Below are 71,694 nucleotides of genomic sequence, written 5' to 3' on the forward strand. Positions count from 1 at the left end.
CTGTCTCTATTCTATTTTTTCTTTTGCTGCACCAAAAGGTATAAATACCTTCATCTACATTGTGGTGCTTTAATGCTACTAAGAGTTTAGCTCAAGAAATGACATCGACACAGAGATTGCCAGAGCATGGATGGGCATTTCTGCATCTGTTGTTGGTGGCATCTCTCTCTCATGCTGAGGAGCCAGTGTGCAGGCAGCGAGGAGATCCTGAGAACCCACTGCTGTCTAAGAATGGGGATATTATATTGGGTGCTATCTTTTCTTTTCACACAAGCTGGAAAGACAGAAGAGATTCCTACATGAACCAACCTCTGCCACTACAATGTATCAGGTAAATGACACAATACAAATCAATTTACATTTAAGGAATCTGTTGGCTATCAAAAGAGGAGTAAAATGTATTTTGATTTTCTCAGTTATTTCATTTCCTTCCATTGAATGCTTTAATTTGAAATGCTTTTTTTTATATTTTGAGATTTATCCAGATTATTTATGTCTGCTTTAAGAAACACAATGCAATGCAAATTAATCATAATTGTCTCAATTAAGTTTAAATTTCAGAGATTTGCAGTTTGCCCAGGCTATGCTTTTTGCCATTGAGGAGATTAATAACAGTACAGACCTACTGTCAGGACTCTCTGTGGGTTATAAAATCTATGATAATTGTGGATCTGTTGCCAGAAGTGTAGGAGTTACATTAGCTTTGGCTAATGGTAATGAAAATGTGTCTGTACCATCCAAGACATCATGTACCAGACCTGCACATGTGCAGGCCATTATAGGAACAACATCTTCTTCTACAACCGTAGCAGTAGCTACTGTCAAGGGCCTTTTTTTATTCCAGTGGTGGGTATTATATATATTTGCCTGGTGCATCTTATGTACAAGTACCGAGTAGAATTGTTCTTTTTGTAATTTTGCATTATATTTGAACGTTTTATTTTTAACAGTTTCATCTTTTTTCATTCTGTGTCTTTTTCATTTATATTTTTTTATTTTTAATTCTAGATTAGTCACTTTGCCACATGTGCTTGTCTCAGTGACAAAACCAAGTACCCATCCTTCCTCAGAACAATACCCAGTGACTACTACCAGAGCAGAGCCCTGGCCCATTTGGTCAAGTATTTTGGATGGACTTGGGTTGGAGCTATCAGATCCAATAATGATTATGGAAATAATGGCATGGCCACATTCACAGAAACTGCACAGCAGCTGGGCATCTGTCTGGAGTATTCTGTATCTTTTTTTAGGACAGATCCATATGTGAAAATACAAAAGATAATTGAAATTATAAAGGCTTCAACCTCCAAGGTGATTGTTGCATTCCTTGCCCGCGCAGATTTTAATGTGCTTCTACATGAGTTTTCATACCATAACTTATCTGGGTACCAGTGGGTAGGCAGTGAGTCTTGGATATTTGATTCACAAACAGCAGAAATGGATATGCATCACATACTGGATGGTGCCATTGGTGTTTCCATTCCCAAAGCACATGTCACTGGCCTGAGAGAGTTCATACTGAATAAGAAGCCAATTAATCCATCTAATAATGAATTGTTTACTGAGTTCTGGGAGACAACATTTAGTTGTAAATTCAAGGAGTTGAAGTCATCAGCAGACATTCAGAGAGAGTGTACTGGACATGAAGATATGACTGGAGTTCAAAATAACTTCATTGACATGTCTCTCATGCCTATCTTTAACAATGTCTACAAAGGAGTGTATGCAGTGGCCCATGCACTTCACAATATCCTCAGCTGTAATAAAACATGTAACAAAAATGTGCAGCTAGATCCATTTATGGTGAGTTTTTTTGCTAATTTACATGACAGTGTTCACATTAAGATTTTTAATTAAAAATTGATTCTTGCATATTTTTCAGTCAGTAGGTGTGTAATATCTTTGTCATGCTATGAATTGAATTATGACATACTTCTTAGGTTCTGCAACACATACGAAAGATCCATTTCACAACTAAGGAAGGAGATGAAGTTTACTTTAATGAGAATGGAGATCCAGCAGCAAAGTATGACATTATAAACTGGCAGCCAAGAGAAAACGGCGTTGTGGAGTTTGTCATAGTTGGTCTTTATGATATATCATTAACTACAGAGAAACAGCTAAAACTGCAAAACAAGTCTTTAATTTGGGCAAGAAACTCAAAGCAGGTAAGCTATCATACAATTCCTTTTTTATTGTATGTATATGTACTTAAATTGTTTATTTTGGTTTTAATGCTTCAAAATTAAGAAATCGTTTGACATAGAACACCATAGACACAATTTTTTCTCAGTGTCTATACACGGTTAAATGTTCTTGATCATTCAGGTGCCTGTGTCAGTTTGCAATGAGAAATGTCCCCCAGGAACACACAAGGTACTCCAGAAAGGAAGGCCTGTTTGCTGCTATGACTGTATAAGATGTGCAGAGGGAGAAATCAGCAACGTTACAGGTGCGGTGATATTTCATTCTAACTTTGGTGCATTACAAAGCAAAGTTATGTATGTAGGAACGCCATACGAGAACTATTTAAGCATTTTGATGAATGTTTTTATGCAGAGATAATCTCCATCTAGATTGCCTGATTGAAATATTTAAAAATATTTAACACATTGCCACAGAATAGTATATATGTTTGCATTTGTTATTACAGCTCACTTATAAAGTGATAACCACTTAATATCGAAGTAATATCATGGTAGCATAATATAATAATAAAATGCTGACATTTATGTAAATGGATAGTAAGTCCCAAAATCTAGGGGTAATAATGTGGAACTACAGCTTGGTAAAAAAGTGGAAATAGTAGGGTAACAAGGCAGAAACAAGAATGTAATAATATGGTACTTTCTAATTTATTAGCACTCAATTACTGTTTGAGTGTTTGTGTAATAATCAGGAAACAGAGCTGCAAAATGCAAAACTGCCTGTTTCTATCTAATAACATATTAATAATCACACTTAAAGAATAGTAATGACTACCAGGAAACACCTTTTGCGTTTTTCAATTCAATTCAATGCCAAATCAAAACAATAGTAATCTCAAGCCACTTTACATTATAAGGTAGGCCCTAGAACAATGCATACAGAGAAAAACCCCAACAATCACATGGCCCCCTATGAACAAGCACTTTGGTGACAGTGGGAAGGAAAACCACCTTTTTAACAGGAAGAAACCTCTGGAAGAACCAGGCTCAGGGAGGGGCGGTTGGGGTGAGAGAAGGAAGACAGGATAAAAGATAAGCTGTGGAGAAGAGCCTGAGATTAATAACAAGTATGATTCAATGTAGAGAGGTCTATTAACACATAGGGAGTGAGAAAGGTAACTGAAGAAGAACTACTCAATGCATCATTGGAATCCCCAAGCAGCCTACACCTATTTCAGCATAGGTAAGGGAGGACTCAAGGTCACGAGATGCAGCCCTAACTATATGCAAAAAGGAAAGTTTTAAGCCTAATCTTAAGAGTAGAGATAGTGTCTGTCTCCTGAATCCAAACTGGAAGCTGGTTCTATAGAAGGTGGTTTCAGGGGCCTGAAAACTGAATACTCTCCCTCCCATTCTATTTTTAATTATCCATCCATCCATCTTCATCCGCTTTATCCGAGGCCGGGTCGCGGGGGCAGCAGCCTAAGCAGAGAGGCCCAGACCTCCCTCTCCCCAGCCACCTCCTCCAGCTTATCCGGGGGAACACCAAGGCGTTCCCAGGCCAGCCAAGAGATATAATCTCTCCAGCGTGTCCTGGGTCTGTCCTGGGGCCTCCTCCCGGTGGGACATGCCCGGAACACCTCACCTAGGAGGCGCCCATGAGGCATCCTTGTCAGATGCCCGAACCACCTCAGCTGGCTCCTTTCGATGTTGAGCAGCAGCGGCTCTACTCTGAGCCCCTCCCGGATGGCCGAACTTCTCACCCTATCTCTAAGGGAGAGGCCAGCCACCCTTCGGAGGAAGCTCATTTCTGCCACTTATATCCGCGATCTTGTTCTTTCGGTCACTACCCACAGCTCGATAGGTGAGGGTAGGGACGTAGATCGACCGGTAAATTGAGAGCTTCGCTTTTATACTCAGCTCCCTCTTCACCACGACGGACCGGTGCAGCGTCCGCATTACTGCAGCTGCAGCCCCAATCCGTCTGTCGATCTCCGGCTCCCTTCTCCCATCACTCGCGAACAAGACCCCGAGATACTTGAACTCCTCCACTTGGGGCAGGAACTCATCCCCGATCCTTTTCCGGCTGAGAACCATGGCCTCAGATTTGGACGTGCTGATCCTCATTATTGCTGCTTCACACTCGGCTGCGAACCGTTCCAGTGCGAGCTGGAGGCCCCCACCCAATGAAGCCAACAGAACCACATCATCCGCAAAAAGCAGAGATGAGATTCTGAGGCCACCAAAGTGAAAGCCCTCCGCCACTTGGCTGCGCCTAGAAATCCCGTCCATAAAAATTATGAACAGAACCGGTGACAAAGGGCAGCCCTGGCGGAGCCCATCACCCACCGGGAACGAGTCCGACTTATTGCCGGCAATGCGATCCAAGCTCTTGCAACGGTTGTATATGGATCGAATGGCCCGTAGCAATGGGCCAGACACCCCATACTCCCGCAACACCTTCCACAGGACACCCCAAGGGACACAGTCGAATGCCTTCTCCAAGTCCACAAAACACATGTAGACTGGTTGGGCAAACTCCCATGCACCCTCAAGTATCCTTGAGAGGATAAAGAGCTGGTCCAGTGTTCCGCGACCAGGACGAAAACCGCATTGTTCCTCCTGTATCTGAGGTTCGACTAGCGGACGAACTCTCCTTTCCAGCACCCTGGCATAGACTTTCCCAGGGAGGCTGAGGAGTGTGATCCCCCTGTAGTTGGAACACACCCTCCGGTCTCCCTTCTTAAAGATGTGGACCACCACCCCGGTCTGCCAGTCCAGGGGTACTGCCCCTGATCTCCACGCAACATTGTAGAGGCATGTCAACCGGGACAGCCCTACAACGTCCAGAGCCTTCAGGAACTCGGGGCGGACCTCATCAACACCAGGGGCTCTGCCACCAAGGAGTTGTTTAACTGCCTCAGTGACCTCGCCCCCGGAAATTGGCGAGTCATTCCCCTCATCCCCAGACTCTGCTTCCTCCTCAGAAGACATGTCAGTGGGATTAAGGAGGTCCTCAAAGTATTCCTTCCACCGCCTAACAATTTTCTCAGTCGACGTCAGCAGCACTCCGCCAGCACTATACACAGTGTAGGTAGAGCACCACTTTCCCCTCCCGAGACGCCTGACGGTTTGCCAGAATCTCTTCGAGGCAGTCCGAAAGTCTTTTTCCATGGCCTCTCCGAACTCCCCCCACACCCGAGTTTTTGCTTCAGCCACTGCCCAAGCCACATTCCGCTTGGCCTGTCGATACCTGTCAGCTGCCTCCGGAGTCCCACAGGCCAACCAAGCCCGATAGGACTCCTTCTTCAGCCTGGTGGCTCCCTTCACCTCTGGTGTCCACCATTTGGTTTGTGGATTACACCACGGTAGGCACTAACCACCTTGCGGCCGCAGCTCAATGCAGCAGCTTCGGCAATGGGGACGCTGAACATGGTCCATTTGGACTCAATGTCCCCAGTCTCCCTCGGAATGCTGTTGAAGCTCTGCCGGAGATCTCGCAGACTGGGGCCTCTGCTAGACGTTCCCAGCACACCCTCACTACGCGTTTAGGTGTCCAGCGTCCTCCCCCGCCACCTGATCCAACTCACCACCAGGTGGTGATCAGTTGACAGCTCAGCCCCTCTCTTTACCCAAGTGTCCAGAACATATGGTCACAGGTGTGGTGATACGATTACAAAATCGATCATCAACCTACGGCCTAGAGCGTCCTGGTGCCACGTGCACTTATGGACACTCTTATGTTCGAACCAGGTGTTCGTTATGGCCAAACTGTGATTTGCACAGAAATCCAATAACAAAACATCGCTCGGGTTCAGATCAGGGAGGCCGTTCCTCCCAATCACACCCCTCCAGGTCTCGCTGTCGTTACTCACATGAGCATTGAAGTCTCCCAGCAGGACAACAGCACTCCCCCCCCCCCCCCAGGGACTCTAAGAATGCTGGGTACTCTGAACTGCCACTCGGCGCATAAGCGGTCAGGACCCGTTCCCCGACACAGGGGAACGGGTTACAGGCGCAGGGAACAAACCCTCTCATCCACCGGGAAAAACCCCAACATACCGGCAGCAAGCCAAGGGGATATTAAATTGGAATTAATTAATTAAATAAAGATATGACACATGTAATTAATTAATTATTGACACATTTAATTAATTATTTATGTATTTCACATTTTAATTAATTATTGAAACATGTAATTAATTAATTATTGACACATTTAATTAATTATTTATGTATTTCACATTTTAATTAATTATTGACACATTTAATTAATTATTGACACATTTAATTAATTATTTAATGATATATTTATTTATTTCATTTTGGCAGTCCTGGCGCCTGGCTCTCATCATGAAAAAATTTTATCTGTCAGCCTCACCCATCAAACTCAGGGGGCGGGGTTAACGCTGATCGAGTCAAAACCATTGCTTTGGCCTGGTGGCCATTGTTTCTAGCACACAACAACCGGCACGTGGAAGCTAACAGAACTGAACTTTGAAAAACCCCGTTTGTGTGTCACCAAATACCGTTTTAATATTTTTTTAGCCGAGAATGTAGTGGTTTAATCTTCATGTGTTTGGTCGGTTTGTCAAGATACAGCCTCTTTGCAAAAGTGCTTCGATGATGTCGGAGATGTCTGCCCAGTCTCACGGCAAAGCGTGGGATAGACCCGCTCGCCTCGCAAGCAATCCCACTGACAAAGCGCAGGCCCCGGTACACAGCTGTAGTAACCCCCGCTGACTTCTTTTACTGAGGTTATATTTATCGGTGTTTTATTTCCTGAAGTTCTTATGTGTCCTACGTGTTTCAGTCGCCAATTCTGAATTATAACTAACATTAAAAAAATGTTTAAGGAGGAGAGAGAGCAAATAAATCTGTTTAACATCTGATCTTTGGGTTTTTGTTCAGTAATCAGCGTGACCTGTGTATAAACGCATAAAAGAGATAACGTTGGTGTTTCTGTCATGTAGTAACTGCTGGCTTTAACTGTACAAAGGTTGTTCGACGCTATGAAACACATACAGACTTCATGATGTTCGGCTAATATTTTTATTGTGAATATTAATCATGAGGGTAAACGGCCCTGTACACCACGGAGCGAGGTCAGCATATCCACGATATCCTCAGCTCCATGAGTTAACACAAAGTTTCCCAGCTGACTATCTAACTGCCAACTATTCCAGAGACGTGAAAATATACAGCATAAAGAAAAGTGCAAGAGACTCAGCAGCAGATTAGAATAACAGTTATAGATTTAATAAATCACCAAATGAATCCAAGAAACGAGCAAACCTGTTCCGACAATTTGAGTTTGTATTCCCTCAGCTGCAGACTCGCTGCTGTTTAAATGTTTGAAAAGGAAGATTAGATATAAACAAATGTGAGGCAAGCACGTATAGTGGCTGTGTCCTGTTTTAAGATCATACATGTAAAATTGTTGTCTGACCTCCGTCGATCCAGCCGCTCAGAGTCCGTGGTTACCATGGTTACTGCATAAGCAGCTATAATGTTAACAGCTGGCACTGAGAAAACCTACCGGCAGCATGGGTGTTTATGTTTTTCATTGCAAAAGAACTGTCTGAATGGTTAACTGAAGTTAACTTGGATAAATTATAGTTAAGGAGTATCACAGATAACGCCTACGTCAGCTGTGTGACTGTTCACCACTACACTGAAATCAGCAGGCTATTACTGAAATACACGTGCTATATCATAAACTATGATATAAATAGGGAGGTCCTATTAACATGTTTAGTTTTAAAGGACACCTTCCTGCCTTTAGTCTCCTTCATGAGCAGTATTAGTTTTCTTCTAACATCCAGAAGTCTGCACGATGTGTTTCATAGTTTGTAACAAGCCTTTGACAGGTAAACATAACATGACCGAAAAAGCCAAAAAAAAAAAAAAAGAGAGAGAGAGTGTTGACATAAGAAGAGAAAATGCTCTCAATAATGGGGACAGGCAAATGGTTTATTTATGTTTGATGTGTTTTTATTACTCCCTAAATATCGTCGGTGAAGTTCGCCATGCATGTCAGATTTTCCTGCGCATTTTTATATCTCTGCCAACAGAGAGAGAAAAAAAATCACATTCTAACAGACAGCTGGTGCTTAGAATACAGTTGAATAACTATTAAAAATCAGATGATATTTAGATGATAGTTCAGTCTAACACATGTGCCAGTGAACCATTAAACGTCTGTGAAACTATGCAGTTATGAAACATAACTCTAACCCCAGCCAAACCGATTTGCTCAGTTGTAAATAAAACAGCGAAGTAAACGTGACCCGACAGACAGAACCTGAGTGAATGAAGTCCAGCGTTTAACCACTGAGAGCTAAAACTCAGCTGAGGTTTCAAAGCTGTGTGATTGGACATCAGCCGCTGATAAAGCTGGCTCGCCTATAAAGTGCTCTATAAGGAAAAATGTCTGTGAAGGTTCTCAGTCATCCAGGTCATCGTAGTCAAAGGAGCTTGCAAAGAAAAGCGTCTGGACTTCTTTAAGTTGCTTGAAGACGTTTCACCTCTCATCCGAGAAGCTTCTTCAGTTCTAAGGGTCAAATGGTGGAAAGTCCCAGATATAAACCTAGTGGGAGAAACCCCCCACAGAGGGACAAAAGGACCCCCTGATGATCCTCTAATCGCCTGAGCCAAGGTGTGTAACTGGGTGTGGGTCCCAATCAGCCAGAGTTTCGGGTGTGTTCATTGTGAAACCTGGCCCCACCTTATCATGCGAATTCCTGAGGGCAGATGGCCCAGGATGTGAGTGGGCGTTAAGGCGTCTGGGAAGGGATCTCAAAACTGGATTATAGATGGCAGAGAGTTGGTGTCGTAAACCCCCGCCTCTGTTCAAAGATGGTCGCTCACAGTGGACATAGATGGCTTCTTTCACTCCTCTTTCAAACCATCTGTCCTCCCTGTCCAAAATGTGAACATTGGCATCCTCGAAAGAGTGTCCTTTATCCTTAAGATGCAGATGGACTGCTGAGTCTTGTCCTGTGGAGGTGGCTCTTCTGTGTTGTGCCATGCGCTTGTGAAGTGGCTGTTTGGTCTCTCCAATGTAGAGGTCTGAGCATTCCTCGCTGCACTGTACAGCATACACCACATTGTTAAGTTTGTGTTTTGGCGTTTTGTCTTTCGGGTGAACCAGTTTTTGTCTGAGCGTGTTGCTGGGTCTGAAATATACTGGGATGTCATGCTTGGAGAAAACTCTCCTGAGTTTCTCTGATACACCGGCTACATAGGGGATGACAATGTTGTTGCGTCTGTCCTTCTTATCCTCCCTCGCTGGTGTCTGGTCTTCTTTTCTGTGCCTCTTTGCTGACTTTAAGAACGCCCATTTAGGATAGCCGCACGTTTGGAGTGCTTCCTTTACATGTGTGTGTTCCTTCTTTTTTCCTTCAGGCTTAGAGGGAACATGTTCTGCCCGGTGGTGTAGGGTCCTAATTACTCCAAGTTTGTGTTCCAAAGGGTGATGGGAGTCAAAGAGGAGGTACTGGTCCGTGTGTGTGGGCTTCCGGTAAACTTCGATGTTGAGTTTGCGGTTCTCTTCAATGTGCACAGCACAGTCCAGGAAAGGCAAACAATTGCCCTTTGTGTCTTCCCTGGTGAACTTGATGTTTTTATCCACAACGTTAATGTGCGCAGTGAAGGATTCCACTTCTTGTGTCTTGATTTTGACCCAGGTGTCGTCCACGTATCTGTACCAGTGGCTGGGTACTCTTCCTTAGCAGCAGGTGTTAAACAGCTGACAGGTGAGGAGGGGGATGCATGCAGGTAAACTGAGGGTCTGTTGAGCTGATCGCTGGTTTCGTGAGAAAAATGTCAGCTCGTTCTTTATGTTACAGAAGCACAGAGACACAAGACCAGGCGGAAAGAGACAATCGTTCGGTGAAAATGAGAATCTGCGAATGCAACATGTGGAACACGGAGAGTGGAATATGTAAACAAACCGGTTAACGTAACCCCCTGGGTGCACTCTGCATGCTAATTGTTAGCAGAGCTAGTAAAATCTCTGAAAACATCTGAGCACTTTTGCAAACATGTTCTATGTTGACAACCTGACCAGACGTATGGCGCGACATTCGCGGCTAAAACACTGTTAAAAGTGTAGCTGGTGACAGAAAAACGGGGTATTTTAAAACTACTCCACCACCATTGCTGCCTGTGATTTGATCTGCATTCTGGGATACCTGGCTGCCCCAAGTCTACACAAGCAATCGATTATCTAGGATCGACCTGTTTTGACTTACTTTGCACGGCAACCAATCAAATGTTAGAGAAGCTGCATGGGCAGCGTTAACCCCACCCCCTGAGTTTGATGGGTGAGGCTGACAGATAAAATTATTTCATGATGAGAGCCAGGCACCAGGACTGCCAAAATGAAATAAATAAATATATCATTAAATAATTAATTAAATGTGTCAATAATTAATTAAAATGCGAAATACATAAATAATTAATTAAATGTGTCAATAATTAATTAATTAAATGTGTCAATAATTAATTAAAATGTGAAATACATAAATAATTAATTAAATGTGTCAATAATTAATTAATTACATGTGTCATAACTATTTATTTAATTAATTAATTCCAATTTTAATTAATTATTGACACATTTAATTAATTATTTAATGGTGTATTTAATTAATTCATTATGGCAGTCCTGGCGTTCCATAAGCTTGAAGGCCTACATAGCAAATTATTAGAGATAGGTTGATCATATTTAAGATTGACACATTAATTAATAGCAGGACTTCTTTGTGCAGTCTTGTATGAATGCAGTCAGGAAGACATGTTGATGGTTTGGAGGAATTAATTACTGAAGTTAACTAAGAAAGATCAATTGAAGAAAAAGATTCTAAAGACTTTCTAATATGTTATTAAACAGAAAGGCAGTTTTGCATTTTGTATTTCTGTTTCTGCTTATTACACAGAAACTACCACCAGTAATTGAGTGGTATTACTTACAAATGCCGAGCTGTAATAAAAAGTGCTGCCATAGAAAACTATGTATTATTAGAAAGAGAGATACATGTTTGATCTTGTAACACAGAGGTTCCCAAAGTGGGGGACATGCCTAAGAAATACCGCAGTGTCATTGCGGTATGAATTTTTAAAAAAAAGAATTTTCTTGTAAAACAAAGGGGGGTGCCTAGCAAAAAAAACTTTGGGAACCACTGTTGTAACAGGATGTATTATGTAAAATTGTGTATCTTTCTGCCTTTGTGCTTGCTACTAAATATTTAGAATTATTTGCACATTGCTTCTAAAATGCAAAGGACAAGTATACCACATTCATAAACTCTGATGAATGCTCTAGAAGTTATATCTTTAAATCGTCATTTGATCACAAAACAGTGTGGCAGCCATTCAATAATAATGTTGTTTATGCACTTCTAATTCAACACCAGTAGAATATATCATAGCAGAGGCATAAAAAATTGTATTCATTAAGTGTAACATCTGCTTCAATATTAATTTCCAGATTCTATCACCTGTGTGAGATGTCTACCTGAGTTTTGGTCAAATGAAAGAAGAGATGCCTGTATAAAGAAGGAAGCAGTGTTTCTGTCATATGAAGAAATTATGGGAGCACTGCTCACTGCAGCATCTTTATTTGGGGCATGCATGACAATTATTGTGATACTCATTTTCTTCAAGTATAGGAAAACTCCTATTGTCAGGGCAAACAACTCTGAACTGAGCTTCCTGCTGCTCTTCTCCTTAATTCTGTGCTTCCTGTGTTCTCTGACCTTCATTGGTCAGCCCTCTGATTGGTCCTGTATGCTCCGACATGTAGCATTTGGCATCACCTTTGTCCTCTGTATCTCTTGTCTTCTGGGAAAAACAATAGTTGTTTTAATGGCCTTCAGAGCTACACGTCCAGGTAGTAATGTTAAAAAATGGTTTGGGCAGACACAGCAGAGACTCTGTGTTACAGCATTCACTCTTATACAAGTTAATATTTGTATCATCTGGTTAACAACTTCTCCTCCTTTTCCGTTTAAGAATTTTAAGGAAATCAAAGATAAAATCACTTTAGAGTGTGCCCTCGGCTCAGCTGTAGGCTTTTGGGCTGTTCTTGGTTATATAGGACTTCTGGCTATTTTATGTTTTATTTTTGCATTTTTAGCTCGAAAACTACCCGATAATTTCAATGAGGCCAAGTTTATCACTTTCAGCATGCTGATATTCTGTGCAGTGTGGATTACATTTATCCCAGCATATGTTTGTCACGGCTCAACGGCACGAGGGAACAGGGATGGACACAGGCGCAGAAACCAACCCGGAAGCGAGGTGACAGAAAACAAATGATTTATTTCCGCCCACAGGGAAAACAAAGGTGAAACACAAGGCGACGCCACCACACTAGTGGCACGTAGGATTCGTCTGAGAAAATGAGGGCGACCTAGACACCTCTAGGAGACGGCTGAACAGCGGGGACAGCGGGGAGGTAGAAACAGGACTAGGTAGGGGCCGGGGCATTGGTTTCAGATGGAGGGGACAGGTGGAGCGGAAAACCCGGAAGCGGTCGAGGCGTGGGGAGGCAGGCAGGTAGGTGAGCAGTGGGTCGGCAGGCCACGTTGTGTGAGCAGCTGGCGGCCCAGGTCCAGGAGGACGGGAGCGAGGGGAACAAGATCTCCACTCCGGGTGCTATCGCTGAGGACAAGAAAAGACAGGTCAGTCATCACACGGCGTTAAGACAAGGTTTGAGGATGCTCCACTGAACTAACATGGGAATAGCAGATACTCAGGCGATGAGTGGTTGAGAGCGCAGGTCTGATATACCGCTGGCACGATTGCTCACAGGTGGTCAGCCAGGGAGGGGCAACCTGACTCCGCCTAAAGGAGGAGGAGCCACTGTCTGAGACCTGCAGGTGCCCAACCAGACCATGACACCACCCCCCCCTCAAGGGTCGCCTCTCGGCGACCGGCCTCTGTAGAATGCCGAAAGCAAGGCGGGGTCGAGAATCCGGGACCGGGGAACCCAGGACCTCTCCTCTGGCCCGTACCCCTCCCAGTCGACCAGGAACTGCCTGCCCCTTCCCCGGCGGCGTACATCCAGGATGCGGCGGACCGTGAAGGCAGGATGCCCACCGATGAGCCGGGCGGGCGGCGGGGCAGCAGGAGGCGGGCACAACGGACTCACAACAACCGGCTTGACTTGGGAGACGTGGAAGGTCGGGTGGACCCGTAACGAGGAGGGCAACTTCAGCCTGACCGCGGAGCGGCCAACCACCCGCTCCACCTCAAAAGGACCGATGAAGCGTGGGGCCAACTTGCGGGAGTCCGTCCTGAGGGGAATGTCTCTGGCGGAAAGCCACACCTTCTGTCCCCGGGCGTAGGCAGGTGCTGCCTTGCGGCGGCGATCCGCGTAGCGGCGCTGGCGGGCGACGGACAGGCCCAAGGCCCGGCGGGTGCGCGACCACACCCGTCGGCAGCGTTGCAGATGGTGCTGGACGGAGGGGACCTCAAGGTCGGTCTCGCGCTCCGGAAAAAGGGGTGGCTGGTAGCCGAGAGAGGCCTCAAAAGGCGAGAGACCCGTCGCTGACGAGGTGAGGGAGTTGTGTGCGTACTCCGCCCACGGCAATAACGATGACCAGGAAGCCGGGTTGGAGGCAGCGACGCAGCGGAGAGTGGCCTCCAATTCCTGGTTGAGGCGTTCGGTCTGACCATTAGTCTGAGGGTGGTGTCCAGAGCTCAAACATGGCTTCGCTCCCAGGGATGTACAGAACGCCCTCCAGACCTGCGATGTAAATTGCGGTCCCCTGTCTGAGACGACCTCCGAGGGTATCCCGTGCAGCCTAAACACATGGTCGACTAGCAGATTAGCGGTTTCAGTGGATGTGGGGAGTCTCTCGAGGGCGACAAAGTGAGCTGCTTTGGAAAACCTGTCGACCACAGTGAGGATCGCGGTCTTGCCAGAAGAAACAGGTAGACCAGTAACGAAATCCAAAGAAATATGCGACCAGGGGCGCCATGGGATAGAGAGAGGCTGCAGCAACCCAGCCGGGCGTTGCGTGTTAGATTTGCCCCTAGCACAAACACAGCAGGCGGCCACATACTCCTTGACATCTTTATCAATAGACCCCCACCAGAAATACCTTTTAATAAGGGCACTCGTCCGCGCGCCTCCTGGATGGCAGGAGAATCTCCCCTTGTGGACCCAGTCGATCACTTTGGAGCGGGCCGCCTTAGGGACAAAGCGGCGGTCAGGGGGCCCTGTGCCGGGGTCCGGCTCGGTCTCCGGTGCCCGACGGATGTCCTCCTCCACCTCCCACGTGAGGGAACCAACCTTGACGCTCGCAGGGAGGATGGTGGGCACGGCGGACGACTCCCCCGCGGCGTCAAACTGCCGGGAAAGGGCATCCGGTTTCACGTTGCGGGACCCTGGGCGGTAAGAGATTGAAAAGTTAAAGCGACTGAAAAACATGGACCAGCGTGCCTGACGTGAGTTCAGTCTCTTGGCTGCACGAATGTACGTCAAGTTCTTGTGATCTGTCCACACTATGAATGGGTGCTCCGCCCCCTCGAGATAGTGCCGCCACTCCTCCAAGGCCAGCTTCACAGCCAACAGTTCCCTATCCCCCACGTCGTAATTCCGCTCAGCAGGTGATAAACGACGGGAGAAAAAGGCGCACGGATGGAGCTTGGACGCCGTGCCGGAGCGCTGGGATAACACCGCCCCCACCCCGATGTCAGATGCATCCACCTCGAGAATAAACTGTCTCCCGGGGTCGGGGTGAACCAAAACCGGCGCCGAGGTAAACAGTGCCTTTAACTTGGTAAACGCTGCTCCGGCCTCCTGGCTCCAAATAAAAGGGAGCTTCGGTGACGTCAGCCGGGTCAGCGGCGCTGCTACCTGGCTGTAGTTCCTGACGAAGCGCCGGTAGAAGTTTGCGAAGCCCAAGAAGCGCTGCAGATGCCGCCGGGACGCAGGTACGGGCCACTGCACGACTGCCGTAACCTTAGCCGGGTCAGTCTTCACCTGCCCCCCCGCGAGGACGTAGCCCAGGAAGGAGACGGAAGGTGAGTGGAACACGCATTTCTCCGCCTTTACGTACAATTTGTTTTCCAGCAACCGCTGCAGCACGGCTCTGACGTGCGCCCGATGTTCCACCACGTCTTTGGAAAAAATCAGAATATCGTCGAGATAAACGAAGACGAAGCGGTCCAGGAAATCTCGCAGGACGTCGTTCACCAGGTTTTGAAAGACCGCCGGGGCGTTTGTGAGACCGAAGGGCATCACTAAATATTCGAAGTGCCCCAAGTGAGTGTTAAAAGCGGTTTTCCACTCGTCGCCCTCCCTGATTCTGACGAGGTGATATGCATTCCTGAGGTCTAACTTGGTAAAAATGGTGGCACCGTGAAGCGGCTCAAAGGCGGAACTGATCAGCGGCAATGGGTATTTGTTTTTACTGTTATGTCATTAAGCCTCCTGTAATCAATACAGGGACGGAGCGAGCCGTCCTTCTTACCGACAAAGAAGAATCCGGCCCCGACAGGCGAAGAGGAGGGTCTGATGATGCCGGCCGCCAGGGAGTCCTTTATGTACTTTTCCATGGCTGCCTTCTCAGGATGAGACAGATTGTAAAGGCGGCTCGTGGGTAGGGGGGAGCCCGGTAACAACGTAATGGAACAGTCATATGGCCTGTGCGGGGGCAGTGCTTGGGCTTTGTCCTTGTTAAACACCTCCCTCAAATCGTGGTACACTGACGGTACGACAGAAAGGTCCACGGCAGCACTCGCGTCACGTGCGGGCTCGGCAACGGCTGACGGCGGGGCTGAGACGAGACAATTGGCATGGCAAAACGGGCTCCAACTTATTACATTTTGCCCAGCCCAATCCAGATGTGGGTTATGTAGCTTTAGCCAGGTGAAACCAAGGACGATGGGGATGCTGGAGGAATGGAACGTCAGGAAGGGGAGCCTTTCCCTATGGTTGCCTGAGGCGACTACAGTAACAGGGGCGGTACGGTGAGTGATGTGGGAGAAAACTTGGTTATCCAGTGCTTTAACTGGGAGGCTAGACTCCAACTCGAACAGGGGAATATTCAGTTGCTTGGCTAGTTTCATATCAATGAGACTCTGCTCAGCGCCCGAATCGATTAACGCCCGGGACGTGTGGGTTGCGGAGCCGAGCAAGAGCGTAACCGGCAACAGGAAGCGGGGCTTAGAATCACTATAGGTACCGCCCACCCGTATCCCCGGACTTACCGGCGGGCGTCCCCTTTTCCCTTCTCCGGACAGGCGGCAATGAAATGCTCCGCGGAACCGCAGTAAAAACACGAACGAGCGCGGCGACGTCTCTCTCTCTCTTGCGGAGACAACCGGGATCGCCCGAGCTGCATGGGTTCCGGTTCCGGGTCAGCCCTCTCCCCAGCGACTGGGGCTGATGGCTGAACCGGAAGTGGCGACGGGGGAATGTAAACAGGTGACGCACGCCGCACTGGCCGACGGGTGCTGGAGTTCCTCTCCCGCTCTCGCTCCCGCAGTCTGTTGTCAATGCGAAGCGAGAGCGTGGCTAACTCCTCGAAGGTAACCGGTTCGTCACGGGACGCTAGCTGATCCTTCATGTCCTCGTTAAGCGACTGCGAGTAGACTCCCTGAAGGGCTTTATCGGGCCAGCCGACTGCCGCTGCGGCGGTGCGGAAGTCGATCAAGTAGTCCGCGATGCTACGGCGGCCCTGGCGGAGATTTAACAGCCGGCGAACCGCACTGCCCACCGAGACGGGGTGGGCAAAAGTCCTTTTGAATTCGCCGAGAAAAGCATCGTAGCTACAGGACGGCAACGGGTGTGTGCTCAGGTAAGCCTCGGCCCAATTCAGGGCTCGGTCGCGCAGTTTCCCGATTATATAAGAAACTCGAACCGTGTCCGAAACGAAAGAGCGGGGCGAACGTCCGAACGCCAGCTCGCACTGTAACAGAAAACCGCTACAGGCCCCTGGGTCACCCGCATACGGCTCCGGCTCCGGGGAGGCCGCGTCGCGAAACAGGTGACCCCGCTGGGGCTCGGGATCCGCCGCGGGCTGAGGCAACGGCGCGGTCGGGGCGGGCAGCGCTGAGCTACCGGCGGCGGGTTCCGACTCCGCCGAGGGTTGAAGGGACTGAATGTCGGATTGCATTTTAGCCTGCTCGTCTGTGAGTGTGTGCACTTGAGCCAGTAGGTACTGCAGCGTCTGTTCGTGGCTACCGATAATAGCCCCCTGTTTACTGATCGCTACGCGGGCTGGGTCCGCTGTGTCCATATAACTGGCCTGAGTATACTGTCACGGCTCAACGGCACGAGGGAACAGGGATGGACACAGGCGCAGAAACCAACCCGGAAGCGAGGTGACAGAAAACAAATGATTTATTTCCGCCCACAGGGAAAACAAAGGTGAAACACAAGGCGACGCCACCACACTAGTGGCGCGTAGGATTCGTCTGAGAAAATGAGGGCGACCTAGACACCTCTAGGAGACGGCTGAACAGCGGGGACAGCGGGGAGGTAGAAACAGGACTAGGTAGGGGCCGGGGCATTGGTTTCAGATGGAGGGGACAGGTGGAGCGGAAAACCCGGAAGCGGTCGAGGCGTGGGGAGGCAGGCAGGTAGGTGAGCAGTGGGTCGGCAGGCCACGTTGTGTGAGCAGCTGGCGGCCCAGGTCCAGGAGGACGGGAGCGAGGGGAACAAGATCTCCACTCCGGGTGCTATCGCTGAGGACAAGAAAAGACAGGTCAGTCATCACACGGCGTTAAGACAAGGTTTGAGGATGCTCCACTGAACTAACATGGGAATAGCAGATACTCAGGCGATGAGTGGTTGAGAGCGCAGGTCTGATATACCGCTGGCACGATTGCTCACAGGTGGTCAGCCAGGGAGGGGCAACCTGACTCCGCCTAAAGGAGGAGGAGCCACTGTCTGAGACCTGCAGGTGCCCAACCAGACCATGACAATGTTAGCTCTCCTGGGAAGTTCAGTGTTGCTGTAGAAATATTTGCTATACTTGCTTCCAGTTTTGGATTGCTAATTTGCATCTTCATACCCAAATGTTATATCATCTTACTGAAACCAGAAAATAATACAAAAAAACATATTATGGGGAAGAAGGCACCATAGTCACTTTCAAAACTGAATGCAGTAAAATGGAATTTTAATGTTATTATTATTTTTACATAATTGGGTCATCATCCTTTCAGAATATAAATAAGCTGCCAGCAGGATATAGTCCATTGATACTGGCTTTGTAGAAACTGCTTCTTCTTTCTGATGCATTTTCATTACTTACTTTGTAATTTACTCAAACAAAAAAAAAAACATACCAAGTGACTGATAGCTAAAGGTTATTGAGTCATTCACACATTCATCATGACGTGCTTTTATTTTGTTCTGTCAAACTCTGGAAATTTGTTATTTGAATGACATGCCACTGCAGATAAAATTAGTAAGAGTATGTATTATTCTGTAACCTGTTCATTCTCCATATCAAGAGGCCTCCAACCACTGTTGAATTTTAGTGTGCAGCACAGTCTTGATTACAGTAGTTGCTTTGCTTTGTCCATGTATGCGTTTTATGCATGATTCTCAAAGAGCAGCTACACATAGATACATGGCTAATGAAATCAGAAAAGTTTAACTTTTTTCTCTTAATTTAATGATAATAGCAATAACAGTTAAGCTCTTCCTTGATATAAGATCAGAACAAAATACAGTCCCAAACGCATAGAAATAGCTGCGTTTTCAAAAATACCCATGTAGGTGTGGACACAGCGTAAAAGAGTTAGTAGTTTATTTTATTACTGTAATTTATTGCAGATTACTTGTACAGTGGAACCCCAACTTACGAATACCCCATTTAGCGAAAAATTCAAGTTACGAAGGCACTTAACGGCAATATTTCTGCCCGTGTTATGGCAAAATGCCCGCGTAACGAAATCCGCTGGCTCTGATTGGCTGAGCCCAGAATGCCTGCAGTTAGCAATTAGCCTATAGCCTATCGTTCACTCAAAAGGCGCAATGGGTGCTTCGACTTATGAAAATTTTCGACTTACGAAAGACCCTCAGGAACGAATTAATTTCGTAAGTCAGGGTTCCACTGTATAATATATGGTACTCTATACGATGAGATATTAGAGTAAATACAAAAACAGTAAATATACAAAAAAATTCTGCTGGTGTAAAATGTCTAAAAAACCTCTAAACTGCTAATCATTTACTGTTGCCTTTCTGCTGGCAACAGAATCAGTCTCCCAAGTAGATTGGGAGACAGATTCTAGCTAATTAAGGTGGACATTAAACTCTAAAAAGCTGTCATACTGCCCCTAGTAGCAGCAATAGATTTAATTTTAAGAACAAAAACACGAGGATATGCAGTTCATTTTCAACTTCTGTCTAATAAGCAACGAGTGATTTTAATTATTTATTTATTGTTGGCTAACTGAACTGAACTGAAATCCACTTGTTAGCCATAATGCATAGTTTTGAAGAGTCAATTATAAATGAAGACTTTGTGGAGGAGAGCCTGTTTGCGTGGGTGCACCAGTGGTTCACCGGACCAACAGGCTAAAGTCAGATTAGATTTTTCCTCACTAGATCAGTATACAGACCAAGCTGGCAGAGCAGATGTCTGTAAGATGCGACCAACAATATTTTATGCGAATAAAATGCTGCTCATCAAAAAACATGATAACTGGTCAGTTTACAGAGTAAGCAGAAAGTATCAAGTAGTGTAACAAATGGCTTTATCATAGGAGTAAGTAACATACTGTGCTACTCAAAAGTAACACGTAATGTATAATACATTACTGTTTTTGAGTAATGACCGCAGCACTGATTGCAAACTGGTTGTAAATTGATTTGATGTGCTTGGGTACTCATCGCACATCTGCACTGCCAGCTGATTGTGCTGCTTGGCCTTTCCACGCGGCCTGACGAGGAAAAGTCAAACACAGAGGGGACAGTGTCAACTTCAGCTTGTGGGTCTGGTGAACCACCGATGCAACTGACTTAAACACACACTTATCCACCTAACTGTCATTTGCAAAGTGATCTACAATCCCAAGCATTATGGCCCACAGGTGGATTACCTTATTTCAGTGGGAATCAATTTAACAATTAAAAAACAACCAACCTAGTGACATCAGGTTCTGTACGGGCACAAGATGGCGCTACACCTGTTGTAAAAACTTAAAACACTTATTTCCTAAACTACACTTCAAATGTCAAATCCTCCCTGCTGTAAATTTCCCTTAGCATTTCATGTCATCTTTAATTTAGTATCAGACTGTTGACAGATCTTAATATCACATCTATGCATCACAGATGTGAAAGTGGAAGTTAATGGATTACTGTAACTTGTTGTATAAAGCTCTAAGAAGAGTGTATAAGAGTAATGTATAAAAAAGTAAAGTTTCCAGTGCATCCAGTTCTTTCCTTATTAAGCAGGTGCTTTCTAAGAAAGTAATTTTATGACCTTTGTTACCACTTTATTTCTAATAAATTGTTTTTTGCACTGTTACTTCTTATTTAAGCCCTGTGTGATGTGTATGTCCTTGTTTTACATACATAAACTTACATTTAAATGCAAATTTGGGCATGATTCTCCTTTTGCCAGACCTGTACATCTACTGTGAATATACTGCCACTCTTCGATTATGTCTTATGCTGCACCAAAAGGTATAAATACCAGCTTAAGTATTTCATCTTCATTATAGTACTTTTAATGCTACTAAGTGGTTTAGCTCAAGAAATGACACCAACACAGAAATGGCCAGAGCAGGGATGGGCATTTCTACAACTGTTGTTGGTGGCATCTGTCTCTCATGCTGAGGAGCCAGTGTGCAGACAGAGAGGAGATCCTGAGAACCCACTGCTATCTAAGAATGGGGATATTATACTGGGGGGGATGTTCTCTTTTCATACAAGCTGGAAAGACAGAAGAGATTCCTACATGAACCAACCTCTGCCACTACAATGTACCAGGTAAATGACACATTACAAATCAATTTGCATTTAAAGAATCTTTTGGGAATCATTACAGACAAAAAGGTATTTTCATTTGTTTTAGTTATTTAAATTCCTTTCATTAAATGTTTTAATTTGAAATGTTTTTGTTTTGTATTTTGAGATTTATCCAGATTATTTGTGTCTGTTTTAAGGAACACAATGAAATGCAAATTAATCATAATTGTCTCAATTAAGTTTAAATTTCAGAGATTTGCAGTTTGCCCAGGCTATGCTTTTTGCCATTGAGGAGATTAATAACAGTACAGACCTACTGCCAGGACTCTCTGTGGGCTATAAAATCTATGATACTTGTGGATCTGTTGCCAGAAGTGTAGGAGTTACACTAGCTTTGGCTAATGGTAATGAAAATGTGTCTGTACCATCCAAGACCTCATGTACAACACCTGCATATGTGCAGGCCATAATAGGAGAGACCTCTTCTTCTCCAACCATAGCAGTAGCTACTGTTATTGGACCTTTTTTTGTACCCGTGGTTGGTATTTCATATATAGAACCTATTTTATCATCTTTGAATACTTTTTAAAAAAAAAAATTTTTTTTAGATCAATCATTTTGCCTGGTACATTTTATGTACTCAGTATAAGTATTGAGTAGAACTGTAATTTTAATATTTTTACTATATTTTTTCCATTAAATTTAAATGTTTTATTTTTTAACACTTTCATCTTTTTTCATTCTTTGTCTTTTTCATTCATAAGTTTTCATTTTTAATTCTAGATCAGTCACTTTGCCACATGTGCTTGTCTTAGTGACAAAACCAAGTACCCATCCTTCCTCAGAACAATACCCAGTGACTACTACCAGAGCAGAGCCCTGGCCCATTTGGTCAAGTACTTTAGGTGGACTTGGGTTGGAGCTATCAGATCCAATAATGATTATGGAAATAATGGCATGGCCACATTCACAGAAACTGCACAGCAGCTGGGCGTCTGTCTGGAGTATTCTGTATCTTTTTTTAGAACAGATCCATATGCCAAAATACAAAGGATACTTGACATAATAAAGGCTTCAACCTCCAGGGTGATTGTTGCATTCCTTTCCCGTGCAGATTTGAATGTCCTGCTACCTGAGTTTTCATACCATAACTTGTCTGGTTATCAGTGGATAGGCAGTGAGTCTTGGATATTTGATTCACAAACAGCAGAAATGGACATACATCACATACTGAATGGTTCCATTGGTCTTTCCATTCCTAAAGCACATATTACTGGCCTGAGAGAGTTCATACTGGATGAGAAGCCATTGAAATCATCAAATAATGAACTGTTCACTGAGGTCTGGGAGACACTATTTAGTTGTAAGTTCAAGGAGTTGAAGTCATCAGCAGACATTCAGAGAGAGTGTACCGGACATGAAGATATGACTGGAGTTCAAAATAGCTTCATTGACATGTCTCTCATGCCTCTCTTTAACAATGTCTACAAAGGAGTGTATGCAGTGGCCCATGCACTTCACAATATCCTCAGTTGTAATAAAACATGTAACAAAACTGTGCAGCTAGATCCCTTCATGGTGAGCTTTTTAGTAGCTTAAAATACAGTTTTCACATTAAGTTGTTAATTAAAAATGTTATCTAAAAAAATGAATTCTTATATATATATTTTAACCAGTCGGTATGTACAATCTTTGTCATGCAATGAATTGAGTTATGACATACTTCTTAGGTTCTGCAACACATACAGAAGATCCATTTCACAACAAAGGAAGGAGATGAGGTTCACTTTAACGAGAATGGAGATCCAGCAGCAAAGTATGACATTATAAACTGGCAGCCAAGAGAAAATGGTACTGTGGAGTTTGTCACAGTTGGCCTCTATGATGTATCATTAACTACAGAGAAACAGCTAAAACTGCAAAACAAGTCTTTAATTTGGGCAAGAAACTCAAAGCAGGTAAGCTATCGTACAATTCCTTTTTATGTTCTTGTTTCTTTGTTCAAAATATGTAATTAATTATGTTTCACAATATTTTGATGCTTCAAAATACATTGTTCTACAGAGAACATCATATGGACATTTTTCTTTGTCAAAGTCCATACACGGTTAAATACTGTTGATCATGCAGGTGCCTGTGTCAGTTTGCAGTGAGAAATGTCGCCCAGGAACACGCAAGGTTCTCCAGAAAGGAAGGCCTGTTTGCTGCTATGACTGTATAAGATGTGTAGAGGGAGAGATCAGCAACATTACAGGTGCAATGATATTTCATTTTAACTTTGGTGCGTTGCAAAGCAAAGTTAAGTGTGTAGGAAGGCCACAGTAACCATATAATAAGTTTGATGTCTGTTTTTGTGGAGACATAATATCATTTAGATTTCCTTGTTGAACTATGTGAAAATAATTAACTGCTTATCACGGAATCGTGAGTAAGGAGATAAAATTAATTTGGACATTATTTTTGATAATTTATATAAATTTTACATATGTCTGCATATGTAAATATAGATAAATAGAGAGAGAGTTTTTATGTTATAACAGGACTTACATGTGGTCTTCGTAAAATTGTGTATGCACTCTGGAAAATATTTAGAATTGCATGTTCATTCATTTAAAGTGCAAAGGAAACGTATGCAACAATCAAAAACAGCAAGTCAATGCACTAGATAGCTACACTGTGCAAACTCACTTAACCACAAAACCGTGAAGCACTGTTTTTTGGTTTTTGTTTTGTTTTTTTGGGAGGGGGGGGGGGGTGCTCAATAAACATGTTGTTTTTCATCTTGTAACTGTAAATCATCAGTAGAATATTACATGGATGTTTTTGATGCAAATGCAGGCATATGACAATTGTACTAAATATTAATTTCCAGATTCTGTCACCTGTGTGAGATGTTTACCTGAGTTTTGGTCAAATGAAAGAAGAGATGCCTGTATAAAGAAGGAAGCAGTGTTTCTGTCATATGAAGAAATTATGGGAGCACTGCTCACTGCAGTAGCTTTATTTGGGGCATGCATGGCGATTGGTGTGATACTCATTTTCTTCAAATATAGGAAAACTCCTATTGTCAGGGCAAACAACTCTGAACTGAGCTTCCTGCTGCTCTTCTCCTTAATTCTGTGCTTCCTGTGTTCTCTGACCTTCATTGGTCAGCCCTCTGATTGGTCCTGCATGTTCCGACATGTAGCATTTGGCATCACCTTTGTCCTCTGTATCTCTTGTCTTCTGGGAAAAACAATAGTTGTTTTAATGGCCTTCAGAGCTACACGTCCAGGTAGTAATGTTAAAAAATGGTTTGGGCAGACACAGCAGAGACTCTGTGTTACAGCATTCACTCTTATACAAGTTATCATTTGTATCATCTGGTTAACAACTTCTCCTCCTTTTCCATTTAAGAATTTTAAGGAAATTAAAGACAAGATCACTCTGGAGTGTGCCCTTGGCTCAGTTGTGGGCTTTTGGGCTGTGCTTGGTTATATAGGACTTCTGGCTATTTTATGTTTTATTTTTGCATTTTTAGCTCGAAAACTACCCGATAATTTCAACGAAGCCAAGTTTATCACTTTCAGCATGCTGATATTCTCTGTAGTGTGGATTACATTTATCCCAGCATATATTAGCTCTCCTGGAAAGTTCAGTGTTGCTGTAGAAATATTTGCTATACTTGCTTCCAGTTTTGGACTGCTAATTTGCATCTTCATACCTAAATGTTATATTATATTACTGAAACCAGAGAATAATACGAAAAGGAATATGATGGGGAAGAAGGTACCAAATTCACTTTGAATATTGAATGCAGTAAAATGCGATTTACCAAGTGACTGAAGGCTAAAAGTTACGGATGTATATATATTTATTATGATTTTTCTTCATTTATTTCGTTATGGTAAAGTCTGGATTTTCTAATTTAAATTTGAATGACATGGGACTGCAGATAAATTCAGAAAGCATATGTCATCTGCTCAATTTTCCCTTCTTTTTTAAGAGGCTGCCATGTAGAGCCATAGTTGAATTCTAGTATTAATTGCAATGTAACTTGATTAGTATGTTTTGCTTTCAGAAATGCTGTTTCTGCATGATTCATAGACAGCAGCTACATTCATGAGATACGTGTCAAATGAAATAAGGAAAGTTAACCCTTTCTTCCTTTTATTATATATGGGATAAAACAATAAAAGCCAAGCTTTTTCTTGGTATTGGATCAGAAAACAAATGCTATATGGTACCTTACATGATGATAACTAGCTGTTCTCAGCACATTATTTAACCGTTTTAAACACAAATTACTGTAAACAAAAAATAAATACAATTTATTGATTTACTGTTAACTTCTTTGTTTTTCTATGTTAATGCCTCATTTAGACACATTGCTGAACAAGAAAAAATGTAATTTTATGCAAGCCAGAATTTTTTTTCTTTCTTCTGTTAGATACACGTATTTTTACTCTTACATAATTTTATGTTAATTTTTATATTTGCACATTTTCATTCTCATATGTATACATTTTAACATTGATGTACAGGGTAAAACAATGGTGTACTTGGTTTCTAGTCATAACAACACCACGCATATGAAAAAAACAAAAACTTAGGCTCATCATGCTGGAGCTAGACATTCCAAGTAAAGAGCAACTGTTCATAAACCGAGCGCCCAAGCCGCTTGGCTGATTCAGCGTGTATGGAACAGTAGAACCAAACCAGGACCCGGATGAGGTCAATGATGCAGTAATAATGGGTGGAAGAAGAAGCAAACGGAAAGGGATTCAATCAGGTAGGGAAGCCAGGAAATCCTGCACCTGCCCAGGGGTGGAGAATCTCCTCCTTGAGCCGTTGTGTGTCACCTGGAGTGTCGCCGGAAAGAACATGGCGTACTGTATCCCCCGCTCCCGCAAAAGCAGCTTCACTGCATCATAGGCCTTTCACTTCTTCAGCACCGCCGTGGAGAAGTCATTGTAGAATGACACCGTTGAGCCATTAAGCTTGAGCCCCCCATCTGAGTCGGTGCACCGCTTCCATGACTCTCTGCTTATCTGTGAAAGAGTGAAAACAAATGAGCAGATTCAGTGTCCTCCGGTAGGCCAACAAGCCGAACGTTCAGTCGTGTGCTGTAGTTTTCTGCTGCATCCAATCTTTCCATGAGAGCGCTGACTTGATTTTCAAGCTCGGTGATCCGGGGCTCGTGAGCAATAGCAACGCTGTCCACAGCTGGCACCCTAGCTTCTGCTTTGTCCAACCTTTTATGTGCTGACTGGAGTTCCACCACGAGCTTAGAAACAGCCTCGGTCAGAGGACTAAGTTTCTCGTCAATTACTTTAACAACATTAGCCGTCATCAAGTTAAAGGCATTGGCAAGGGATGGGTCCAATTCGGCAGTAGGGTCAGAGTCGGAGTGGGCACCATCTTGAGGGGCTTCGATCAGTTCAGACGGAGTGTCTTTCCTTTCTCTATTCGGTCGCTGCTTACCCATCTTGTCAAAAGACTGTGGCCAAAAGTCTTTCAGGGACATAGCCCACAATGTACAGGGTGGGCCATTTATATGGATACACCGTAATAATGGGAATGGTTGGTGATATTAAAGTCCTGTTTGTGGCACATTAGTATATGTGAGGGGGCAAACTCCTCAAGATGGGTGGTGACCATGGTGGCCATTTAGAAGTCGGCCATCTTGGATACAACTTGTTTTTTCAATAGGAAGACGGCCATGTGACACATCAAACTTATTGGTAATGTCACAAGAAAAACAATGGTGTGCTTGGTTTCAACATAACTTTATTCTTTCATGAGTTATTTACAAGTTTCTGACCACTTATAAAATGTGTTCAATGTGCTGTCCATTGTGTTGGTTTGTCAATGCAACCCTCTTCTCTCACTCTTCACACACTGATAGCAACACCGTAGGAGAAATGACAGCACAGGCATCCAGTATCTGTAGTTTCAGGTGCTCTCGTATCTTCACGCCATAGACAATTGCCTTCAGATGACCCCAAAGATAAAAGTCTAAGGGGGTCAGATCGGGAGACCTTGAGCGCCATTCAACTGGCCCACGATGACCAATCCACTTTCCAGGAAACTGTTCATCTAGGAAAGCTCGGACCTGGCACCCATAATGTGGTGGTGCACCATCTTGCTGGAAAAACTCAGGGAATGTGCCAGCTTCAGTGCACAAAGAGGGAAACACATCATCATGTAGCAATTTCAAATATCCAGTGGCCTTGAGGTTTCCATTGATGAAGAATGGATCCACTATCGTTGTACCCCATATACCACACCAAACCATCACTTTTGTTGTTCCAACAGTCTTGGAGGGATCCATCCAATGTGGGTTAGTGTCAGACCAATAGCAGTGGTTTTGTTTGTTAACTTCACCATTCACATAAAAGTTTGCCTCATCACTGAAAAAAATCTTCTGCGTGAACTGAGGGTCCAGTCCAATTTTTGTTTTGCCCATTCTGCAAATTGTCCTACCAGGGGGGATATAACACTGGACCATTTGTGTACTAACATGAAGCATGCCTACAGAGCAACACCCCTCTCTCAACCTGAGACAATCTGACCACCTCTCTCTGCTCCTTATCCCTGCCTACATCCCCCAAAGAGAAAATAGTTCTCTAAGCACCCAGGTCATTAAGACATGGCCAGATGATGCTGTCCTCCAGCTACAGGACTGTTTTGATCTGACAGACTGGTCCATCTTTGAACAGCAGGACATGGAGACCTTCACTAAGTCTGTCAATGGAAGATGCCATCACCCTTCACAGAGCACTGGCCCTTTGGAGAACAGGAAGAGCTACATGAAGATGCTCTTTGTGGACTACAGCTCAGCATTCCACACCACAATCCCAGACATCCTTACCACCAGACTGTACCACCTTCAGAAGACTTTCTAATCAGCCAGCCTCAATCAGTCTGACTCCTCGCCCACTGTCACTCAGCACCAGATCTCCATATTGCTGTATTCACAGCCCCCCACTTTATGCCCTGTACACATTTGACTGTACACCAACCCACGCAGCCAGGGTCATTGTCAAGTATGCCCACAGTGGTTGGGTTCATCTCTCAGAGAGATGAGACAGTGTACAGGTCGGAGGTAGAAAATCGGTCCTGCTGGTGTTTAGAAAATAATTTGAAGCCAGATGCCCTTAAAACAAAAGAACTCATAACGGAGTTCAGGAGGCACAGACAGTCCACTCCTCTCTTATACTTAATGGAGAACGGGTGAAATCTGTCTCCATCTTCAGGTTTCTGGGCAACCACATCTCTGCTGATCTCACCTAGACCCACAACATAAACGCCCTTGTAATGATGACCCAACAGTGGTTGCACTTCCTCGGAGTCCGGAGGAAGAATAACCTGGACCAGAAGCTGCTGCTTGATTGTATATCTCCTGTTTGTTATTTATTTCTGCTGTCTTCCAATTTATATTTTATTCTTGCATATTTGGCATGGAACACACATAATTTCACTGTAAATGTACAATAACAATAAAGGGCTATTCTCTATTCTATTCTACAATAAAATTTAAAACCCTTCTCCTCATTTACAAGGGCTTGAATAATCATGCCCCATCTTATCTTAGAGAACTCATACTGCTGTATCACCCTAACTGAGAATTTCAGTCTTAAACCGAAGGCTACTTGTGGTTCCTAGGATATTTCACTAGCTGGGCCCACATCCTCATTTTAGGTTTGACAGTGCTTTTAGTAAAATGGTAAATGGCCTGTATTTGTATAGCGCTTTACTTAGTCACTATGGACCCCAAAGCGCTTTACACTACATTCAGTCATCCACCCATTCACACACTGGTGATGACAAGCTACATTGTAGCCACAGCTGCCCTGGGGTGCACTGACAGAGGCGAGGCTGCCGGACACTGGCGCCACCAGGTCCTCTGACCACCACCAATAGGCAACAGGTGAAGTGTCTTACCCAAGGACACAACGACCGAGACTGTCAGAGCCGGGGCTCAAACCGGCAACCTTCCGATTACAAGACGAACTGCCTTTCATTTTTCAATGATAAATGCAGAGAAACTGCCAAATCAGTGGTAGAAAAGCTTGATGCTGTGTTTGTGAATGAGGGCTAGAGAAAGATCCTGGCATCCCAGTGCCAGAAGGGTTAACAGCTGCTTTTTGCAAAAAGAAATGCAGAGAAACTGGCAACTCGGTGGCAGGAAGTTTGCTGCATTTTGCGAATGACAGATAGAGAAAGAACCTGGCATCACAATGCCAAAGTTTGCTTCTGCACTTTGCGTAAAGAGGGATGGAAAACATCAAAGCTGACATCCTATGCTTAGCAGAGATAAACAGCATGGAGGAGCAGTAGAGCATGGAACTAGCGACTATTTTCCAGCTGTGCATTAAATGGTTGTGGGGTGCAGGTGCATAGTACTGAGCTTGCCCCTGCTACCTGGTGCTGATGGGTGGGTGGAGCTACAAGGTACGCAGTAGCTTTTGCTTTTGGAGCTGCAATTTTGCTTCTGCACAGAAGAAGACTTTGGACTGATATTTAGTCCGAGGTTAAAAAACTACAAAAGTTAGAATACTGGTGAACAGAAGCAGTTAAAACCGGGCTACAACCCAGTCTGAATCCTTAACGGCAGCATATTCGGAAGACCTTACAGAAGCGTAGGAATGGCATGGCTTCTGGGTCGGGTGCTGATGTCTGTCGGCTTTCGGCTAAGTCACCCGGCCTGTGGGCCAGTTTCAGAGTAACGTGAGTGGAGCTGCGAGCTTTGCTGGTGAGTGATCTTCCTGAATTTCGTGGAGGTGGCCAGTGGCCGGACTTACTTCATAACTGAATTTACTGGAGAGAAGATGACTGAATAGATCAAGCTAACAAAAAATTGCTAAAAAGTTTCCCAGGATGGCAGAGGGCATTCGGTCTCTCTGAACCGCTGCCGTGACATTCAGAGTGTTTGGGTTTCTTGGATCGCCTGAAGGATATCAGATAAAATTATGTTACTCTTTTAAGATAAGCTGTGTTAAAGACCTTCTTAAATGGTATTCACACGAAAACGAGAACCGACAAAAACTAACCTTGTTTGCACGAAAAAGAGAACGAACAGCTCGTAGAACTGAGGGTCATATATAGATAAGAAACAGAAGGGGCGTGTTTGGGGGAGTGGTTCTACTCCTGAAATTCAGATAATTTATCTCCAATTAAAAGTAGTATGGGAGGAGCTTTAAGGCACTGTTTTTAATTTTGTTGTTCTGTTGTTTATGAATCTTTTTTGTCTTTCAAGTAGTACATGTTTTATATGTGAAAATGTTTTTTGTTAAAAAGTTTCTCTGACCCCTGGATTGCAGAAGCTAATGGAACCGGATGCTTGTTCATCTCTAGCATCATCTAAAACACTCTCTCCTTGAAAACTCTTCTGTGGAAAAAGCTCTTAGCTTGGATCTGGGGACAGACACCCTCTCTACTTTTCAGATAAGGCTTAAGGCTTTCTTTTTTGACACAGCTTACAGTTAGGACTGGATCAGGGGACTCTGAATACACCCTTATGGTATAATAGACTTGGCATCTTATGATACACTAAGCGTTTCTCCTTATCTCACCCCTTTTCACTCACCATGTGTTTAGACCACTCTACATTTAATCACAAGTAGTGTTGTCAAAATTAACATGTTAACGCAAGTTAATCTGCCATCACGGTCAAGGCAATACATTTTTTAAACGCATTTAACGCATCTATTTTTTTGATCTATTGACAGCACTAATTATAAGTTATTATTAATCTCTGGCAGCAAAAACAGATGTGGTAGCATATTTCATCACACACCACACTCAGCTAGACTCTGGGACCTTCATCTCCCTCTGCAAGCTTCAAAACTCTGCCTGCCAAATAAACCATGCATATCCCACTAACCTTCATTTCCTCCTGGATACATTTTGTGTCCCTGCTAATTCCCATCTCCTATGTCCACAATTTACCAGCGCTAGACCACCATGCCACGAGTCTCCCCCAATTGTTTACCTTTGGAGCCTTTACCCCTTCACTTCACCACACCATGCACTTTTTCTTGTTGTTCATGATCTTAAATAAAACTTGTGTGAAACTAACTCAACCTTCTCCATATCTGGTTCTGCAGGCACAGGCCCTCTTGACAGTCATGCCCAATACAATATCCTCTTTGTTAGATAGCAGTGGGTTTTTAGGATCTCCTCTCTGCCTACACACCGGCTCCTCAGCATGAGAGACAGATGCCACCAACAACAGTTCGGAAATCGGAAAGGTAACAGCGGTCACCATGGTGACACTCAGTGCAGTGACCCGCAGGTTAGACAAGTGGCTCCAGCAGATACCAGGAACAATATCTGAGATCTCTGTCCAGAAGAGCACAGTCCTAGGAACAGGAAAGATACTGCGCAGGACCTACAACCTCCCAGTCCTCTTGCGAGAGGATATATAGATATCATTTGTTTTTATTTAAAAAAATGTTTTACTCTGTTAGATCAGCCACTTTGCCACATGCGCTTGTCTCCGTAAAAAAAACACAAGTACCAAAAAGCCAAGACTACTACCAGAACAGAGCGCTGGTCCATTTTATCAAGGAAATAAAGTTTAAAAAAAATTTTCTCTTAATATATTGGTAATAGCAATAACAAGCTCTTCCTTGGAATAGGATCAAAACAAAATATAATATATTGTACTTTACAAGATAAGTTTTTAGTGAAAAAAATTACAGTAAAAACAAAGATATCTGTTGGTGTCAAATGTCTAAAATACTTCTAAAATGCTGATCATGTACAGTTGCATTTGTGGTGTGTTAGCTGTTCGTCTAGCATTTGGTGCATTGCTGCTGATGCTGAATGGAGTCTGTCTTCCAAGTAAATTGGAATGGAGCTTAACCCTTTAAGACCTACCATAGAACCAAGTCCGCCAGAGCTTATATTAAATTTTTACATGCTGTAGAGCCATTTTTGGGAGCATTTCAAGTTCATATACATCAATAAAACCATTATAGCCTAAAGTTTAATAATATGTATGCATTAAGTGCATAGTACTTACATAAATTGCAAAAAAGTGCAATAAACTACAAAAAAATTGAAAATCCTTTTGGTTTTTTTAACATATATTTCTAGTTAGAGAAATTTAAGAGGCTTATCCCTCAAAACTGTAAATACAAAAAAGTTGCACAAACTAGTTTCCCACCACAGGAAATTTATTTTAAGTGTCTTCATAGTTTTATTTTTGAAATACACGAATTTTCATATACTGCAGGAAAAACGAAAATATTATAATGCAAATTTTCAAAATAACAGCATATGCATCAAAATAAACTATTTCCAGCAGTGCTATATGAACCTTAAGCATCCCAGAAAGGACACAGAAAGTCATAAAGTCAAACATAACTTTTAAAAACACCAGTATAGGCTCATGATGGTAAAAAACTACATTAGTTCACGCTGATGGACGTAGGAAGTGTTATGAACAGCTGATCGGATCGGCAAAGCGTGTTTCTGGAATATTATGTTTTTGTTGCTGCAAGTGCTTTTTATGCAGTTTTTGCAAAGCTTTATGTGGAAGGAAATCGTGACCTAGGACAAGCTGATGGCATAAGATGAATGTACAACTCCTCCAGTTTCATATGCAAAAAAAAATTATTGCGCTAGCTTACGTGTTTGCAGTGCTACCGGGATTTAAAAATAGTTACGCAAAATGGAGCGTGCCCGCTCCGACCGGCTTTAAAGGGTTAAACCACACTTCCAAGACAGCGGTAAATCTATGACAGCTTTTAAAGTAGGGGCCCATGCTGTAAATTTCCATTAGCATTTCATGTCAACTTTAATTTAATATCAGAGTGATGACAGATCTTAACACATCAATGAATCACAGATGTGAATGTGGAATAGATTATTGTAACTTGTGGAATAGAGCTCTAAGACTTCTGTATAGAAATATGATATCTGAAAAATATTGTTTAGTTTATATTTATTTCGAATGCATTGTTTTTTGCACTGTTGCTTCATATTTTGCTTCATGTGTAATGTGTATATCCTTGTTTTACATATATAATAACCTACATTTAAATGCAAATTTGGGCATGATTCGCCTTTTGCCGGACCTGTACATCTACTGGGAATATACTGCCACTATTCGATAACTTCTTATGCTGCACCAGAAGGTATAAATAACAGCTTAAGTATTTCATCTTCATTGCAGTACTCTCATTCCACTAAATGGTTTAGCTCAAGAAATGACATCAACACAGAGATGGCCAGAGCAGGGATGGGCATTTCTGCAACTGTTGTTGGTGGCATCTGTCTCTCATGCTGAGGAGCCAGTGTGCAGACAGAGAGGAGATCCTGAGAACCCACTGCTATCTAAGAATGGGGATATTATACTGGGGGGGATGTTCTCTTTTCACACAAGCTGGAAAGAGAGAAAGGATACCTACATGAACCAACCTCTGCCACTACAATGTATCAGGTAAATGACACACTACAAGTCAATTTGCATTTAAGGAATCTGTTGGGATTCATTAAAGATACAAATGAGGAGTAAAGGGTATTTTGATTTTCTTAGTTATTTAAATTCCTTTCATTAAATGATTTAATTTGAAATGATTTGTTTTAAATTTCAAGATTTATTCATGATTATTTGTGTCTGTTTTAAGGAACATGATGCAATGCAAATTTTTAAAAATTGTGTCAATTAAGTTTAAATTTCAGAGATTTGCAGTTTGCCCAGGCTATGCTTTTTGCAATTGAGGAGGTTAATAACAGTACAGACCTACTGCCAGGAATCTCTCTGGGTTATAAAATATATGATAATTGTGGATCTGTTGCCAGAAGCGCAGGAGTTACACTAGCTTTGGCTAATGGTAATGAAATTGTGTCCATACCCTCCAAGACATCATGTACCAGACCTGCATATGTGCAGGCCATAATAGGAGCGACTTCCTCTCCTACAGCCATTGCAGTTGCTGCTGTCATTGGACCTTTTTTTGTACCAGTGGTGGGTATTTTATATATAATTTTATATTTTTATATATAATTTTCATCTTTTAATATTTTTTTAAAATGTTTAATTCTCTTAGATTAGCTGTTTTTGTTTATTTGTACGAGTACTAGTATTTTCATATTTTTACAATCGAGTTTTGCAGTAAATTTGAATGTTTTATTTTTAACAGCTTTATCTTTTCTCATTCTCTGACTTTCACATCTATATGTTTTTCATTTTTAATTCTAGATCAGTCACTTTGCTACATGTGCTTGTCTCAGTGACAAAACCAAGTACCCATCCTTCCTCAGAACAATACCCAGTGACTACTACCAGAGCAGAGCCCTGGCCCATTTGGTCAAGTATTTTGGATGGACCTGGGTTGGAGCTATCAGATCCAATAATGATTATGGAAATAATGGCATGGCCACATTCACAGAAACTGCACAGCAGCTGGGCATCTGTCTGGAGTATTCTGTATCTTTCTTTAGAACAGATCCATCTGACAAAATACAAGAGATAATTGGCATTATAAAGGCTTCAACCTCCAGGGTGATTGTTGCATTCCTTTCCCGTGCAGATTTGAATGTGCTTCTACATGAGTTCTTGTACCATAACTTGTCTGGGTATCAGTGGATAGGCAGTGAGTCTTGGATATTTGATTCACAAACAGCAGAAATGGACATACATCACATACTAGATGGTTCCATTGGTCTTTCCATTCCTAAAGCACATGTCACTGGCCTGAGAGAGTTCATACTGGATGAGAAGCCACTGAATTCATCAAATAATGGGCTGTTTACTGAGTTCTGGGAGGCATTATTTAACTGTAAATTTAGGCAGTCAAAGTCATCAGCAGACACTCAAAGAGAGTGTACTGGACAAGAAGATGTGACTGGAGTTCAAAATAGCTTCATTGACATGTCTCTCATGCCTATCTTTAACAATGTGTACAAAGGAGTGTATGCAGTGGCCCATGCACTTCACAATATCCTCAGTTGTAATAAAACATGTAACAAAACTGTGCAGCTAGACCCATTCATGGTGAGCTTTTTAGTAGCTTAAAATACAGTTTTCACATTAAGTTAAATTATTACGAAGACTTTTAATAAAAAATGATTCTTAAAATTTTTTAAGCAAGAGGTGTGCAAAATCTTTATCATATAATGAATTAAGCTATGTCATATTCCTTAGATTTTACAACAGATACGAAAGAGTCACTTCACAACAAAGGAAGGAGATGAGGTTTACTTTAATGGGAATGGAGATCCAGCAGCAAAGTATGAAATTATAAACTGGCAGCCAAGAGAAAATGGTATTGTAGAGTTTGTTACAGTTGGTCTTTATAATCCATCATTAGTTCAAGAAAAACAGCTAAATCTGCAAAACCAGTCTTTAATTTGGGCAAGAAACTCAAAACAGGTAAAATTCCTTTTTTATGTTTTATGTTTTCATTTCTTTTTTCATTTTAGAAATATACACTTAACTTTTTTTCACAGTATTTTGGTTTTGATGCTTCAAAATGAGTAAATTGTTTGACAGAAGATCATAGACAATTTTTTTTGTCAAATTCCTTATACAATTAAATGATCATACAGGTGCCTGTGTCAGTTTGCAATGAAAAATGTCCCCCAGGAACACATAAGGTTCACCAGAAAGGAAGGCCTGTTTGCTGCTATGATTGTATAAGATGTGCAGAAGGAGAGATCAGCAACATTACAGGTGTGGTGATATTTCATTTCAATCTTTGCACAAACCAGCACACGCATACCTTATACATTTGGCACCACTTTTGTTGGATTTGAAGAAGGTGGGTGGGCGGGGGGGCAACTGCACTCACTCCTTTCTGATTCTGTGCACTCTGGAAAATATTTAGAATTGTATGCAAATTACTCTAAAATGTAAAGGAAAGTATGCCACAATCACAAATATTGATGGACACTCTAGATGTCACATCTGTCAATCCTCACCTGATCACAAAACAGAATGCAAGTTTTATTCACTCAATAAACATATTGTAAAGCATCAGTAGGATATTGCATGGATGTTGTAGATGCAAACACGGGCATATGGAATTGTACTGAGTGTAACTACTTGTAACATCTGCTTCAATATTCATTTCCAGATTCTGTCACCTGTGTGAGATGTCTACCTGAGTTTTGGTCAAATGAAAGAAGAGATTCCTGTATCAAGAAGGAAGCAGTGTTTCTGTCATATGAAGAAATTATGGGAGCACTGCTCACTGCAGCATCTGTATTTGGGGCATACATGACAATCGGTGTGATACTCATTTTCTTCAAATACAGGAAAACTCCTATTGTCAGGGCAAACAACTCTGAACTGAGCTTCCTGCTGCTCTTCTCTCTAATTCTGTGTTTTCTGTGTTCTCTGACCTTCATCGGTCAGCCCTCTGATTGGTCCTGCATGTTCCGCCATGTAGCATTTGGCATCACCTTTGTCCTCTGTATCTCTTGTCTTCTGGGAAAAACAATGGTTGTTTTAATGGCCTTCAGAGCTACACGTCCAGGTAGTAGTGTTCAAAAATGGTTTGGGCAGACACAGCAGAGACTCTGTGTTACAGCATTCACTCTTATACAAGTTGTCATTTGTATCATCTGGTTAACAACTTCTCCTCCTTTTCCATTTAAGAATTTTAAGGAGATCAAAGACAAGATCACTCTGGAGTGTGCTCTAGGCTCAGCTGTAGGCTTTTGGGCTGTGCTTGGTTATATAGGACTTCTGGCTATTTTATGTTTTATTTTTGCATTTTTAGCTCGAAAACTACCCGATAATTTCAATGAGGCCAAGTTTATCACTTTCAGCATGCTGATATTCTGTGCAGTGTGGATTACATTTGTCCCAGCATATGTTAGCTCCCCTGGGAAGTTCAGTGTTGCTGTAGAAATATTTGCTATACTTGCATCAAGTTTTGGACTGCTAATTTGCATCTTCATACCCAAATGTTATATCATCTTACTGAAACCAGAAAAGAACACAAAAAAACATATCATGGGGAAGAAGGCACCATAGTCACTTTGTAAACTGTATGTATGAAAATGGGATTTTACTTACTTACTTACCAAAAAAAAAAGACACACAGTAATAATTATATGTATGGCTCAATAACCTTTAGCCTTGAGTCACTTGGTATGGTTTCTTGATTATCTCAAAAGTTAGAAGCTTTTTTATTTATATTTACTTGAATTGGTTCTGCAGATAAATTCAGAAAACATATGTAACCTGCTCAATTCTTCCTTCTTTGGCTGCCATTTAGAGCCATAGTTGAATTCTACTATTAAGTGCAATGCAACTTGATTAGTATGTTTTGCTTTCAGAAATGCTGTTTCTGCATGATTCCTAGAGAGCAGCTACACTCATGAGATACATGGCAAATGAAATGAGGAAAATTAACCCTCTCTTGACTTTTTTTATTAACTGGAAAAAGCAATACCAGCCAAACTTTTATTTGGTATTGGATCAGAAAAAAGTGGTATATGGTAGTTTACATTATGACAACTTACCATTGACATCTCCTTACTAAACCATTGTAAACTCAAATTACTGTAAACAAAATAAAAATAAAATGTATTGGTGTTAATGTCTGAAATATACCTAAACTTCTAAACATGTAGTGTTACTTCAGTTTTTATTCTATTTTTCTATGTTAGTGCCTCATTTAGACATATCATTGCTGCTGTTGCTGAACAAGAAAAAATATAATTTTACCGGTACCATAATTCTTTTTTTTTTCATTCTCACATACTTTCTTTTATTAGATACACATGTTTGTTTGTTTTTTTGGTAGCAAAGAGGAACAAGAGGTAAGTGACGAAAGTGACGGGAAAAGGTAAGTGACTCAAAAAAAGTGAATGGTAGCGTAGAATTTAACAAATGTTTCTTTAGACTTCAAGTATACTAAATATACTAATCAATATACTAATCAATTGTCATATAGCTAACCACATCTGTATTATCATCTCCAACACCCTGGAGGCCACCCTGGAGAGTTTAGATGCTCTCGAAGATTTCATTGATCGGTGCTTCCAGGACATAGTGATGAAGAAGGCCCAGATTGCATCTTCCTCGGACAAAATTGAGACGGCGTCATCGAAAACATGTTGCCTGGCACAACATTGCCTGCCAGCAATGACATCGCAGACATCCTGGAGTCAATCGACAAGCGATTGTTCAGTTTTAATGCGAGGCTGTCCCTGGTGGAGATTTTACATTGGGAATTTAAATTTCTGGGAGAATCCCTGGAGTTCAGCCAGGAGCAGGTGGAAACGCTTGCTGCTGAAAATGCCACGCTATGGGAGTTGGTCAAATCATTTACTGCAAATGTGACTCAGCTAAACATACAGGGAGTGCAGAATTATTAGGCAAGTTGTATTTTTGAGGAATAATTTTATTTCTGAATTTATTATTGAACAACAACCATGTTCTCAATGAACCCAAAAAACTCCTTTATATCAAAGCTGAATGGTTTTGGAAGTAGGCTTTCGAGCCTATACAGCTTGGAGTAAGACAACATGCATGAAGAGGATGATGTGGACAAAATACTCATTTGCCTAATAATTCTGCACTCCCTATATAACCATGCTGGCTGCTACCGCAGTCAGACTTGAGCTGGTGTCTCTATGAGCTCGGTCTCCCTTTTCCGGAAAATGTAAAATTAAAGATCATTATTTGAGTTAGACCACTTTGAGCTTGAGTCTTTCTTTGCCTCCAAAAGAATGCAAATAACTGAATTTAATAAGGGTCTACACTGTATATAGTGAAGTCTGCAGGTTTTCTAACAGCAAAATTTGTTTTGTGCCCAAGTCATTTTGCAGAGCATTAGAATGAAAATTATTGGCCATGTTTGCATAGCCCTTTTTAAAAATATGCTTTCATGACATTATTGTATGTTGGGTGGTGGTCAAGGCTATCCAGACTGACAAGTGGGACATTGAATGTCACCTCTCTGGTGGGGAGGGAGCCTGAGATTGTCTAAATTGGAGTCTGTTCTATACCAAATCCAGAAAAAAAATGTTTTAAGAAAGCAATTAAGTTCGTGTTCCAAAGAATATGATTGTTTGCTTGCAGGACACCAGGAGAGATGAGTCCTCCGTCACAGATGGTGTGGAAAGTGAAGATGGTCGCCTGCAGGTTCAAGCTCATTGCATCTCCAACCCACATCCACTGCCACTGTACTTAAGGGAAGTTAAAGACTTTCTTCTGCACTTACATTTGGATCACCTCGACCCATGATAGTAATTCAGGCAATAATGCCTGGACTGGAAACAAGCCATCCTTAAAATATTGCAACATTCCAGCTCATGTGTTGGAATGAAAAACAAATGTGTTGTTTAATAAATTAGAGACTGCACTTGTGACAGAACAACAAATATATTTTATTTTGATTATATAAGTAATGTAAGTACAAAACAAACTTGAGGAAGGCCAAACTTAGTTTCAGAATAATTACATCTGAGACTTTGTTTCATTGTAAGATTATAACAGTGATGGCAATATAATTGTTTGTTGTTCAAGAGAACAGTGTCCAGTATGTTGGCTGTTATACTTTGTTGCGTTTAAAAATAAAAGTTGGGCTGATTTTTAACATCATTACAAAAAGTGTTGTTAATTATTTTTAATCATATTCAGGTTACTACAAATTGTTTTTTCATTTAGTTGAACTTGAAATGTTTGTCAGTAGGTAAACAATTAGTATTGTAAAGTCAGAAATATCAAGTTATTCTTAATATTGCATACTTACAATGAATAAGTTGTCCTAACAATCATCTTAAGTAAGCTTTACTTGGGTTTTTTTGAGGTAACAAGTTTGCATTTTTTTTTTTTGAGTCCTGGAAACTAAATAGGTTTTTACTCTGTACTCAAAGTGAATAAATTGCCTTAACTTAGTCATCTTAAGTAAATATTACTCAATTTTTTTGAGGCAACAAGTTTGCATAGTTTTTTTGAGTTCTGGGAACTAATGAGGCTGTACAGTATACTCAAAATGGGTAAGTTGCCCTAGCTTAATCATCTTAAGTAAAACTTTACTAAATTTTTTGAGGCAACGAGTTTACATAGTTGTTTTTTTTTTTTAGTTCTGTGAACTAATTAGATTTTACAGTGAACGCCGACCACAGCATTCTGCAGCACCATGCAACACCCTCTGAGTGTTGCTGTAGAAGTTGCTCAGGCGTTCATCCTATAGCAAGATAATAACCCAAAACATAAGTCCAATCTATGCCAGAACTACCTCAGGAAAAAAGAAAAAGATGGTAAGCTTGAAAACGTCGAGTGCCAAGCACAGTCTCCAGACTTAAACCCAGTCGAGCTGGTTTGGGATGAACTGGACAGAAGAGTGAAAACAAACCAACCTACAAGTGCCCCACATTTATGGGAACTTCTCCAACAGATATGGGAATAACATTCTGAGGAATATTTGATTTCTTTGATTTCTAAAACGTTTTACCAGTAGTGCACGTATGTGAAAGAAGAAGCTATGTATGTAAAAGTGAAAGAATGAATTTGGACTTGGAATACTCCTCCTAGAATTAGTTTGCCCAGTGTATTTGACTGACTTTCAGTAATGTGCAGTGTGACTACTTAAATGATTATATCAGACTGGTATTAGATTGATGATAGTTTCAAATATTACTTCTTCAATGCGAATATAGACATGAGTAGGTGACTGTGAGCTGTTGTGTAAATCTCTAACCCAAAAGTACTTTATTAAATAAAGTAAATAATGTTTCCAATGCATCCACTTGTTTAATAACATATTGACTTACCAAGAAAGTAAATATATGACCTTTATTGCCATATAAGAAGAGATCATTGCACATTTCACATTAGAAAAATTATTTTTAGTGGATATGTATTTGTAAGGAGTTCTATTTGAATTGTTACTTTAAATTTAAATGGGCATATGTATGTATAGCATTATTTTACATACATGAAACTACGTTAAATTGCAAATTTGGGCATGTCTCTACTTTTGACTAACCATGTAGGTCTACGGAGAATAAACTGTCACTATAGTATTATTTCTTATGTTGCACTGAAAGGTATAAATACCAGTATAACTCTTTCATTTTCATCAAGGCACTTTTAATGCCACTAAGTGGTTTAGCTCAAGAAATGACATCAACACAGAGATGGCCAGAGCAGGGATGGGCATTTTTGCAACTGTTAATGGTGGCGTCTGTCTCTCATGCTGAGGAGCCAGTGTGCAGACAGAGAGGAGATCCTGAGAACCCACTGCTATCTAAGAATGGGGATATTATACTGGGGGGGATGTTCTCTTTTCACACAAGCTGGAAAGACAGAAAGGATACCTACATGAACCAACCTCTGCCACTACAATGTATCAGGTAAATGACACACTACAAGTCAATTTGCATTTAAGGAATCTGTTGGGATTCATTAAAGATACAAATGAGGAGTAAAGGGTATTTTGATTTTCTTAGTTATTTAAATTCCTTTCATTAAATGATTTAATTTGAAATGATTTGTTTTAAATTTCAAGATTTATTCATGATTATTTGTGTCTGTTTTAAGGAACATGATGCAATGCAAATTTTTAAAAATTGTGTCAATTAAGTTTAAATTTCAGAGATTTGCAGTTTGCCCAGGCTATGCTTTTTGCCATTGAGGAGATTAATAAAAGTACAGACCTACTGCCAGGAATCTCTCTGGGTTATAAAATCTATGATGATTGCGGATCTGTTGCCAGAAGCATTGGAGTTACACTAGCTTTGGTTAATGGTAGTGAAATTGTGTTTGCACCCTCCAAGACAACATGCACTAGACCTGCATATGTACAGGCCATAATAGGAGCAACATCTTCTTCTACAACCATAGCAGTAGCTACTGTCATTGGACCTTTTTTTGTACCAGTGGTTGGTATTATAATCTTTTTTTTCTATTTTTGAATACTTATTAAACCATATTTTACTCTATTAGATCTGTTGCTTTACCTGTCACATTTTATGTAACAGTACTGAGCCGAACTGTTATTTTCATATTTTTTCAGTATGTTTGAATGTTTTATTTCTAACAGCTACAGCTTTTCTCATTCTTTGTCTTTTACATATATACATTTTTCATTTTTCATTCTAGATCAGCCACTTTGCCACATGTGCTTGTCTCAGTGACAAAACCAAGTACCCATCCTTCCTCAGAACAATACCCAGTGACTACTACCAGAGCAGAGCCCTGGCCCATTTGGTCAAGCATTTTGGATGGACTTGGGTTGGAGCTATTAGAACTAATAATGATTATGGAAATAATGGCATGGCCACATTCACAGAAACTGCACAGCAGCTGGGCATCTGTCTGGAGTATTCTGTATCTTTTTTTAGGACAGATCCATATGCCAAAATACAAAGGATACTTGACATTATAAAGGCTTCAACCTCCAAGGTGATTGTTGCATTCCTTGCCCGTGCGGATTTGAATGTGCTTCTACATGAGTTTTCATACCATAACTTGTCTGGGTACCAGTGGGTAGGCAGTGAGTCTTGGATATTTGATTCACAAACTGCAGCACTGGACATACATCACATACTGGATGGTGCCATAGGCCTTTCTATTCCCAAAGCACATGTCACTGGCCTGAGAGAGTTCATACTGGATGAGAAGCCACTGAATTCATCTAATAACGAACTGTTTACTGAGTTCTGGGAGACATTATTTAGTTGTAAGTTTAAGGAGTCATCAGCAGACATTCAGAGAGAGTGTACCGGACATGAAGATATGACTGGAGTTCAAAACAGCTTCATTGACATGTCTCTCATGCCTATCTTTAACAACATCTATAAAGGAGTGTATGCAGTGGCCCATGCACTTCACAATATCTTGAGCTGTAATAATACATGTAATAAAAATCTGCAGCTAGATCCATTCATGGTGAGCTTATTACAAGCTTAAATTACAGTTTTCACATTAAGTTGAAGTATTAAGAAGATTTTTAATTCAAAATTGATTCTTGGGTATTTTTCAATCTGTAGGTGTGCAAAAATTGTCATGCAATGAACTGAGTCATAACATATTTCTTAGGTTCTGCAACACATACGAAAGATCTATTTCACAACTAAGGAAGGAGATGAGGTTTACTTTAATGAGAATGGAGATCCAGCAGCAAAGTATGATATTATAAACTGGCAGCAAAAAGAAAACGGCGTTGTGGAGTTTGTAACAGTTGGACTTTATGATACATCATTAGCTGCAGAAAAGCAGCTAAATCTGCAAAGCAAGTCTTTAATTTGGGCAAGAAAAACAAAGCAGGTAAGCTACCATACAATTTTGTTTTTATGTCTTTGTTCCTTTGTTCAATTTATACCTAATTAGTTTCACATTGTTTGGTTTTAAAGCTTCAAAATGAATAAACTGTTTGATACAGAAGATCATTGGGAGATCTTTTTTGTCAAAGTCCATATGGTTAAACGTTCTTGATCATGCAGGTGCCTGTGTCAGTTTGCAGTGAGAAATGTCCCCCAGGAACACGTAAGGTTCTCCAGAAAGGAAGGCCTGTTTGCTGCTATGACTGTATAAGATGTGCAGAGGGAGAGATCAACAACATTACAGGTGTGGTGATTAGCAAAATTAAGTATTTAGGAAGGCCAAAGGAGTCGTTTCATCTTGTTACAGGACATATATGTGGTCTCTTTCAAATTTTGCATGTACCTTTTTGTCTCTGTGCACTTTGGAAAATATTTAGAATTGTATGAACATTCCTTTGAAATGTAAAGTATTCCACAATCACAAATGCTGATGGACTCTCTCGATGTCACATCTGTCAATCTTCACTTGATCACAAATCAGGATACTAGTTATTCACTCAATGAAGGTGTTGTTTTTCATCTTCTACTTGTACAGCATCAGTATGATGCACGGATGTTGTAGATGCAAATGCAGGCATATGACAATTGTACTGAGTTAGTGTAACATCTGCTTCAATATTAATTTCCAGATTCTATCACCTGTGTGAAATGTCTACCTGAGTTTTGGTCAAATGAAAGAAGAGATGCTTGTATAAAGAAGGAAGCAGTGTTTCTGTCATATGAAGAAATTATGGGAGCACTGCTCACTGCAGCATCTTTATTCGGAGCATGCATGACGATTGGTGTGATACAAATTTTCTTCAAGTACAGGAAAACTCCTATTGTCAGGGCAAACAACTCTGAACTGAGCTTCCTGCTGCTCTTCTCCTTAATTCTGTGCTTCCTGTGTTCTCTGACCTTCATTGGTCAGCCCTCTGATTGGTCCTGTATGCTCCGACATGTAGCATTTGGCATCACCTTTGTCCTCTGTATCTCTTGTCTTCTGGGAAAAACAATGGTTGTTTTAATGGCTTTCAGAGCTACACGTCCAGGTAGTAATGTTCAGAAATGGTTTGGGCAGACACAGCAGAGACTCTGTGTTACAGCATTCACTCTTATGCAAGTTATCATTTGTATCACCTGGTTAACAACTTCTCCTCCTTTTCCATTTAAGAATTTTAAGGAAATCAAAGACAAGATCACATTGGAGTGTGCTCTAGGCTCAGCTGTAGGCTTTTGGGCTGTGCTTGGTTATATAGGACTTCTGGCTATTTTATGTTTTATTTTTGCATTTTTAGCTCGAAAACTACCCGATAATTTCAACGAAGCCAAGTTTATCACTTTCAGCATGTTGATATTCTGTGCAGTATGGATTACATTTATCCCAGCATATGTCAGCTCTCCTGGGAAGTTCAGTGTTGCTGTAGAAATATTTGCTATACTTGCTTCCAGTTTTGGACTGCTAATTTGCATCTTCATACCCAAATGTTATATAATCTTAATGAAGCCAGAGAAGAATACAAAAAAACGTATCATGGGGAAGAAGGTACCACAGTCACTCTGAAAACTGAATGTAGTAAAATGAGATTTTGTTTACTTACTTAATAAAATAAAGACGAACGATAGTAATTATATGTATGGTTCAATAACCTTTAGCTTGCATTCACTTTTTATAGTTTCTTGATTATGTTAAACGTTAGAATTTTTTACATTTAAATTTAATTGACATGGTACTGCAGATAAATTCAGAAAGCATATGTAACCTGGTCAATTCTTCCTTATTTTTCAAGAGGCTGCTATGTATGAATTGTAGTATTAAGTGCAATGTAACTTGATTAGTTGCTTTGCCTCAAGCACTTCTGCATGATTTCTAGAAAGCCGCTACACTCATGAGATACATGGCAAATGAAATGAGGAAAGTTAACCCTTTCTTTTTGGAATACAAGCCAAACCTTTGCTTGGTATTGGAGTAGAAAAAAATGGTATATGATACTTTACATGATGACAATTTACCATTGAAATCTCCTTACTTAACCATTGTAAACACAAATTACTGTAAACAAAAGATAAACTGTGTATGACAATTCACACTGTTTATTATCAGTGTGAATTGTCTGAAATATATCCAAACTCCTTATTAACTTCCATATTAGTGCCTTGTTATGACCCATCTAGGGGCAGGGTCATAACATGAATGAAGCACCCCCCATCCCCACCCCACTGAATACCCAAGCAGCCACAAGAAACAAATATCTGTTCATTGCAATGTCATTTATTTACAACATAATGAAAAGGAAACAACAAAACGGGAGAGTCAACAACTTAGGGTGAGACAAGGCCAAAATAATAAACTAAACTAAACTCGTATTCCCACACACCTAACTTTACAGAAAACAAAAGCCAAAACCAAAGGCTGAGTCTGACCTGGAAACCTGGAAACCTTTACTTCGCCTCTGTCAGTGCGCCCCAGGGTGGCTGCGGCTACACTGTAGCTTGCTATCACCTGTGTGTGAATGTGTGTGTGAATGGGTGGATGATTGTGTATAGTGTAAAGTGCTTTGGGGTCCTTAGGACCAAGTAAAGCGCTATACAAATACAGACCATTTACCATTTACTTAGTTTGTCCATGGAGGATGCCATCACCCTTCACAGAACGCTGATCATTCTGTAGAACAACATTAGCTACATGAAGATGCTCTTTGTGGACTACAGCTCAGCGTTCAACACCACAATCCCAGACATCCTCACCACCAAACTGTACAACCTTGAGAAGACTTCCTGCCTAACCAATTACAATTAGTCTCAGACTTCCCACCCACTGTCAGACAGAGGCTGCCCATAGAGACTGCTGCAACCAGCCGGCGAGTTTGGAAACCGTGGTCACCCTAGCTGAGGATCATCTGGCTGCATGGAGACAAGCAGAGGAGGGCCGCAGCCAGCCGGTCAGCAGGCCCTGCCCCATCGGAGTGGGTTAGGGCTAGCCACCACTACATTCCACAAACCCAGTCGTTGCCGATCTGTCACCCTGGGCCCTGGCAACAACAGGCACTGCACCCAAGCCACTAGGGGTGGGAGTGCTGAAAGTGTGGTCGGTCGGGACACCCACTACAGGATTGTTAGCTGATGGAGGTCAGTTGGGTGTTCCGCTTTGGCTGCTCTCTGGTAAGGTGTCAAGGGGGTATACAGCAGGCTTTTGTGGACATGGGCTGCAAGCATACCCTAGTTCACGGTTCACCCCAGGACATTGTTGGAAGCAGAGTGGGTGAAGATTAAGTTGTTCATGGGGATATTCACAAATACCCCACTGTGCTGCTGCTATTAAAATACAAGGGAAAAATGCATGGGATAAAGGTTGCACTTAGCTCGTGCCTGATGCATCCCCTAATTCTGGAAATGAATTGGCTGGGGTGTAATAACCTGTTGAGGCAGTGTGTGGAGATGCGATCATAACCTTTAGTAGCGTGTACTGACTGAGTAGACCTCACTAGAAGGTCCTGCTGGCTCCAACGATTTGCCCCACGGAATTTTCCACTGAAGCAGTCTCATGATGACCCCTACACTCAGACTTTAACTAAGTGATAGAAATTAATGGTTACTTGGTGCACCCTGAAGCCGCATGGTCCTACTTGCACTTCATATTGTTAAATGATAGGCTTTATTGAGTAATTTGTGATACTCGCACAGAGGAACACACACAGTTGTTGTTGTCTATGACAAAACTCTGGAAAGAATAATGGCCAGATGTTATTGGCCGGGGCATCCACGTGGATTATGGACCTTAAAGTCCATGATTCGGAATTTCATTCATAAGGATGAACACAATTGTGATTGCTGGTTAGACCCTCTGTTGTTTGCAGTGCATGAAGTGCCCCCTGCAGAAAGCCGCAGGGGTGTTGGACCTGCTTAAAGAAAACTGAGAGGAAGGTCCAAGCCCAGCAAAAAATCAGATTCAGTAGGTTCTGGACCTGAGACCAAAGCCGTACACTTTGGGGAGGTTGTCATGAGAGACACTGCTCAAGTCCCAGCAGCACCTGTACAACAGAGGGGCTAGACTCAGGCAGTTTTCACCAGGAGACAAAGTGCTTGTGTTACTTCCCTCTTCCAGTTGCAAGGACCCTTCTTGTTCAACCAGCGAGTGGGAAACAAGTTATCCTTCATATATAACTAATATCACTAATACATATGTATACTATCGTCAGAACACGTGATCAGTACACTAAGGTAAAAAAAATTTCCATCGGAACCTCCCGGAACACTCGTTCGCCCTCTGCTCAGACCCTGCTCCGCTGCAGTGCTTCCAGCGCATGAAGGATGCCAACGCCCAGATCACCTGGTGGGATCTGGCTTTTTAGACCTTTAAATTCAAGGTGATCCATAGGACTGGTCCTCAGATGGCAGTGGCCGACTTCCTCTCCCACACCCACAGGAGGAGTAGGTTCGGCCAGATGGCTCCCCAGTCTCGGCCAGGTGGTGAGGGTGGTGGTGGGGATGTGTCTTTGGGGTAGGTGCAGGGGAGGGATGAAGCAGCAGGCTTGAGGGGCAATGCCAGTGAGGCTGACAGGGCAGCTGTTCCTTATCCTCCTAATTAGTGTCTTCCTTTTTCAGTGACGCCAGGATGGGAGAGAGGAGAGGAGTCAGCTTGAAAGCTGAGAAGGCCATGTGGACATGTCCACTAGTTTGTATATGTTTCTCTTTTTCCACCCTTATGTTGCAATAGACTTGGCATCTCATGATACACTAAGCGTTTCTCCTTCTCTCAGCCCTTTTCACTCACCATGTGCTTATACATCAATCTACAGCGGGAACTCAGCGTAATTGGCAGTCCACAAATATAATCAAACAGTATATGAGCGACTTTGGTCTTTGCGATGCATGGCGCTCTCTTCACCCCACCAGTAAGGAATATACTTTTTTCTCACATGTCCATCACTCCTACTCTTGTCTGGATTATTTTTTGGTCAGCAGCTCACTGCTGAACAACATTTCAGACACTGAGATTCATCCTATAGCTGTCAGCGATCATGGTCCTGTATCTTTAACACTAATGCACAAGAATAATACTACGCCAAGAAAAAACTGGAGATTTAATATATCACTACTTAAAGATGAAGACTTTACTAAATATTTTTTAAAAGAGTGGACTTCATATTTGGACTATAATGACACTCCCGAAACATCAGCTTCTGTTCTATGGGAAGCAGGGAAAGCTGTGATGAGAGGTAAAATAATTTCTTTCTCATCACATAAAAAGAAAAAGGAAAACAAAAATATTCAGGAATTAGAAAAAAACATCAAATCACTAGAAGAAGCCTACGCGTCCCACCAAGATCAGGAAACATTGAACAAAATATGCAAAACAAAACTAGAATTAAATGAGATAATTGATAAAAAAAACAAAATTCTTAGTACAAAGACTACGCCTACAAAATTATGAACATGGTAATAAATCCGGTCAATTTCTAGCAAACCAGCTAAAAATAAATAAAGAAAAAACAACTATATGTGCTGCTAAAGATTTATCGGGGAACACAATATATGATCCAATACAAATAAACAACATTTTCAGGGATTTCTATAAAACGTTGTATTCACCACAAATAAACCCATCTAAAAAAGAAATTGATCAGTTTTTGGACAACATAACTCTTCCAAAATTATTGGACACTCAAGCAATGGCACTGGATTCACCATTGACACTGAACTCCAGGAAGCTCTGATAAGTATGCCCAATAATAAGGCTCCAGGTCCAGACGGCTTTCCTGCAGAATTCTACAAAGAATTCTGGTCGATTCTAGCACCAGTTTTCTACAGAACGTTGTTGGAAATTAAAGAAAAGGGCAGACTTCCATCAAATATGAATTCTGCAAACATTAATCTCCTGCTAAAACCAGGCAAAGACCCTGTATATCCCTCAAGCTATCGTCCAATATCCCTTATAAACGTAGACCTTAAAATAATCTGCAAAGCTCTCTCAAAGAGACTGGAGAAAATAACCCCCCTCTTAATTCATCCTGACCAAACTGGTTTCATAAAAGGTAGGCACTCATCAACAAATACACGTAGATTACTTAATTTGATAGACTACTCATACAGTAAAAACCTAGAAACTACAATATTCTCTTTAGACGCAGAAAAAGCATTCGACAGAGTTAACTGGAAATTTCTATTTGCAACTTTACACAAATTTGGTTTTGGATCCTCTTTAATAAACTGGTTAAAAATATTATATAATTCCCCAACAGCTTGTGTTAGAACAAATGAACAGACATCCTCCAGCTTCTGTCTCTTGAGGGGCACCAGGTAGGGATGCCCACTCTCCCCTTCACTGTTTGCAATTTTTATTGAACCACTAGCAGCAGCAATTAGACAGAATTCAGTAATTAAGGGCATAAAATGCAAGAACGTGGAACATAAAATCAGCCTTTATGCGGATGATGTGTTACTCTTTCTCCAAAATTCACAAACCAATATCTCTGGGGTGATTGAATTGATAAACTCTTTTGCAAGAATATCAGATTACTCAATTAACTGGTCAAAATCTACAGTTCTACCAATTAATTGCTCCCTCCATAATTCCTCTTCTACACCACTGCAATCGGGAAATATAAAATATTTAGGTATTAATGTTTCTCCCAAGCTTGCAGATCTAACTAAATTAAACCATATCCCACTTTTAAAGAAGGTAGAAGATGATCTGGCTAGATGGAAATGTCTACCCATATCACTCATGGGAAGGGTTGCCGCTATAAAAATGATGGTCTTACCAAAAATAAATTATTTATTCTCAATGATCCCAACTAAACCGCCACAAGATTGGTTCAGATCTCTAGATTCATGTATGTCCAAATTCCTTTGGAAAAATAAACCCCCACGTATAAGCTTAAAAACACTACAAAAGACCAAGGATAAAGGAGGACTAGAACTGCCTAACTTTCAGCACTACTTCTTAGCCAACAGGCTTCAGTTTATCTCAGGATGGCTAAAACATACCCTCTTAGATGAACCTTGGCTAGATGTAGAAATCCTGATGGCGCCGGTGAGGTCGGCTGCCGTCACAACTGCTCCGACCACTTTTTGTCATATGCTGTGGGAGTGTCTGGTCGGGCGTGGTCCAGGTTCCTGTCATTCGTCCCTGGGGGTGGAGTTGGCCAGCTCATCACCTGTTGTCAATCTCCGGGGCTCCACCTAGAGGGTTTTTAAGCCGGCACGGCCTGCCACTCCTCGCCAGTTCGTCCTGCTACCATCTGTGGTAAACTCGCCCTCCTCTGAGCTCTGACTCTGTATATCTGGACCATGGGTTAATGTGTTTTTGTTTCCTGTATTCTTCAGATTCACCACCCGTCGCACTCATCAGTAGTGCTGGTTTGGTCTCCATTCTGTTCTTCCGTCTGCTCTGAACCCGAGGATTATATACTCCACTTCTCCTCAGCCTGCCCTTCAGTCCGTATTCTCCACCTCCCTGGAATCTGGACCGGACTCTCCACACTCTTGACCCTCTCTGGAATACTCCCACGGCAGCCCTTTTCCCGCCTAATAACTAGGGTCTCCAAGTAAGCCCAAGACTATCCACTGGCACTCCATACCTCTGTCCCTTACTCGTTTTTTTTTTCCCATTCAGTAACATCTCTCTCCTGTGTTTACAGAAGTTCCCGTTAGAGTTCTCCCCGTGCTCTACGCCGGTCTCTCCGCCCACGGATTTCCCTTAGTTTCTGCGTATGGTTTCTGTTAAACCCAGTTCTGTTCACGTTTTGTTCTTTTCAATAAATTATACACAGTTCGAAGCAAATTGAGTCTGCTCTTGAGTCCACCGCATTCTCGCCCGTGACACTTTTTCTTTGTCTTTGTTTTTTAAGTTAGTTTTCAGCGTTTCTAAATCGGCAAAATCATCACCATTGGGTACATTAGGTATGACAGTGACACTCTTGTTTCTATTGGTATACAATGTACTCACAATTCGAAGTTTTTAACTCCGGATCCGAGCTGGCCGAGTGAGATCTCGAGGGAGAACAAAGGGAAGCGGCGGCGGCCTAGAGGGAAGCGAGCCGGCGTCAGGAACAGGCTGAGAGCTCGTGCACACCGCACACCTCTGCCTAGCATCCTGCTCGCCAACGTCCAGTCACTGGAGAACAAGCTTGACGACCTCAGGGCCAGGATAAAGTTCCAGAGAGACATTCGGGACTGCAATCTCCTCTGCTTCACCGAGACATGGCTGAACCCAGCAGTGCCGGACCACGCCATCCAGCCGGCCGAGTTCTTCTCGGTTCACCGCATGGACAGGACACGGGACTCGGGGAAGTCAAGGGGAGGCGGCGTGTGTTTAATGGTGAACAACAACTGGTGCAACAGTGCGAACGTTGTTCCTCTCACACGCTCCTGCACACCAAATCTGGAACTACTGTCCATCATGTGTCGTCCTTTTTATCTACCTCGGGAATTTACATCGGTCATTGTAAGTGCCGTTTATATTCCACCACAAGCGGACACGGTCACCGCCTTATGCGAGCTGCATGAGGCACTCACACAGCACTAGACACAACACCGGGACGCTGCGCTTATTGTGACGGGGGACTTTAATAGCGCCAACCTCAAACGCACAGCACCGAACTTTTATCAACACATCACCTGCCCCACCAGGGGTGAAAGGACACTGGACCACTGCTACACTACGGTCAAGGACGGCTACAAGGCACAATCCCGCCCCCCGTTTGGCAAATCTGATCACGCCGCCATCTTCCTCATGCCAAAATACAAACAAAGGCTGAAACAGGAAGTTCCGGTTCAGAGGAAGGTCGCGCGCTGGACGGATCAATCGGTGGCCGCGTTACAGGACGCACTCGATGACGCAGACTGGGGCATGTTCAGAAACAGCTCCGACGATGACGTCAACGTGTTTACGGAAGCGGTTGTGGGATTCATCGGGAAACTAGCAGATGATACCGTGGAGACAAAGACTATCACAACGTTTCCCAACCAGAAGCTGTGGGTGGATAAAACCATCCGCGACGCTCTGAGATCCCGCACCGCTGCCTACAACACGGGACTCATGACGGGGGACATGGACCCGTACAAAGCCGCGTCATATAACGTGCGGAGGGCGGTGAAAGAGGCGAAGCAGCGCTACGGGAGGAAAGTAGAGTCACAACTCCAACAGAGTGACTCTAGGAGCCTGTGGCGGGGACTAAGGACAATAACGGACTATAAAGCACCAACAACCGGTATGACGAACGCGGCCGTGACTCTGGCAGACGAGCTGAACACTTTCTATGCTCGCTTCGAGGCTGCAGCTAAGGTCTCCAACAATGCTAGTGTTAGCGGCGCTAACGGCTGCAGACAGGAAGATACTGCCAGCACCGGAAACGTGCTCGTCATCTCCGAGCATGAAGTAAGGAGAGCCTTCAAGAGAGTGAACACCAGGAAAGCAGCAGGACCAGACGGCATCCCAGGTCGTATCCTAAGAGACTGCGCATACCAGCTAGTTCCTGTGTTCACTGAGATATTCAACATCTCTTTATCTCAGTCGGTGATCCCCACATGCTTCAAAGAGTCCATCATTGTTCCTGTCCCGAAGAAACCCCACCCTGCTTCTCTCAATGACTATCGCCCTGTAGCCCTCACCTCAGTAGTGATGAAGTGCTTTGAACGCCTGGTCAGAGACTTCATCATTTCTTTTTTTTTTTTTTTTTTTTTTTTTTTTTAAATGACATCAGAAACAGCAGTATGCGACATTACGTGATGGCAGAGCTTCAGTTCATCCTTTGTCATTTTTTTTTTTTTTTTTTTTTAAATAAATAGGACAGGGGGAATGAATGAGAGAGAGAGGGGGAGAGAAAGAAAGAAAACCAAAGGGGAGAAGAGACGGTGAGAAGGGGGGGGAAGAGAGACAAAAAAAAAAAAAAAACAAAAAACTCCTGGGTCACCTGTATGGAGAAAAAAAAACCAAACAAACAAACAAACAAACAGAGGAGACAGCAAACAACAAAGAGCAACATAATAATAGAGAAAACAAAGCACCATCACAATAAACTAGCTAGTCATAGATATCAGTATTTACTAAGTAATAAACGATATTGTGCAGCACGCAAGATAGACAGCGCACAGTGTGCTTTGAGGCAGCAGCCAAGAAAGCTTTAGTCCGCGTCTGTGAATACCCATGTGTGCATACCTGTGTGGATCAGCATGCTTGCATTCCAAAGGTTTCTCCATGTAATGATCTGCTAGGGAGTGTGGGGGGGCCACAGCCCCGTCCTCCAGGGTGTGAAGTGGGTATGGAGGAGATCAAAACTCCAGACATCCAGAGGCCCCCAGAACACAAGAGACCATGGAAGACCAACAGAGGGGCAGCCGCGCCACTGTCCCAGTAAGAGCTGAGGAGAGTCCCAGATGAGGGCTCGCCCAGCAGCCGCGGAGCAGAAGTCAGGGGGAGTTGCAGTGACGCGCCCGTGAGCTCCGCCGGCCCCCAGCCGCGCCTGAGTGACCGAGCCCTAGGCCGAGAGGCCGGGGGCACCCCACCTCCAAAGGGGCCCGAGCGAGCCCCAGGCCCCAGGCCCCGACAAGCGGCCGCCAAGGAGTGAGCCGGTGTGTACCCGGACGCCCACCCCCAGACACAAAGAACCACCAACACACCGACACCTGAGGGAGTCCGCCACCGGCAGGGGAAGTGGTGGTGGGTGGAGATAGGCCTCCAAACCTTGGAGGGCCTGAGGTGTCCCCAGAGAGGTGGCGTCTGATACCCAACCTGACATATAGACACAGACATACAGGCACACACAGACACAAACATCCATTCCCACCCTCATGCTCTCATATGCACTCACTCCACACTCAACCAACGTGGAGACAGACATAAAGAGACGCTGTACACACAATCACACTCCCCAAGCGTACTCTATAAACCGGGTCTAGGTACCTTTGCCCCTGGAGGGGGGAATTGCACCCAGACCCAGGTGGTGTTACCCTTTTCCCTGCGGTGGGGAGAGGCAGACCACCCCGACTCCGCAGCAGCAGGGAGGCCCCACACCCCAGACCGCAGTCGGACGGCCAACTCCTCCTACTAGCCCTCCCGCTCCAGCAGGCCGCAGAGAATGGGGGTGGGAGAAGACTCCAAACCTCCCTCCACCCGCTCATTGTAGTGTTGATGCATATGTGTTCTAAGGTGCAATTAAAACCCAGGAGGGCATGGAGCTACCTGCCAAGGAGCAGCAGGTAAGCGCATAGTCCCTCCTGCTTCCCTCCGACTTCATCATTTCTTCACTACCAGACACACTGGACCCACTACAGTTCGCTTACCGTCCAAATCGTTCCACAGACGATGCCATCTCTCATCTCCTCCACACATCACTCACTCACTTGGACACTAGAAGGGGGAATTATGTTAAAATGCTCTTCATACACTACAGCTCTGCATTTAACACCATAATTCCCTCCACACTCACCACCAAGCTGGAGCATCTGGGACTCAGCTCATCTATGTGTCAGTGGATCTCCAACTTCCTAACTGGCAGACCACAGGCAGTAAGGATGGGCGGACATGTCTCAGCCTCCACCACTCTCAGCACTGGAGCCCCCCAGGGGTGTGTTCTGAGCCCCCTGCTGTACTCTTTGTACACATATGACTGTGTGGCCACTACCAGCTCCACCACCATCATCAAGTTTGCTGACGACACCGTCGTGGTGGGCCTGATCTCTGATAACAACGAGACGGCCTACCTGAAGGAGATTAGGAATCTGGAGAACTGGTGCCAGAGGAACAACCTCCTTCTAAACGTCAGTAAGACAAAGGAGCTGATAGTGGACTTCAGCACTAAGCAGGAGAGGAACTACCAGACCCCCGTCATCAACGAGTGCCCAGTGGAGAGAGTGGACAGCTTCAAATACCTCGGAGTTCACATCACGCAGGACCTGTCATGGTCCTGTCACATCAACACCGTGGTGAAAAAGGCCCGACAGCGTCTCTACCACCTCAGACGCTTGAGAGACTTCCAACTGCCCTCCAAGGTGCTCAGGAACTTTTACTCGTGCACCATAGAGAGCATCCTGGCGGGAAACATCTTAACCTGGTTCGGGAACAGCACCATGCAGGACAGACGAGCTCTACAGAGGGTTGTGCGGTCAGCTGAGCGCACCATCCGCTCCGAGCTCCCTGACCTGCACTCAATCTACAGCAGGCGGTGCTGGACCAAGGCCAGGAAGATCGTGAAGGACCTCAGCCATTCCAACAACAGACTGTTCTCTCTGTTGAGGTCAGGAAAGCGATTCCGCTCCCTGAAGACCAACACAGAGAGACTGAGGAGGAGCTTCTTCCCGCAGGTGATACGGTCTCTCAATCACACCACCACACAGTACTGACCCACACATATGGTTCTTACACACACACTGGACTTTCTGGACATTGTTTTTGCACAACACTGGTCACTATATTCTTCATTTCCGGTTAATACTTGTACAGCTGCTGTTATTGTGTATATATTTATTTATATTTAGATTTCTTCATACATTCTTATATAGTTCTATATTGTGTATTGTGTATTTTGTTGTACAGTTATTTTATTTTCAACTTTAATTTATATATTTTATCTTATTCTCCAAGTTAAATTTACCCTTCATTCTAATTTGTGTTGTACAGTTATTTCATTTTTAACCTTAATTTATATTTTATTCCTTCCTAGTTAAATTTACCCTTTTTAATTTTTCATATTTATTTCCTATCTTATTCATAGCCTTTTCCTTTTTTGTTTTCTTTAGGTCACGAGCAGTTGTCCAAGCATTTCACTACATATTGTACTGTGTATGACTGTGTACGTGACAAATAAAATTTGAATTTGACTTTGATTTAGAACAAGCACTTTGCAATAATCTAGAGATCTCAGACCTTCCATTTATCAGCTCAAACATCCAATGACATGAATGCTTTAAAAGCATCAACATCAGCGCTTCTCTGACAGCATGGTGGGAGTTTCTAAAATTGACAGCGTCTTCATTAATCCCATGCAAACGTACACCTATCTGGAATAACCCTGACATATTACAAAACAATAATATGATAAACTTTTCAGATTGGAGTGGTAAAGGAATCAAATATTTAGAACATATACTAGAAGGAACAGAATTTATTTCATTTGACAGACTAGTTACACAATATGGGATCAACAAGAAAAGATTTTTAGAATATCAACAAATTAAATCCATAGTAAAAAAGAAATTTAAACCGGGTCAAGTTGAACTACAAACACCACCAAGTGTGGTTCAATTTCTTACTCTTAAAACCCCCAAATTACTATCCAAAATATACAGAATGCTTTCTAAAACAGATGAATCAATATCACTTCCTATTGCAAAATGGGAAGCGGATTTATCAGTTAACTTAGACCTAAACTTCTGGTCTCAGATTTGCTTAAAAACCTTTCATCTAATTAGAAATCCCAGTCTTCAATTAATTCAATACAAAATATTACATAGAGTGCACTATACAGGTCATCGGATGTTCAAGATGGGCTTTACGTCTACCAACAACTGCTCATACTGCCAAACCAATTCACCGGACAATTATATCCACGCTCTTTGGTTCTGTCCACCAGTTCAGAAGTTTTGGCGCGAGATATGTGAAGACTTATCAAAGTGTCTGAAATGTAACATTCCAACTTCCCCCTTAGTGTGTTTGTTGGGCAGCTTAGATAATGTCACTTCAGAAAAGAATATCGCCCATATGGTTTTCACTGCCCTATGCATAGCCAAGAAAACAGTCCTCATGAACTGGAAAAATAAAAATAATCTTAATTCTAACCAATATAGAAATTATCTATTAGATTACATTAGTCTTGATACAGCCTCTGCCACCACATCAGATCAATTGCTCTGGGCTCCTTTGATCAGCTCCATCACCTAGTGGGGGTGGGGGGTCATAGTTTGGTCCCGCCTTCACTGTTGTGATTGGTGTGGGGGTAGGGACAGGCTTAGGGCGTCGGGGGGTTCCCCGGAGGCATTTTCCTTGGGGGGCTCAACCCGGGGTAGCGGTCATGTCCGGTTAGGGGCTCTGTTGGCTCTCAGGTGACTGTTTCCTCGCGGCTGCGTGCAGCGGGACTAGGGGAGGGTCTGTGCTGACGGACGTGGGTTACTGACCTGGTAGCCTGGCTGCCCCTGGGTGGGTCCGGGATGGGCGTGAGGTTCTGGGGGCGCTCCGTCTCTGGGCTGGGGCCCGGGCCGGGCCTCGGGGGCTTGGGTCCTGGTTGGTGTGTTGCCGGGGTTGTGGGCGGGTGGGTGCATGGGGGCCCAGCCCTGGAGCAGGGTGCCGCCGGTGCATCGAGCCACCTGGGGGGCTCTTCAACTGGTGGGGAAGATTGTCACATCTTGCAGGAGCTTTCCTCTCCTCAGGGGCTCTCTCTACAGGAGGGGGAGATACAGGAGAGGTGGAGGAAGATCTCAGCCTGGGTGTTTACTGTCTTATGTAGTCTGGAAGAAGAGTGGATGGTGGGGTGGGTGCAGTTTTCTCTGTGGTGGGGTTGGGTGGACTGTCCTGGGCTCTGTGGGGCCGGGAGGCGCTGCTGCGCTGGGCCCCGGTCTGGATGGGCCTGGGCCCCCTTTCCCTGGTGGGTCGCGGAGTATGGGGGTGCCTACTGGGGTCAGCGGGGGAGCTGGCCCCAGGGAGGGGTCACTTGCCCCTCCCTTCCTTCCCTCCCCATCTCCAGCTGCCTCCCTCTTCCCGCTCCATCACAACCACCCACACATGCAGGACCTTGGAGTAGGGGTATGTCACCAGGGTGCAGAGGAGGCAACCCCCCCCCCCCCCCCCCCGTCCCCTTCTGGCTGCCCCTGCCTCAATTTTATCCCACAACTTAGACATTCACATTACTCACACTCTCATTACACATACATATAGGATCTTGGGGGTGGGCACGATACACGGAATCCAAAGTACCATCAGGGTGTACACCCCACCCCTGGCGTCGTTGCCCACCTCTCAATGTTAAATACACGTAGACATTGCAGCAGGAGGGACCATGCGCTTACCTGCTGCTCTCTGGCAGGTAGCTCCATGCCCTCCTGGGTTTTAAATGCACCTTAGAACACACATGCATCAACACTACAATGAGCGGGTGGAGGGAGGTTTGGAGTCTTCTCTCACCCCCATTCTCTGCGACCTGCTGGAGCGGGGGGGCTAGGAGGAGGAGTTGGCCGTCCGACTGCGGTCTGGAGTGTGGGGCCTCCCTGCTGCTGCGGAGTCGGGGAGGTCTGCCTCCCCCCACCGCAGGGAAAAGGGTAACACCACCTGGGTCTGGGTGCAGTTCCCCCCCCTCCAGGGGCAAGGGTACCTAGACCCGGGGCTTAGAGTACGCTTGGGGAGTGTGATCGTGTGTACAGCGTCTCTTTATGTCTGTCTCCACGTTGGTTGAGTGTGGAGTAAGTGTATATGAGAGCATGAGGGTGGGAATGGATGTTTGTATATGTGTGTGCCTGTATTTCTGTGTCTATATGTCAGGTTGGGTGTCAGGCGCCACCTCTCTGGGGACATCTTAGGCCCTCCAAGGTATGGAGGCCTATCTCCCCCTACCACCACTTCCCCTGCCAGTGGCGGACTCCCTCAGACGTCGGTGCGTTGGTGGTTCTTTGTGTCCGGGGATGGGCGTCCAGGTACACACCGGCTCACTCCTTGGCGGCCGCTTATCGGGGCCTGGAGCCTGGGGCTTGCTCGGGCCACTTCGGAGGTGGGGTGCCCTCGGCCTCTCGGCCTGGGGCTCGGTCACTCAGGCACGGCTGGCTGCCGGCGGAGCTCACGGGCGCGTCACTGCAACTCCCCCTGGCTTCTGCTCCACGGGTGCTGAGTGAGCCCTCATCTGGGACTCTCCTCAGCTCTTTCTGGGACAGTGGCACGGCTGCCCCTCTGTTGGTCTTTCTTGGTCTCTTGTGTTCTGGGGGCCTCTGGATGTCTGGAGTTTTGATCTCCTCCATACCTGCTTCATGCCCTGGAGGACGGGGCTGTGGCCCCCCCACACCCTCTAGCAGATCATTACATGAAGGAACCTTTTAAAAAACAAAAAACAAGCGCGTCCATGCTCACAGGTGTACACACGGGTGATCACACCCACAAACTACACCCTTTTTGGCTCCTACCTCAAAGCACACTGTGTTCTGTTGATCTTATGTGCTGCACAATAATGTTTAATATTTAGTATTTACTGTCATATTCCCATATATCATTGTGATGTTGTTTATTCTATTACTCTTGTTCTCTTCTGCTTGTTTTCTTTTTTCTTTCTCAGCAGGTGACCCAGGTGATTGATATATGCATTTTTTTTCTTTTTTTCTTCTTTTTTTTCTTTTCCTGCTCATTCTGTTGGTTTTTGGTTTTTGCCCTTCTCCCCCGTCCCTCTTCTCAGCTGTTTCTCTTTCCCTCTTTCTTTCTCCCCTTCTTTCCCCCAGTCAAGTCTGTCCCATGTTCAGTAAGTGAAAATAAAATAAACAATAAAAGGTGAATCAAATGGACCATTATGGCAAGGCTGGGATGGTCAATTTGGTAAAGTAAATCCGTTGGGCATCTTTCTTTGCCTTTAGACAACAATTCTGATGGCAAAAGAGCCAAACGGGACAGGCAAAAAAAAAAAAAAAAAATCTACATTTAATTACAAGTTATTATTAATCTGTGGCTCTCTTCCACGACATGGCTTTTGTCCTGTCTCCCTCCCCTAACCCCCACTTGGTTATGGCATATGGCCGCACCTCTCTGAACCTGGCTCTGTCATTGATTTCTTTTCGTTAAAAGGGTAATTTTCCTTACCACTTTCACCAAAGTGATTGCATGTGATTGTTGGGGTTACTCTGTATTATTATAGGTTTTTCATCTTACAATATCAAGTGGTTTGAAGAAACTGTTGTTGTGATTTGGGGCTATATAAATAAAACTGAATTAAAATGAATTGAAATATGCCCTCATAAACATGTATACAGTAATATATGAATGTGAAAGAAGAATGTATGTATGTGAGAGTGAGCAAATGAATTTAGACTCAAAATATTACATCTTCACTGTGAATATGGAGATGAATAAGTGACTGTGACTTGTTGTGTAAAGCTCTAAGAGTAGCCCAAAATATTGTATGAAATACAGTAAATAATATTTCAGTGCATCCTCTTGTTAATTAAGATATTGACTTGATAAGAGAGTAAATATATGACCTTCATTGCCATATAAGAAGAGCTCAATGCACATTTCACATGCGCAAAAAAAATTTTGTGCATATTTATTTTTAAGAAGTTTTGCACTGTTACATATTTAAATGGGGATATGTGTGTATACTATTATTTTACATATATTAAACTACATTAAAATACAAATTAGGGCAGGTCCCTCCTTGTGCCCAACCCTGTAGGTCTATAGAGAATACACTGTTACTATTATATTATTTCTAATGTTGCACTGAAAGGTATAAATACCAGTACACTTTAATTTTCATCAAGATACTTTTAATGCCACTAAGTGGCTTAGCTCAAGAAATGACATCAACACAGAAATGGCCAGAGCAGGGATGGGCATTTCTACAACTGTTGTTGGTGGCATCTGTCTCTCATGCTGAGGAGCCAGTGTGCAGACAGAGAGGAGATCCTGAGAACCCAGTGCTATCTAAGAATGGGGATATTATATTGGGGGGTATGTTCTCTTTTCACACAAGCTGGAAAGAGAGAAAGGATTCCTACATGAATAAACCTCTGCCACTACAATGCGCCAGGTAAATGACACCGCAGAAATTAATTTAGTTTAAAAGAATCTGCTTGAAATATGTAGATGCTAATAAGACTTGATAAATATTTTAATGTTCTCAGTTTTATAAATTGTTTGCATCAAATATTGTTGTTTGAAATGCTTATGTTGCTGTTTAATGATTTATACATAATTATTAGTCTCTGTTTTAAAGAACATGATGCAAAGCAAATTATTCATAAGTGTCTATTATCGTCTCAATTAAGTTTAAATTTCAGAGATTTGCAGTTTGCCCAGGCTATGCTTTTTGCCATTGAGGAGATTAATAAAAGTACAGACCTACTGCCAGGAATCTCTTTGGGTTATAAAATCTATGATACTTGTGACAATGTTGCAAGAAGTGTAGGAGTTACACTAGCTTTGGCTAATGGTAATGTGTCTGTACCGTCAAAGACACCATGTACCACATCTGCACATGTACAGGCCATAATAGGAGCAACCTCTTCTTCTACAACAATAGCGTTAGCTACTGTCACCGGACCTTTTTTTCTACCAGTGGTGTGTAGACTTCTTTCTTTATATCTAAAGACAGATAGATAGATTTTTTTGTCATTTTTATATATATATAAATTTTGTACTCTCTTAGATCAGCCATTTGGCCACATGTGCTTGTCTCAGTGACAAAACCAAGTACCCATCCTTCCTCAGAACAATACCCAGTGACTACTACCAGAGCAGAGCCCTGGCCCATTTGGTCAAGCATTTTGGATGGACTTGGGTTGGAGCTATCAGAACCAACAGTGATTATGGAAATAATGGCATGGCCACATTCACAGAAACTGCACAGCAGCTGGGCATCTGTTTGGAGTATTCAGTATCTTTCTTTAGAACAGATCCATCTGCCAAAATACAAAGGATAATTGAAATTATAAAGGCTTCAACCTCCAAGGTGATTGTTACTTTCCTTTCCCGTCCAGATTTGAATGTGCTTCTACATGAGTTCTTGTACCATAACTTGTCTGGGTATCAGTGGGTAGGCACTGAGTCTTGGATATTTGATTCACAAACTGCAGAAATGGACATACATCACATACTGGATGGTGCCATAGGTCTTTCCATTCCCATAGCACATCTCAGTGGCCTAAGAAATTTCATACTGACTGAGAAGCCACTGAATTCGTCTAATACCCAACTGTTTACCGAGTTCTGGGAGACACTATTTAGTTGTAAATTCAAGGACTTGAAGTCATCATCAGACATTCAGAGAGAGTGTACTGGACATGAAGACATGACTGGAGTTCAAAACAGCTTCATTGACATGTCTCTCATGCCTATCTTTAACAATGTCTACAAAGGAGTGTATGCAGTGGCCCATGCACTTCACAATATCCTGAGTTGTAACAAAACATGTAACAAAAATGTGCAGCTAGATCCATTCATGGTGAGCTTTTTACTAGCTTAAATTATATTTTTCATATTAAGTCACATTGGCAAGAAAATAGTTTTAATTTAAAGAAATGGTTTCTTTCATATTCTTCAGCCAGTCCGTTTTCAGCATATCTGTCAAAACTAATTTAGCTATGTCATATGTCTTAGATTCTACAACACATACGAAAGAGTCACTTCACAACAAAGGAAGGAGATGAGGTTTACTTTAATGAGAATGGAGATCCAGCAGCAAAGTATGACATTATAAACTGGCAGCCAAGAGAAAACGGAATTGTGGAGTTTGTAACAGTTGGTCTGTATGATACATCATTAGCTGTAGAAAAACAGCTACATCTGCAAAGCAAGGCTTTAATTTGGGCAAAAAACTCAAAGCAGGTATGCTGCGATACATTTTCCCTTCTATTTTACTTTTAAGATATCAGTTTGTATTTAAATTATTTTGCATTATTATTGTCATTATTTTAATGCTTAAATTTTAATAAATTACTTAAAATTCATGCAGGTGCCTTTGTCAGTTTGCAGTGAGAAATGTCCCCCAGGAACACGCAAGGTTCTCCAGAAAGGAAGGCCTGTTTGCTGCTATGACTGCATAAGATGTGCAGAGGGAGAAATCAGCAACGTTACAGGTGTGGTGATATTTTTTTTAAGGCTTTTTGCATTTCATTGGCAAGTTATTGTCAGTTATAAATACTTCCAACACATGTTAGAAGCTCACTGGAGAATTTCTGAATCATTTTAAACTATGTTTTTAAAATTAAATAATTGGTTTATATTTACTGCAGATAACATCAGCATCCAGATCGCCTTCTTAAACTATGAACAGTAAAGCCACATATAGAAATGTAAATTAAATCCCATCTTTACCATATATTTCATGTTGAATTTTTATTATGTTTATTTTCATTTGTAGAAAGATAAAGACATGATCAAGAACATTGCTCCAGTTTGTAGCTCTATGAACGCAATAAGAAATGTTTGCGTGGTTTTCAGACCATTTCTGGTATTTTAACACACTTCATACCAGTAACCAATATAAAATAACAAGAGATACTTGTCATTTTATAAATGATGCTGCACTGTCAAAATAAGGACTGATGCCTTATAATAATCCAATACAACCAAAATAATAAAAAAATCAATCAAAATGTATTTGTATAGCACATATTAAAAACAACAATGTTGACCATAGTGCTTCACAGTCAGTAAAAGCATGAGAAAATTAAGACAAAACAATAAAACAGCACAACAAACAATAGGTAACAACACAACAAGCTAGAACAGCCAACTAGTTAGAATCAAAAGATGGGTTTTAAGATGAGATTTAAAAGACTGGATAGACTCGGCGGTATGAATATGAACAGGGAGGTTATTCCAGAGTCTAGGTGCCACGGTTGCAAAGGCCCGATCACTTCTTGACTTAAGTTGAGACCTAGGTTGAGCATGTGATTGGACGATCCAAGTGCTCTGTTGGGATTGTATAAGTGGAGTAGTTCAGAAAGATGAACTACGTGAAGAAATCAAAAAGTAGTCTGTGCTAAATTGCATAAGTTCACTTTATTTTCTGTATTTATTTTGGCGGCTTACAAAATCATATTTATACATACAGTAGTCCACTTTCTTACTGTGACATGATAATTCTTGTTTAGGCCTCTCAATAGTAGCTGGTGTTTGTTGTTGATGGAAAATAATTGAGTTCATTGAGTTCATTTTTTTCTCCTCTCAATAACAGAAATGAGGTCCCAAAATAGTATTTGAGGTTGTTTTCATTGCCAATTTTTATATCCAAAAAACAGAGGTGTATGCAGAGCTTTATGAATTTGTATATGAACATTTCTACTTCTGTGCTCCTTGGAAAGAAATTATAACATTATGCACTTTGCTTTAAAATGTAAACAAAAAATATGCCATAATCACAAGAGCTATTGAACACTTTAAATGCCTCATTTATCCATCCTCACCTAACCACAAAACAGTGTAGCCGTCACTGAGTATATTTGTTGGTTATCATCTTCTGACTGTACAGTACCAGTAGAATATTACATGGATGTTGTTGTAGATGCAAATGCAGGCATAAACTGTTATACTCAGTAAGAGTAACATTTACTTCAATATTCATTTCCAGATTCAGTCACCTGTGTGAGATGTCTACATGAGTTTTGGTCAAATGAAAGAAGAGATACCTGTATAAAGAAGGAAGCAGTGTTTCTATCATATGAAGACATTATGGGAGCTCTGCTTACTGCAGCATCTTTATTCGGAGCATGCATGACGATTGGTGTGATACTTATTTTCTTCAAGTACAGGAAAACTCCTATTGTCAGGGCAAACAACTCTGAACTGAGCTTCCTGCTGCTCTTCTCCTTAATTCTGTGTTTTCTGTGTTCTCTGACCTTCATTGGTCAGCCCTCTGATTGGTCCTGCATGTTCCGACATGTAGCATTTGGCATCACCTTTGTCCTCTGTATCTCTTGTCTTCTGGGAAAAACTATGGTTGTTTTAATGGCCTTCAGAGCTACACGTCCAGGTAGTAATGTTAAAAAATGGTTTGGGCAGACACAGCAGAGACTCTGTGTTACAGCATTCACTCTTATTCAAATTAACATATGTATCATCTGGCTAACAACTTCTCCTCCTTTTCCATTTAAGAATTTTAAAGAAATTAAAGACAAGATCACATTGGAGTGTGCTCTAGGCTCAGCTATAGGCTTTTGGGCTGTGCTTGGTTATATAGGAGTTTTGGCTATTTTATGTTTTATTTTTGCATTTTTAGCTCGAAAACTGCCCGATAATTTCAATGAGGCCAAGTTTATCACTTTCAGCATGTTGATATTCTGTGCAGTATGGATTACATTTGTCCCAGCATATGTCAGCTCTCCTGGGAAGTTCAGTGTTGCTGTAGAAATATTTGCTATACTTGCTTCCAGTTTTGGACTGCTAATTTGCATCTTCATACCCAAATGTTATATAATCCTAACGAAACCAGAGAAGAATACAAAGAAACACATGATGGGGAAGAAGGCACCAAATTCACTCTGAAAAATGAATGCGGTAAAATGGGATTTTAATTTGATCATTTGTACATAATTAGTTGGTCACCATCCTGTCAGAATAGAAAGGAGCTGTCAGCAGGATACACTCCAATTGATACTGTCTTTATAGAAACTACTTCTCCTTTGTGATGTGTTTTTATTACTTACTTTGCAACTTACCTAAACAACAGCAACAACAAAAACAACAAAAAAAAACCATACCAAGTGACTGATAGCTAAAGGTTATTGAGTCATTTACACATTCATCATGACATGCTTTTATTTTGTTCTGTCAAACTCGGGAAGGTTTTGATTTGAATAACATGCAATAAAATGCTGATAAAAACAGTAAGAGTATCTATTATTCCCTATCTTGTTCGTTCTCATTATCAACAGGCTTCCACGCACAACCATTGCTGACTGCAGCACAGTCTAACTTGATGACAGTAGTTGCTTTGCATTGTCTATGGATGTGTTTTATTCATGATTCTCAAAGAGCAGCTAGACATAGATACATAGCAAATGAAATCAGGAAAGATTAACTTTTTTCTCTTAATATATTGGTAACAGCAATAACAGTCAAGCTCTTCATTGGTGTAAGATCAGAACGAAATACAATATATGGTACTTTAGAACATGAGTTGTTAGTGTAAACAAAAATTAGAGTTAACAAAAAAAAATGTGTTGGTGTTGAATGTCTAAAATACCTCTAAACTGCTGATCATGCCTTTGCGCTGTGTTAGCTCTTCATCTCACATCTGGTACATTGTTGCTGATGCTGAATGGAATCTGTCTCCCAGGTAGATTGGCCCATTGTCAGTGACACAAAGTCTAGCTACTGAAGGTGGACATTAAACTCTACATGTATTAAGGGTAACTTACCCCAAGGAGCACTGCTCTAAAAAGAGTCATACTGCTCCTAGCAGCGGAAATGAGTTTTATGTTTAAAAAAAAACAAGGATGCTGTCCACTTTCACCTTCCATGTTTTAAGCAATAGGTGTTTCTTTTTTCTTGCTTTTTTTTCATTTGATTTGATTTTATTGATTAGCATTCAAATATCTCAGTGAAGACAGAACAAAGATCTACCAAAAAGCAAGAAAGCATGAGACAAGGCTAATCAAAAGGTATTGGCTGAAGCATTTGCTTATTACACCAACCCTTTTAACAAAAGATCTTTTTGCATGCAGCTCCTGTACACAGGGCTCGAAGCAAATAATAAAACAAAGCAAAAACAAAACAAACAAAACAAACAAACAAACAAACAAGAAAAAAAAAACTTTCCACCTTAGATAAGTAACTACATCAAAGCAAAAGAGTCAAGAGGTTATTTTGGGGGTTTTCTTTTTTTTTTGCTCTTTTCATTCTTGATATATATATTTTTCTAATACTCTATTTTTAAACATATTTTTAAACAAGGAAAATGGACTACACCTTTTTAAATCACTGTCATAACTATTCCACAGGTTAACTCCTCTAACAGAAACACATCTCTGCTTTATACTTGTCCTTATCTTGTTTTTTGGTAAATGCTGTAAATGCTGCACTGAAATGGGAGAATCCACTTGTTAACTGTAATGCTGAGTGTTGTATAGTACTTTATATTAGAGATGGCACGATACCACTTTTTTATGTCCGATACCGATACCGATATCATAAATTTGGATATCTGCCGATACCGATATGAATCCGATATAGTGTTTTTTAATCAACAAAACTGTTTTTTTAAAAATATCTTGCTGCATTTTGTATAAGTTCATACTCAAGTTTAAAACAACAACTACACTAAAGCTATTCTGTTATACCTATATGCAAAAAAAAAAAAAAATTTCATAGTTCAGCAATACTGATCAATCTAATAAACTTAAACCTACACCATCCTCCCTATTCTGGTATTTTAAAGAGTACTTAGCGTAAATATTAAGCAACCTAACTAATAGGGTTCCAACTCCCAGCAACAACAAAAATAAATAAAAAATAGGGAACCACCCCTCACACTCCACCTCATGATGCTTAATCAACGTAATCAACCTTAATTTGATGCAGTGTGAAAAAAAAATGCACAGAAATCAATTATTTTTCAAGAAATATTAAATAGATTCAACATCTTTCTTCAACAAAATTGCAGACTGCACAGATGGTACCTTCTCAAAGGAAAAAGTACTATAGCTTACTAGGGTATATATATTAGACTTAATAGTCACTATATACAGTAATTGACTTCTATTCATTTTACATCAAATTAAAACTTTGGGTGTAAGATTCGGATAATTATTTATTAAAAGCTCGACATTTTAAATGAGAATAAGAAAGAAAAGTATGTCTTTGTGCCCCCTTTTCCCTGTTAATGCCCTATCGGCCCCCCTGGCTAAACTTTGCTAGATCCGCCCCTGCACAGTTACCAGCCGTCAGCTACGTAGAAAAAGATCCTCGAGTAGAAAGTAATAATAAATACATTCTAACAACAGCTGATCAAGCTTAAACGTGCTGCTGTTGTTCAGCCGCTGGTTTCCTCTTTCTGGTGCAAAGTGGGCCAAAAACAAACCAGAGACACGGACTCGCGACAGAAAAGCCGATCAGCTGATCATTAAGCAGTTTCATGATTGAAGTAGCAGCCGGAGAGCGAGAGGCAGTCGCTTGTTAAGCTTAACGCAGGAATGCTTTACAAACATTCAGAGATGGACTTACACACTTGCTTTACTTCTCTCGGGGATAACTTTGTCGGAGATGAAATGCCGGGTTGCTAGCGAAGCTCCACATGCTATCCAGACCACAGGTCCCGCATGCCACAGCCGCTCTATCACGTGATGCATACTACTCCGACGTGCTAACGTTCTGAGGTGAGTTACGGCGTGTTGCAAGTTTTGTGAGGTGCTTTCGTGATATTTAATGGATCGGATTACATTTTTTATTTTTCTCCGATATCCGATCCAGTAATTTAGGTCAGTATCGGACCGATACCGATACGTAATATCGGATCGGTCCATCTCTACTTTATATATGAGGACTTTGTAGAGGAGAGGCTGTTTGTGTGGGTGAACCAGTGGTTCACTGGACCAACAGGCTAAAGCCAGATCTGATTTTTCCATGCTGGGTCAGTATACAGACCAAGCTGGCAGAGCAGATGTCCATTGGATGCAATCAGCAATATTTTATGCGATAAAATGCAGCTCATCCAAACAACATAACTGGTCATTTTACAGACTAATGAGAAAGTATCGAGTAGTGTAACAAATAACTTTAGCCTAGGTTACTCATTGAACATTAAGGACATCTGCACTGCCAGCTGATGTGACGCTTGGTTTTTTCACATGACTCAATGGCAAACACAGAACAGACAGTGTCAACTTCAACTTATGTGTCTGGTGAACCACCGATGTAACTGACTCAAGCAAGTATCCACACAACTGTCATTTGCAAAGTGATCTACAAACCCAAACATTACGGCCCACAGGTGGATTACCCCATTTCAGTGCATCTAGCAAAAAAATTTAACACCAAACAACCAACCTAGTGACATCAGGTTCTGTACTGATACAAGATGGTGCTACACATGATGTAAAATCATTATACACTTTATCTTAAACCACACTTCAAAGACATTGTTAAATCCACGACAGTTTCTTAGAGTAGGGTCCAATGTTGTAAATTTTCCTCAGCATGTCATGTAAACTTCAGAATGAAATTAGTATCAGACTGATGACAGATCTTAATATCACATCTATGCATCACAGATGTGAAAGTGGAAGTGAATGGATGACCGTAACTTACTCTAAGAGTACTGTATAACCGTACTCTATAAAAGTATGTATTGGAAAAATATTTTTTCTACATATCCATTTGTAAGGAATTGTGATTTACATTGTTAATTCATATTTAAATGAACCTGTGTATATCCTTATTTTACCGATATGAACCTACATTAAATGTGTATGTGAGGGCGCTGTGCATGTGAGGGCGCTGCTCCTGTGGCGATCTGAAGCAGGTGTTTATTAGTGTTTTCTTTCTCTTTTTCTTTTTGCTTTTAACTTTGTTTTAACTCTGTTCTTAACCGTGGTTTTAACTTTTTGCCGAGATGGAGATCTTCTACACGTTAGTTTTATTGTTGTTGGCGATATTCACCTGGAGTCATTCACTCTCACTGACAATCACTTATACACGCGAGGAACTACTTGGATTACGGTGGTCCTGTTTGTCTATGTACGACTCTTCTAATGCTCGGACAGATGTGATTCTTGGTGGCGGCTTTGGGACCCCTGTCAGATTGGATCGGAACTGTGGAGTAACACGCAAATCTCACGGAGGAGGGGTTTGTTTGTATATCAACCAGGGCTGGTGTAATAATTTTACTGTGCGGGAACGGTTGTGTCTTCCTGACATCGAGCTCCTTTCAGTATCTGTCAGGCCTTTTTACTTACCGAGGGAGTTCCCTCAAATTTTTGTCACTGTTGTTTACATTCATCCTGAGGCTGACATTAAAGTTGCTGCCGATGCCATTTTTAAAGTGGTACACAATCTGCAGACTCTCTCACCGGATGCTCCTAATTTTATTCTTGGTGATTTTAACAATTGTAATCTTAAGAAATCACTGAACAATTTCTTTCAATATGTCACTTGTCCTACAAGGAATAACAAAATGCTGGATTTGTGTTATGGACCAATTAAGGGGGCATATAAGTCTGTGGCTGGACCTGCGCTAGATTCTTCGGATCACAATGTTATTCACCTCCTCCCTGCTTACAGATTTGTGATTAGGAGGGAGAAGGCCTGTGTGAAGCGGACTAATGTCTGGACAAAAGACAGTTGTGTTGCCCTTCAGGGGTGTTTTGATTGCACTGACTGGTCTTTGTTTCAAGAGAGCACTTCTGATTTGGATGAACTCACTGATGTGGTGTGTAGCTACATCTCATTTTGCAAAGACTCTGTGGTTCCAGTCAGAGAATTTAAGACTTTCCCTAATAACAAACCGTGGCTCTCTAAAGATACTAAGGATCTGATTCTTAAAAGTAAAATTGCTTTTAACGAGGGAGACGTTCCCACTATGAGAATATTGAGGAAGGAGGTGAGGGCTGCAATAAAGATCGCCAAGATGTTGTACAGAAATAAGATTGACGCAGAACTCAGCAGTAACAACCTCAAAAGAGCTTGGCTTGGTATGAAAACAATGGCAGGGCTACACACGAAAGGTAAAAGTAGCATTACCTTAGAGGGGTTTACCTCTGACAAACATCTGGCAGACAGTCTTAACAGTTTTTACCTTCGTTTTGAGAACTATGACTGTTCTAGGCAGACCAGCACACTGAGGGAAAAGACTATCACTCCCCCATCTATTTATATTGATGAGAGGGGGGTAGCTAATCTCTTTAGACACACCAAAAGCAAGAGTCCTGGACCTGACAACATCTGTGGACAGGTACTGAGAACTTGTGCTGATCAGCTGAGTGGGATTTTTCACTATATCTTCTCACTTTCTTTAGAGCTACAGACAGTACCTAAGATTTAGAAACATGCTATTATTGTTCCTGTTGATAAGGGCAGTTCTACTAAAGCACTGAATGATTTTAGGCCTGTGGCTCTGACTTCTTTAGTGATGAAGACATTTGAGAAGATAATTAAGAAGGAGATTTTAATGCAGGTTGAACACCATCTTGACCCCTTCCACACTGTAAAAACGATAACTAGTAATTGTTGATTTGATTAAAGTTTTCAAATTAAACTGACTTAGAAATAAAACTTTCCATTTACAACCTGAAAAAGCATGTCTGCCCAACAAATTTCTTCCATTGTTGTCCTAACTAAGATTTTCTAGAGAGCATAACAAAGATTATCATCTTTTGAGTAGATTTTTCGAGTCAAGTTGGGAACCAGTGGGAAACCCCGTAGATGACTGGCACACGTGGTCTGTGCCAAGTTTGAACTAGACCAAACGAGCCTGAGCAGACCTGAGCTGTGTGATAGATAGTGGTTTGTCAATGTGTTCTGGACTGAAAACCTGCTAAGAAAATTTGAAGACACGTGTCCAAAGTTGGATGGAAATTAAAATTTTTCGACCATTACAGATTTTACCTGGTCTGAAGTTGGAGTGTATTTTTTGAACAGGACAAGCTGACTATTTGCCCTAGCAGGTAAGCTAACGAGATCTATTATTAGGATTTTCTACAAGCGCCTAGGCT

General features: G+C 42.3%; 4 protein-coding genes and 2 pseudogenes across 4 annotated transcripts; all 6 read left to right on the forward strand.

The window, feature by feature from the left end:
* Positions 1–476: 476 nt before the first annotated feature.
* On the forward strand, positions 477–18,255 carry LOC146559853 (extracellular calcium-sensing receptor-like; annotated as a pseudogene).
* Positions 18,256–20,938: 2,683 nt separating this feature from the next.
* Positions 20,939–24,882, forward strand: LOC146559854 (extracellular calcium-sensing receptor-like). Its single transcript, XM_085243642.1, has 6 exons — positions 20,939–21,117; positions 21,337–21,634; positions 21,880–22,674; positions 22,827–23,054; positions 23,227–23,350; positions 23,969–24,882. The coding sequence occupies exons 1-6, from the start codon at positions 21,041–21,043 to the stop codon at positions 24,880–24,882; spliced, it is 2,436 nt and encodes an 811-aa protein (XP_085099768.1). The 5' UTR covers positions 20,939–21,040.
* An 8,468-nt stretch (positions 24,883–33,350) lies between these two features.
* On the forward strand, positions 33,351–37,096 carry LOC146559855 (extracellular calcium-sensing receptor-like; annotated as a pseudogene).
* A 4,131-nt stretch (positions 37,097–41,227) lies between these two features.
* On the forward strand, positions 41,228–44,920 carry LOC146559856 (extracellular calcium-sensing receptor-like). The gene is made up of 6 exons (XM_085243643.1): positions 41,228–41,406; positions 41,637–41,934; positions 42,155–42,943; positions 43,094–43,321; positions 43,498–43,621; positions 44,007–44,920. The coding sequence occupies exons 1-6, from the start codon at positions 41,228–41,230 to the stop codon at positions 44,918–44,920; spliced, it is 2,532 nt and encodes an 843-aa protein (XP_085099769.1).
* Positions 44,921–47,747: 2,827 nt separating this feature from the next.
* On the forward strand, positions 47,748–56,362 carry LOC146559857 (uncharacterized). The gene is made up of 3 exons (XM_085244353.1): positions 47,748–47,857; positions 47,962–48,031; positions 55,006–56,362. The coding sequence occupies exons 1-3, from the start codon at positions 47,748–47,750 to the stop codon at positions 55,699–55,701; spliced, it is 876 nt and encodes a 291-aa protein (XP_085100479.1). The 3' UTR covers positions 55,702–56,362.
* A 4,968-nt stretch (positions 56,363–61,330) lies between these two features.
* Positions 61,331–65,530, forward strand: LOC146559858 (extracellular calcium-sensing receptor-like). Its single transcript, XM_085243651.1, has 5 exons — positions 61,331–61,603; positions 61,692–62,486; positions 62,642–62,869; positions 62,997–63,120; positions 64,617–65,530. Exons 1-5 carry the CDS (start codon positions 61,346–61,348, stop codon positions 65,528–65,530), a joined length of 2,319 nt encoding a protein of 772 aa, XP_085099777.1. The 5' UTR covers positions 61,331–61,345.
* Positions 65,531–71,694: the final 6,164 nt, after the last annotated feature.

Source organism: Mchenga conophoros, linkage group LG14, assembly GCF_057382185.1.
Source record: "Mchenga conophoros isolate Kocher_MC1m ecotype Shallow Benthic linkage group LG14, M_conophoros_male_GT1.1, whole genome shotgun sequence".
Classification (NCBI taxonomy): Eukaryota; Metazoa; Chordata; class Actinopteri; order Cichliformes; family Cichlidae; genus Mchenga; species Mchenga conophoros.

Coding starts and splice junctions, on each gene's coding strand:
- LOC146559854 (XM_085243642.1), top strand. CDS start 21,041: ATGTTCTCTTTTCATACAAGCTGGAAAGACAGAAGAGATTCCTACATG. Junction 22,675..22,826: donor TGCAGCTAGATCCCTTCATG/GTGAGCTTTTTA, acceptor CATACTTCTTAG/GTTCTGCAACACATACAGAA. Junction 23,351..23,968: donor AGAGATCAGCAACATTACAG/GTGCAATGATAT, acceptor ATTAATTTCCAG/ATTCTGTCACCTGTGTGAGA.
- LOC146559856 (XM_085243643.1), top strand. CDS start 41,228: ATGGTGGCGTCTGTCTCTCATGCTGAGGAGCCAGTGTGCAGACAGAGA. Junction 43,322..43,497: donor GGGCAAGAAAAACAAAGCAG/GTAAGCTACCAT, acceptor TTGATCATGCAG/GTGCCTGTGTCAGTTTGCAG. Junction 43,622..44,006: donor AGAGATCAACAACATTACAG/GTGTGGTGATTA, acceptor ATTAATTTCCAG/ATTCTATCACCTGTGTGAAA.
- LOC146559857 (XM_085244353.1), top strand. CDS start 47,748: ATGGCAGTGGCCGACTTCCTCTCCCACACCCACAGGAGGAGTAGGTTC. Junction 47,858..47,961: donor GGTGGGGATGTGTCTTTGGG/GTAGGTGCAGGG, acceptor TTCCTTTTTCAG/TGACGCCAGGATGGGAGAGA. Junction 48,032..55,005: donor CCATGTGGACATGTCCACTA/GTTTGTATATGT, acceptor ACCATCATCAAG/TTTGCTGACGACACCGTCGT.
- LOC146559858 (XM_085243651.1), top strand. CDS start 61,346: ATGCTTTTTGCCATTGAGGAGATTAATAAAAGTACAGACCTACTGCCA. Junction 62,870..62,996: donor GGGCAAAAAACTCAAAGCAG/GTATGCTGCGAT, acceptor AAATTCATGCAG/GTGCCTTTGTCAGTTTGCAG. Junction 63,121..64,616: donor AGAAATCAGCAACGTTACAG/GTGTGGTGATAT, acceptor ATTCATTTCCAG/ATTCAGTCACCTGTGTGAGA.